Source organism: Patella vulgata, chromosome 7 (genome assembly GCF_932274485.2).
Source record: "Patella vulgata chromosome 7, xgPatVulg1.2, whole genome shotgun sequence".
NCBI classification, from domain to species: domain Eukaryota; kingdom Metazoa; phylum Mollusca; class Gastropoda; family Patellidae; genus Patella; species Patella vulgata.
The window spans coordinates 48016611-48075970 of record NC_065885.2 but is presented as its reverse complement, the minus strand read 5'-3'; the positions used below and the strand labels follow the sequence as shown (position 1 = coordinate 48075970).

The window sequence follows — 59360 nt, the reverse complement described above, 5'->3', positions numbered from 1 at the left end:
CTACCAGGTGCAATTGTGGATGGGGAGCGGTGATGAATTAAGCCCAAAATTGAATTTGACAAGGTAACAGATAACTACTATTTGGGACATGTGATAGACTACCAAGACTTTAGAAGAAATGGAACAATTCAGGACTGCACAGTAATTTAATGCGCATGTGATTATTTACATTTAATCCGTTAAAAACGCTCATAGGGTTTTTAGGCAAAGGGGGTATAACTCTGATACGGCAGGTCGTGGGACGCTGAATATCGATAGGGTTCGTGCTCTCATGACGAGATGATTAACACCAAATCAGAAAAAGATCCGTCAAAATCTGAAGCTTCTATCGCGTTAACGAGCCAAATGTTGACGGACGGACGGACCGACCGACCGACGTACAGGGTGATGCCTATATATATATACGCCCAAACTATATGGCACACGAAAACAACATAAACGAAAACAAATTGTTTAAAAATCCAGTTCAGTACTAATAAGGGGGGTCACGTGGCTAAGTGGGCAAGACGCTAGCTCGCTAGCCTGGAGGTCGGGTGTTCGATCCCTGCATTGGCCGAGAAAGTTCATCCAGATTTTCCGGCGTGGTTCTCCCTTGTCAGTGATGCAGGACGGAGGGGCTGACAAGGAAAGCTGTCTAGTCGTTCGGATTGGACGAAAAACCGAGGTCCCGTGTACACATTGGCGTGCACGTAAAAGATCCCTTGGCAGTTGGAATTCGATATAAGAGTAGGCCGTAGTGCCGCTGTCCGGGCAAAATTTCCCTCATAGCACACTGTATGGCGTATGCCCGTCTTCATTAGCCCAGGTTAGGAGCAGAACAGTAGGACGTTAAACTCCATTTCATTCATTCATTCAGTACTAATAAAACAAGACTTAGACTATGTAGATGTTAGATTTATGTAACGATAGGTGTCGCGTGCTACCACAAGGTATAAAACATGGAAAGGGGGAAACGAAAAAAGCCTTCCAAGTGGTTAACATACATCCTTATACAATCGCTAAAAGCATATCTCCGTTTTAATGAAGTTGGACAGGCGACCCTACTCCTTGTCACGTACAACCGGGGATTCGAATATATCATTGGACGTGTAGCATTATACATCATTAGATGTACAGCATTATATATCATTAGACCTGTAGCATTATATATCATTAAAAATGTAGCATTATGTATCATTAGATATACAGTATTATACATCATTAGACGTGTAGCATTATATATCATAAGATGTACAGCATTATATTTCATTAGATGTGTAGCATTATATATCCTTACAAATTATATTATACATTCTGGTGATTCCTTGTATCTTCTTCCGCCCATTTATGATCTGTCTTTTCTTTAATATAATTTGTATTACCTATCTCTTATATTATACATTCTGGTGATTCCTTGTATCTTCCTCCGCCAATTTATGATCTGTCATTTCTTTAAAGGGACAATAACACTCTTGCAGGCTTGAAAGCTCCAGAAAATAAATAATATCTCTATCTAAGTACTAGATGTTTAAGTGTCCTACCTGTTGTGTAAATTATCCATTACATCCTATTTTACTTGTCCAGAGGGTTCGAAAATATTTTTAAATCGAAGTTTCATTTGAAAAGGTTTACGTTAGACGTTTCAAACCATTATGTTGAATTTTTCAAAATTTTTAAATAAGGTGTGTTAAGATGAAATTTGTATCTTCAATTAATTGAAATATTGTAAAATAGTACAATTTGTTGACCAGAATAAAGATTGGGACATATTATTCAGTTACAACAAGAGTGGTACTGAGCCTTTAATATAAGGATTCATGAATCACCAGAATGTATAAGAGGGCGGAGGGAGATATAAATCATCAGGGTCAAAAACATAAACTGCCTTTTTAGACAGATGTAAGGGTTCTCTGATGCTTCTTGTACGTTTATTCATGTTTTCTGTCACTGATGACACCTTTCGACCTAATAACCAATATGTATCCATCTTAGTTGCTGACTGAAATTAAGAACAACCACGATAGAGTGCATTAATAAATCAATGTAAAATTTAAAATTTCACTACCATCATGAAACACCTAGAACCTGCTAGTCTTAAACGTACGGAGCCATTGACGTTATACGGAGGATCTGGACATAGACAAACTAATAATATTATTTGTATGTCTATGGGGTGAGTTGTCAACATTAGCTTAAAAGTTACATTAACATGCGTAACCGGGAGTTTGTTTTTTAATGTGGTTGATTATCCAGTAAATTTCGCCAAGTCAAGTAAAAGTTGCGCCCCTTCCCGAAATAAATTCCATCATTCATGCATTAAAATAAACAAATATGAATCGTGACGACGAATTGGGATTAATAAAGAAAACCAATAGATATCGTCCATGAAGAGAGAAATTTTACAATATTGAACTGACAATGCGAATGGATTTTCTGAAATGGCAATTCTTAAATTTATTTCATGGGCGTCGGGCTAGATCTATTTACTTAGGCCAGCTCAATTTTCGTCAAGCTCGCTGAGGTGTAGATAAGGTTAGGGCGCGTGATTGTTGGCGAGATTGGAGGTTAGGGTTAGCGTTAGGGCTAGGTCCAGGGTTAGGGTTGGGATGAGCACTAGCCCTGTTTACATCTTGTGACCTTTGACCAAACTTGAAGTTGTCCTTATCAAATACTTATTATGGGCGTCGACATCTTGTTTTAAGGCTAGTTACTTCCCTTAGATTTCGTTCATGATAATGTAAAATCGAAAATATTCGATATAGTAATACAGGTCACTATTGCATGGAATACAAGTACTGCTTATTACTGAGCGACGTTTCGACTAGTCATTATCAAGCAATGATAAAATATGAAAATATAACAAGGCAATATATATACATGTGTATATGTATATTCCAGTTTATATAGTTCCCGGTGGGGGTCACGGTGGCTAAGTGGGTTAGAAGCTGGCTCGCTAGCCTGGAGGTCGGGTGTTCGGTCCCTGCATCGGCAGAGAAAATTCATCCAGCTTTTCCGGCGTGGTTGAGATGCAGGACGGAGGGCCTGAGAAGGACAGCTGTCTAGTCGTTCGGATGGTCTGAAAAACCGAGGTCCCCTGTACACATTGGCGTGCACGTAAAAGATCCCTTGACAATTGGAATTCGATGTAAGATTAGGTCATAGTGCCGCTGTCCGGGCAAAAATTCCTTCATAGCACAATGTATGGCGTATGCCCATCTTCATTAGATATTAAACTAACAATTTTTACCAGTTGGACTTAAGTACAAAGAATAAGTAAGATTATCATATAAAAATACGTACAGTTGTGGAAAGACGGCAACGTTTCTTTAAATCATAAAAGCCAACTTCTCGTAAAGCTCGTTCAGCAGTATTGCTGATATGAATGCTATTGGCTGAAACAGGAAACAACACAGATGGAAACAGTAATACTTCTTTATGATAAACAAATATCATATTTAATTTGAATAATTATGGCATGTGTAATACTTTTAGTAGAATTTTTGCTCGAGAAATAACATATTCGCATAATATGTGATATGTACTTAAAATACTTAAATCAACTTAGGGTTTGAATGACATATTGTGATATAAAAACACTTGTAGAGCCATAACATAACTGGTTCTATGTCAGCAACATGTTAACAGATATCTCATGAGAATATTCTTCAGTAAAATTCCATTCCACCATATAAGGGTGGGTTGTCGGCGTCATTGGGCTCAATTAACCAATCTCTATAATTATTTACATCATATTTGACCAATTGGATAATTGAATGTCCAAAACCAGTAGATACAAAATTAGGATACTGGTGAGAATTCGCCAGACTTCTATTAGGTTCCAGAGGGCTTACATCTGAGATCCTAGACAGCCGCGAGGCTGGCTAGGGTAGAGAAATGGTTTTAGCTAGTATTGTTATCGATTATGCTTGTATACCTGTATTCAGCTATATATATATATATATAAAATATGTAGAAGCAAACTGTCGCATTGTTATTCCTGGTAAGACAGACGTCTTAAGAAACTGTAAGAAGTAAATACACAACGTGAAGCAGAAGTAAAGACAGCTAGAGACAAATTCTAGACGATCACAAGGCTACAGAAATATGTAATAAGAAAAGATGCATGGGTCGTACGTAAGATGTGGCGACCGGTTTTAGTACTGTGTCCGCTCTCCACGTCAGACAAAGGACCTATGGTGCTACAAATGTTCATGAATTGACAAGAATTATGTTTTCTTTTGTTTGCGAGGTTCATTGATAACCAAAGACAGCTTCTCTTCAGGAACTATTCTTTCAATGTGTACAGTTTGTAATGTATCGTTGTTGTTGTTTGTTCAGAGGTGATGATAGATTCCCGTTGTCGGCTTGTCGCCATCGGACCAGCATTCAGCTCCTGATAAACTGATACATCCAACATACATATCCGGGAAAGCGGAAATAAAATTTGACTGAGTAACACTAACAGGACTATTCATGGGCCAATTCAGGTAGTTTTTAGCCATAAAAGAACAATACTTATAATAAGATGATACCCCAGAATAATATTATCGGTTTTATATTAGTGCAGCAGATAGCTGCATAAATACTAGTGTTAGGTATTGCCACTGCAGTCACGATACGATACTTATTGCGATTCAGGTGCTAGATACGATTCGTATCAAGATTCATAATCAGGTCAATATCTACCAAGAAAACAACAGGATAAATACGCGTTTCATGAGAAAGTGAATTGCGATACATCGATTCAACGATATATCGTCCCAGCACTAATAACAAGCGGTTGCCTTGCAAGATACGCCCACATTTGGCAAGGGATGGACAGAGAACGTCATAAAAAAAATAATGTGATTTTTTGTACAATCAGGGGCCATAATCCAGGAAGATATGGTCCGATATGCGCGATCTTTGGGTTATGAACATACATTTCAAGTTTCATCAAAATCGGATAAAAATTGTGACCTCTAGAGGGTCCACAACCTTCATATTACATACTTTTACACAATTTGCGTACAAAGAGCGACAGTTTCATTTCAATTTTTCCCGAAAAACGAGTTCAACCTTCATAATGGTGGAATGGTGATATTAAACAGTTTTTAAAATCGGAAAAAAATTGTGACCTCTAACCAGCGACTGCCAGGCAGGATACACCCACATTTTGCAAGAGATGGATAGAGAAAAAGCTAAACAAAAAGCGATTTTTCGTAAAATCAAGTGTCATAATTCAGGAAGCTACGATCCGATAGGCACGAACACAGGAACCAAGATCTTTGGGTTATAAAGATATATTTCAAGTTTCATCAAAATTGGATCAACATTGTGACATACGAGGGGGGGGGGCATTTTGTCCGGTAGTTTTGGTCCGATTTTCACGAAATTCTAACTCAGCCGTGTAACGGTGAAATATTCAAATGTTGTTTTTTTTTCAATCGGATACAAATTGTGACCTCTAGAGATACCACAAGCTAAAAACGCCATTTTTCGTACAATCAAGGGCCATAATTCAGGAAGTTACGATCTGATATGCGCGAATATCCACAGGAACCAAGATCTGTGGGTTATAAACATATATTTCAAGTTTCCTCAAAATCGGATAAGAACCTTGATATGCCATCACTATACGCGTACGAGGGGTGACCATTTTGTCCGGCTTTTTTGGCCCTGTAGAGTCTCCACAAACGATTGTGGATGGACGGACGGACAGGGGCGACGACAATATACATGTACGTCCACATGAAAATGTGGACGTATAAAAACGGGGAAATCGTTTAAATGTGGATACAGGTAAAAAAATTCGCACATATACTCTTAGTAGAAATGGTCGAATTTCGGGTAACAAAATATCATTTTTTAGCAATAAAATCACACCACATTGTCATATTGCATTGATCCTTAAGATATATTTTAAGTTTTGTTGAAATCGGACAAAAGTTGAGGGCTTTAGAGGAATCACACTTCACATTTTGGGTTTAAGACAAGGGCCACTATAACAAAATCTAACTCCTTCCAGATCTATTGACCCGTAACACATACAAGAATTCAACTGAATCGTACCAACAATTGTGGCCTCTGAAGGGTCCACAATCATCGTACACATATTTCACAATAAAGCGTAAGAGACGTCGGAAATATTCCACAATCTTATGACATATATTTCGCAATAAAGCGCAAGTGGTGTGGGCAATAACTCAGGACGTTGCGCGCCAAATTAGAACCCATCCGAGATCTGTTGGAAATAAACATACATTATGAATTTCGTCAAAAATTGGGACCTTCAGACTGTCCAGAAACAAACCAAACGGACGTCTGGACGACATAATAAGTCCAAATGAGAATGTGAGCGCATAAAAATCCTATCATCCGGTAAAGTGAGTAAAAACCCGTGAAAGAAAAGCCGAAAATTTCAATCGTCTTGAAAAATTTTGAAAATTAAATTGGCTAATGGGGTTTTCTTAATAAATGACCCTAATCGAACACCTGTACAAGGTTTAATGATTGTTTCCTGATTTGAACGATTTTTACAGTTATCTGCCTCACTATATGTGTTCAATCGTGTAAAACGAACACGACTGAAGGTTACTTACGTTGACATGTTTTGGCTAAACTGGATGTTATCTGAAGCGTTTCTCCAAGAATACAAAAACGACCAAACTGTTTATCCTTTATATATGCCCCAATAATTGGCCCTTAAAATACAAAAATACAAAATAAATCGTTTTTAATTAGCCGCGTGGACTTCATATTACGAGAGGACCATGCAGAAATTGAAAAAAAAAAACGACAGGCGACAGAAGTCACACGATGTAATGATTTTTTTAAATGACAACTTCCGGTATAACAGAAAATTGTTGTTTTATTTGTCATCTTCGACCAATTTTTTACCCTATTTTCAAAACGCTACTACTCGAAATGTTGTGGCCCTAAATTTGTTATATTGCTCAGGTATGACAGGCCTAGTGGTCGACTTAAAATCCTGCATTCGTTTGGGAATGAATGAATCGTGTGGAATTTTCTGTGAGTTTTCTTAAAGTGGTCATTTTACATGATTATGTTTAAGACTATGCCATCCTAAAGCATTTGTAGCAACTTTTTGCAGGTCTGACATAGCATTGCTTAGTGTGGTTGTGGAGGGCATTACTCGAAGTAAATGGCAGAAGAAAAACTGACAAGAAACTACGCACTAGAGTTCAGAAGTACTATGAAAAAGTGTAAAAAACAGTATTTTCCACGCGATTCGCCTATTCACTGATGACCGACGATTATTTTTAATAGTTCAAATGACCGTTTATTATCAACATTAGTACTGTATTTTGTTATTTTGGTTAAAAAGTGTTTGTGACAAAATAGGACGTCCACGGTCATTGTAGCATCATGCCATGATTATTCTCATCTGTATTCAGTAGTTAGTAGCAGGTAAATGTATAATAAATGTATGGGCAAAATTTAACCAATGCAGCGCCTTTTCACCAATGACCAACGATCATCTTCAAATAACCACTGATCATCACCATTACGACTATGTTTCATGCCATCAAATCATTCGGTGAACCGTTCATATTTCAGGAAATGTATTTCCGTTTTTCGGGCACAAACATAAGAGAATGAGACCATATATCGTTTAAGTTAATGACTGGTCCCTTCTGAAAATTCGGGTGACAAAGAACATTTTCGGGCAAATAGCCTTAGCCCCCTCAACTGAGATTGGCCCCTTTCGCCTATAGGCGGTGTCCATGTTCAGACCACAACCATGCTTTCCTTATTGAAATAGCTGCAGGGTAAGATGGCATAGATCACAACAGGGTGTATGGTACCTACGTTCGAGTAGAAGTGTTCACTAAGTTAGATTTCTATGTTCAAGTGTAAATTCTCTCTGACCTGCCTTCCTATGCTCTCGGTTTTGGGGCCACCGGGAAAGGTCATTTATGTAGTGCTGTTTTGGCCTATGTCATCTTCTCATTCGTGGATTTCAATATGGAATGTATGGTAGTCTCTTGATTTTCAATGCCTCTGCATGAAAACGTCTAGATGTTTCTGTACAATGATCAGCTCCTAAATACAGCTGGGAATACGCGCGGTCTGATTCCTAAAATATTTTTGACCAAAATAACCTATTTGATTGGCACGAGGAACGGTCAAATCACCGACCATGGTAGAAAAGGTGATAATCAGCGAGTTTAAAAGTTTCTAAATTCAACTCTCAGGATTATATTATACTAAACATGGACAAATCTATATCTTAATTACATTTACATATTTGCCAAGATTTTTCGGCCTTGCGGCGTCGCCGGGGCTTACAAAAGAAATAACGTCGCTTAGTTACATAATAGCGCAACGACAAAAATGTCGTTTAGGAGGAAATAACTCTATAAGCCTGTTCTCTTTGGCTTCCGATATTTGTTCATTGGTGAAATTCAACTTATATATTGGAGCGACTTCAGTTAACATCTATCTATATGTACAAGTCACCCGTGGTCAGTGATCATAAATATCGGTTACACTTTTGTTTTTTTGTGAATAGCTATTAATCTTAAATATTTCGCATAAAATGGGAGAGAGAGAGAGAGAGAGAGAGAGAGAGAGAGAGAGAGAGAGTAATATATGGTTCAATTTTAAGACTAATATATGGTTCAATTTTAAGACTATATGGTTCAATTTTAAGACTAATATATGGTTCAATTTTATTTCAATAATTCGCTTGCGTGTAGCGGTCTTTAGCAGTGGCGAGAAACCGGAGAGCCTGGAGAAAATTCAAACGGTCGGACAGGCAACCCTACTCCTTGTCACGTACAACCGGGGAATCGAAACCACACCAGTCGACTCAATGACAGACCTTATGATACAACGGGCACACAAAATGGGTGCCTGTCATTCTCTGTCACGGTCAGTTGGTTCAATGTATATTTGAATGTACCAATCTGGTGGTCGTTATTGTTAACGTGCGTTTTGATTTTATAAATTAACAGAAGTTGTAACCTGCAAATGAGATGATGATCAATATAATCATGATCAAAATATTGTTTGTGATACTCACCAGAATGTAATCCAATTTTCAGCTCAACTTTAGAATTTCCTTGGCCACCCATCTCCAGATCACTGCACGATATAAGCAAATCTAATGCTAAGTTCGCCATCTCCGTTACTTGATTTGTTCCAGCTAAATTATCTAGTCCTAAGCGAAACAAGTATTTGAATAGGACATTTTATTTGGAGTAAGAGCATTACAATTCCTAAGTTAGAAGTATTTGTTTTCATTAAGTTCATCTTGGTGACAGTTCATTCAATAGGTTTCCTCATTGGGCCGGATGGAGCAGAAGGGTAGTAAATAAGAAAAAAGAAATGAAATTATTAGGAATTATTAGTGAGTAGAAATTCGGCCGTGTATATGTTATCACTCGTCGCTTCAGTCAGTTATATAGAGCAGCGACTCGTGTTTTCCTTTGGCGTTCGTCACTTCCGATACGGGAAACCTGTATTACTCGGCTATCGTAGCAATGATCTCTGTGTTAAAAATATATTTGGAATGTGTTTAACCAGCTCTAACACATATGTGATAATGACTGGCACCAATATTGTCCTTTAAGACATTAAACAACTTAAAATATTGACACTATCCAACACGTGCATTTCAATGAACTACGTCACGTGAGTCCAATATTATATCTAGTATGAATAATGCATGATTAGCAAGTTCCCCGTCCATTATTGGAAATAATGGTAGGCCTTACGCCGACATCAAAGGATGGCGTCACATCTGTATTTTAAATGTAATTAAAATACAGATGTTACCTAATTCAAATAATGGTACGGGCAATGTGCCAAGCGTTCATTATTTATACTACTTAAAATTTTGGATCCGTGTGACGTATTTCATTGCAAAGCACGTGCGAGTGTCTGTATTTTAAGTTGTTTAATGGTCTCGAGCTTAAGACATTGCTTAATATATTGAAACAGCAATTCGTGACTAACGTCACTCGTGTTGTTTCAATATATACTCTTCAAAAAAAAAGTACGGGATATTGAAATGCCAATACCTGTGCAGGTTGTGATATGATAAATAGTCATGGAGACTTGACATTCTTTGAAAGTATGTTCACAGATGAAGAACTTATCACCCCAACAGAACCACTGACCTGCATGTGCGACATGCAATAGCGCCATACACGCGAGAGGGGTTCATTGTCAAATTTGACACATCAAGGAAGGGTTGATGAAAACTGCCGCTTGCTGGTTTATCCTATTCATGTTTGCTTTCCTATCGGTTCTTGCATAAGATTTACTGTTTAGCGTATCTTTGCTTTAGTGTGTTATGTTTAATTTGATCGGGAGACGTGTTCGTCGACGTCAACGTCAACCGACAACACTGCAAGAATTGGCCGTGTTACTGCAAGAGGAGTGGTCAGATTGCCCCAAATCCTGATTGGACGGGTTGATTAGGAGCATGCCACGACGAATTGCTGAATGTCTGAAGATTGGTGGAGCAATTACTCATTATTAAGACAAAAATCAAAAACGTCCATTTTCACTTTTGACAGTATATCTCTTTGCGGGTGAAATGGGGCCGTCAGATAAGCCGCCCATATGAAATGTTTATGTTCATGTGTAGGCAATTGGCCTGTTATTAACATACACTAGTTACCTCTAATAAAAACAGCAGTGCAATTCCGCAGTTTTGTATTGTTTCAGAATATCCCCTACTTTTCTGAAGAGTATATTACTTATCTTAATGTCTCTCTCTCGACCATTAAACCACGCATAATAGACAGTAAGCATTTACCTGTAACTAGAGAGTAGAAGAACCCAGTTCTCTGAACAAAGTGAATCCGATAGAGTGATATTCTTTCATCCAGAAGATTTAAAATTCCATTGATCACAATTAACATCCGGTTAGGGTCACTTCCGGGAACATAATATTTCCATATATCATACACATGTAGCACAAGCATGGTCACACATTTATAATAATAAGGCGTGTTTGATATACCAGCGTCTATCAAGGAATTAGCAAATGGCCGCGGTACGATCTCTTCAAGAGCAGACGATATCGTTTTACTCTGATCTTTAAGTTGCTCACCAACACTGCGCACGCTGGATACAATTTTTCTTTTAATAATCATTGATGCTTTAATCATCACATATAGTTTGGGTAAACACAAAAATAAAGAGCTTATGATGCATATTGTATACATTGCAATCCACACGTTTATGTTTGTTGATAGTTGTGAAAGTGAGGCCAACATGTCCGATTTAAGGTGAAGGAAACAAGTAGTTGTCAGTTTAAGTCTTTCTTGTTCGTGTTCCAAATATTCATAATTACAGAACGATGCATTATCATCTTTCAAACTATCATTATTGTATAAAGCATGACATTCTTTACTCTTTATATTAAACTCGGTTTCATTTCTGTTAAAAAAGAATCCTGCCAATTTTAGATGCGATGTTAAACTGATTTCAGAAAAGTGAAATCGTTTCTGAGGCATCTTGTTACATAAAGTCAGTCTTTTTACAATAAATTGTAGTCTTATGCTAGCAGCTAATGTATGAGCAATAACCGTCATGCGAGACCATTTTGAATTGAACATTTCTTCATTAACATCTCCTTGCAGTAGAACCATTGAACACGCTGCAAACTCGTCTTCCAGTAATTGAAATGTTTCAATTTCTGAAAAGGCGTTTCCTTCCCGTCGGCAATGCTCTAAATAATCCACGAATGTGTCCTTGGATTCGAGGGCCTTCCACTTACTGCAGACATGAAAAGGCCATGTTTCCATGGCTAGCAAAAATTGGTTTGTCCGTGATCGAGTGATTGAAATATTCTGTCTATTGTCATTAGCGTCATCGTTCATATTATCAACAGTTGCCTTCATTTCTTCTGCGAGTATCGCTGATAAAGCACTGGAGTAGTTTAAATTATCTATAGACTGTTTAATCTGCAGAACAGAGAAAAGGTTACGTTAACATCAAATGGAAGATAATGGTTTTAGACCAACCAACACAGCATAAAAAGCTACCCGGCCACTTAAAATATGTTCGGGAAATCATAATTTACTGCCTTAACAATCATATAAGGGCCCGTAACGTCTATGGTGAAATCATCACTATATTTAACCTTCCCTTGCATTTGTTTTGCTGTTGATTGTGCATATTAGGGATTATATTTTTAAAATATGTAGTGCATATGAAAAATGTTATATTGTTGTTCAAGATTTTAACAAATTACTTCTTATAATACTTACATTATTGAGTTGGTATTTATAATTAATATCTTCAGATAAAATATAAAGAGTTATACATGTAAGTAATATCACGGGTAAACTCATTAATACAAAATATCTACAACATAAACATCTCTTCTTTGATTCTGATATGACTTCATTTTCTGAAAACAAGATAAGATATTGCAAGAGTAATCCTCGAAACATCGATCTGAATAGCAGAAATTGACAGAAAGTCGTGTCAACGTGCCATAAACAGTAAAATTATAAATCTTAATTCGTAGCCAATTGAATGTGAGGGGGTACCACATAAATAGTATCACAAAAGTAAACGTGAATAAATGTGACGCACTATTGTTAAGGGAATTTAGGAATCCTTTACATCGCATTTGGTGAATTCTTACTCATGTACAATTTTACGAAATGAAAAATGTATGTAAAAGAATGGGTTTTCGTTTACAACACATTTGGTGACTTCTAACTCATAAAAAAATATTGGGGTTTTTTTTGAAAAATTTAAAATCACATTTAAACCCTCTGACTGCAGATTGGACACCAACCCACCGATGCGCGTGTTCCAACATGAGTTGGCTTATAAGCAGGTGGTGTCATCCACAGGTGGAGTGGGTGATTTTTGTTTTCACATCCAAATTCGTGGTTTCTATCGCTTTTTACAATCCATATGACAGACTGCAATATGTCAATGATACAATTATGAGCTCTAATTTCTGAAGTCCGGTAAATTTTGAGCATATGGTTTCTGCTTGCGTTAACGTTTAGTTTTCACACGTTACAGGTGAGATAATACCGGTTTAGCAAGTGTCGAGCGAAAAGGAAAAGAACTAAACGGTATAACGATGATACTATTGTTGATGGATTCTAATATTTACCTGTGCTTGATGAGTTACAACTTGAAAGTTTCCTCAGCATATCTTTGAAATCGTGACGTATTTCGCTCGTTCTCATAGTAACCATACTCTGCATAGAAAATCTGCTTATACTGGTATCCATGCCCACATTCTGATACAAGTAAAATAACCACAAAGACAAATAAACAAACAAAACAGTGTGATTTCATTTTAATTTTCAATTCTGATTTTCTTTTACTTTGAATTGAAAGAAAATGACATTGAAAGAATCGGACTTTCCATGATAAAAGCCGCCACCTTTTTACGTAACATTAATGAATAGATTTACCATTTATTGTTATTGACATTGTTTACAGATATAAGTAAATACTTATGCGGGTTGTTAAATTATAAATGGTATCTATGATTATGATATCTCGATTATTTAAATGTTTACTTACATTAAGTTGATTAGGATATTTCTGAAGACGGCCATAAAGACAACTGATAAACCTATACAAATACGACATGACAAACAAATAGTATGTGGAAATACCATATGGCAGTGTCATTCAGTAAAGTTTCCTACAATGTAATCTTGTCAACACATAATATGACAATATTATCCTGAAAATTATAGAAAGCAAACGTTAAGATCTCAATTCAATCTTCCTTTCCGGGCAGTTAATGACTTATAGACTTATGTTGCCTTTTCAATGCACTGCGCCGTGGTTTTTGTTTTTAATTAGGGTAGTTTAACAGTTTGACAATTAACTGTAACGGTTGTTATGGAAACAGATTATTTATTACGCGTTATCAGTTTTCTTTAGAACCTAATTGCACTTGGTTATGACCTCCACTGCCACATAAGGCTTGTCACAAGATCCTGAAGTAGAGTTAAACATCGTGGACCGCGTAGCGGATTTTAAAGTGGCGGTACTGATGCCGACAGGCACAAGATAGTAGAGGTTGTGGGGCTTGCACGGAACTATACAATACAAAAGCATTCTCTAAAATATATCTGGAGTGGTGCTATTAACACAAAACCAATATTGATAATAGCGAAAATGTGAATTCAGATTGGAAATTGCAATGCAGTGTTGTAAGCAGTATTCGAAAAGGGTTGGCCTAAAAAAAATTAAATTATTTTAATTGATATAATAATATGGGGTGTGGGGCGCAGCACTCTACAATAGATTGTTTGCGGTAACAGTAAGGTCAGTAAGTAATGACACTGATCAGACTTACTTTATAATGAAATGCATCATGGTTGAATTTAAACCCAAAAAATTTAGTTTGTGTTTCGAAGTGAAAACTCAATTTTAGTATAAATTCATTAATTCAGTAGTTGTAAAAAATCGCTCGTTGTGTTCTCCAACAACCTATGGTAGCTCAATTTACTTAGGAACGCCAACTGCGAGGCGACCGGGGACGTTGTTATTTGTATTCCCGCTATAGGTCCGCATATACAGAAAGAAGAACATTTTAGAATAATATTACCCCCGTTTTAAAAACTTTGAATCTTCAAAATATCAAATTTGAAAACATAACACGATGAACCCATCCGGTTTTAGATAGGAAGTTTCAACAATTCGCCTACGCGTTAAAATTAAAATTGTAGCACCATAGGTCTTTTGTCTGACGCAGAGAGTAGGCGAGGAAACCAGTCGCCACATCCTACATACGACCCATGCATCTTTTCTTACTACATATTTCTGTAGCCTTGTGATCGTCTAGAATTTGTCTCTAGCTGTCTTTACTTCTACTTCACGTTGTGTATTTACTTCTTACAGTTTCTTAAGACGTTTGTCTTACCAAGAATAACAATGCAACAGTTCGCTTCTACATTTTATATAGCATAGCCGAATACATATGGATACAAGCATAATAGATAACAATACTAGCTAAAACCATTTTTCAACCCTATCCAGCATCGCGGCTGTCTAGGAACTCAGATGGAACCTCTCTGTAATCTAATTGGAAGTCTGTCTTACAGAGTTCCGCGGTTTCTTTTATAGCCATATGAATATCACGCACAATCAAGTGTGATCATGGCCCTGAACTTGTGTAATTAACGATATGATTGGTTACTTTATGCCAAATGATGCAATTAGAATAATTCCACTCACATGTAATCTGGTGGTAAATTATTGACACCTGTTTTGGCTAAATAGCTCTCTTTTATATAACAATATGTCATTTATACCATAAGTTGATTTAGTACACACTACATATGTGAATATGTTTGAAATTACTAACTTGCCAAAGATATTAATTAATGAAATATAAAGTCATCTTATTTCTCTATTCCTTGTTTATAAATTTAAAAACAATGTCGCAACGACGATAGTGCTACAAAGTTTGGGTGTTTTGGTGTACATTGACACACGTTAATTAATAATCCAAAAAATCATTGTAATAATAATAAATTTCCGTGGTATAACAGTGAAAGATGGACAAAGATGAACCCGCTAGTAGCAGGTACGTCGGAACACTCTATAATATATGCGCGGGGTCTTCTGTGTTTTTTTGTGTTTTTTTTTTATTGTAGGCCTGTTTATAGGTATTATTTTCAAACAAATCAAACCCAAAATGAAACACTCATAAAATTATGATGTTCTTAATTTACACAACGTCCTCTATCTACCTATTTGTTTAATAAACCCTCAAACATCTTGCTACACAATACTACGATAATTAATCCGACTCAATATACATTCGTGAACGGCTTGTGGGGCTAATAATATACTCTTCAAAAATGTAGGGGATATTGAAATGCAAATACCTATACAGGTTGCGATATGATAAATAGTCATGGACATTTGGCATGCTTTGAGAGTATATTCACAGATGAAGAACTTATCGCCCCAACAGAACCACTGACCTGCGCATGCAACACTTGACTCTTCAAGGAAGGGTTGATGAAAACTGCCGCGTGCTGGTTTTTCTATCCATGTTTTCTTTCCTATCGGTTCTCGCATAAGATTTACTGTTTAGCGTATCTTTGCTTTAGTGTGTTGCGTTTAATTTGATCGGGAGGGTTGATGAAAACTGCCGCGTGCTGGTTTTTCTATCCATGTTTTCTTTCCTATCGGTTCTTGCATAAGTTTTACTGTTTAGTGTATCTTTGCTTTAGTTTGTTACGTTTAATTTGATCGGGAGACGTGTTCGTCGACCTCAACGTCAACCGACAACACTGCAAGAATTGGCCGTGGCACTGCAAAAGGAGTGGGTCAGATTGCTCCAAATTGTGATTGGACGGTTGATTAGAAGCATGCCCCGACGAATTGCTGAATGTCCGAGAATTGGTAGAGCAATTGATCATTATTAAGATAAAAATCAAAAACGTCCATTTTCATTTTTGACGGTGTATCTCTTTGTGAGTGAAATGGGGCCGTCAGATAAGCCGCCCATATGAACTGTTTATGTTCATGTGTAGGCAATTGGCCTGTTATTAACATACACTGGTTACCTCTAATAAAACATCAGTGCATTTCCGCAGTTTTGTATTTGAAGAATATATATATATTTAAGACATCATTTGGGTGTATACCCGACAGAATGCAATCTTTTCTCAGAAAAGGATTGAGGAACAAGTTAGACCTACATATACCTCTCTCCTATATTACAGAAAATATATGCAACCATCTTATGATAAAATCAATATGAATAATATAACAATAAATAAACAAAAATAAAAAGGCTATGTACATACCCAAAGCCATTAAAAACGCAATGCCTTATTCGTGAAATATTTCTGGTAAACGTTTTCTTGGGATTTCCTATCTTATGGCACATAGGTGAAACTTGTGATGGGTCTCTTTTTGTGGAGTTCTGGGTTTGAACCCAATAGCAGGACCGAGGGCCTGCCAAGGACAGCTGTCTAGTCGTTCGGATGGGACCAAAAACCGAGGGCCTGTGTACCCATTGGCGTGCACGTAAAAGATCCCTTGACAGTTGAAATTCGATATAAGAGTAGGCCGTTGAGCCGCTGTCCGGGCAAAATTTCCTTCATAGCACACTGTATGGTGTATGCCAGTCTTTATTAGCCAGTCGGAGCCGAACAGTAGGACGTTAAACCCCATTTCATTCCATTCATTGAACCCAATATCAGTTCTCGGTAGTCGGTAATGAACTTTGTTCGTGCAAACGCAACACTTTCCTTTTTTCACGATTTTAAGCAGTCCCATGTCACACGTTTTGCACGTGCATTCCCTGCACTCTGGCCCTTAAATTTTAACAGTCATCACTTCGGAAAAATGCCACGCCTTACACAAGAAAACAGGAACAGAGGTATTGGCTTGCTAGGTCAGGGGGCTTCGCCGCTTCATAGGTAGCCGTCACCAGACACTTTAATGTCCACCCATCGACCATTGTTCGCCTCAAACATTAAAACAACGCTTCCACGCTTCTGGAAGAGGTGCCGATCGATCCAGTCCTGGAGCGCCACCTGTAACAACCATTGCTCAAGATCGCCACATTCGATTACAGCATCTGCGCAACAGGTTCCAGTCAGCTACTGCTACTGCCAGTGGAACTGTTGGAACATGGCAACGTTAGATCATCCCTCAAAAGGTCCCAGTTGGTGGTGGTAAAAGGCATTCTCAACGCTCAACATTATGTTGACCCCATCCTTCGTCCGGTGTTGCTTTCATTGCTGGCTCAAAATGGCGTCCGTCAACAGATGGTTTTCCAGCATCACAATGCCCGACCCCACACTGCCAGGTTGAGAAGAGACTTTCTGAACAATCATCATGGCCGTGTTATGGATTGGCCCGCTATGTCTCTCGACGTGAACCCGATCGAACACCTTTTGGGATGAACTTGGACGACGGGTTCGAACTCAAGCCGTGCCACCACAAAGTGTTGCAGAGTTGGCACAGGCACTCCAAAATCATTGGCAAACAATCCCACAGCGTGTAGTGAGACATCTGTACCAGTCCATGCCAAGGCGACTTCAGGCATGACCCCTGCTTTGTTTCATATATGGTTCTCTGACGTTTCGGTTTTGTGCATATGTAGTGAATTCTTTCATGGAATGATCCACAGATGCTTGTTATCTCGATTTTGTCAATTGTAATGTACATGTGTTAAAAGTTGTTTCAGTAAATAAACTTTGAATTTGGCATTGCGTTTTTAATGGCTTTGAGTACAATTTCGGTTTTGCCATTTTCATATTTTTAACTACTGAATCTTAGTTTTAATTGAGCCTTCTGGAGATGTCTAGAAACCGAAGGACTTGTTGAAATATCATACTTGAAAAGAGAGAGAGAGAGAGAGAGAGAGAGAGAGAGAGAGAGAGTTTAACGGCCACTCGACACAAACTAGATCATTTCGTTTCGGGACTTATAACACATGGTTCAATTTTTATTTCAATAATTCGCATGCGCGTAGGGGTCTTTAGCAGTGGGGGGGGGGGGGGGGCTGTAGGACCCGGAGAAAGCCCACAAGGTTGGACAGGCGGCCCTACTCCTTGTCACGTACAACCGGGGAATCGAAACCCCACCAGTTGACTCAATTTTAATGACAGACCGTATGATACAGCGCGCGCGTGCTAAACATTCGGCCATCCCTCCCCCCCTCCCCCATCATACTTGAAATAATAAATGTCTGTATTGAAATTAGGTTTTGGGGTAAGATAAAAAAAAAAAGAATGTTTACGTGCATCTGAATGTAGAGCACAGGTTAAAGGGTAATGACTGACATCTTCAAAATCATGACTAGCGCATACAGGGCTGTCTGAGATGTGCCTTATGACCATTTAAGTCACTACGGGAAAGGCGAAGTCGACAATGTAAAGTTTGTTTTTTCTTTTTCCGGAACTTAAAGTATGGTGGCGCTTCTTTGTTAACTTGTTTCAATTTACTTTTAAAGAGACTATATTATAGAGGGAGATGATTTTATAAAGCCAAAAAGTCGGTTCCATTCCTTAATCGTGGATGGTAGATATGATTTCGAAAATAGAGATGTCCTGCAGAAGTACTCTGATAAATTAGATTTGTTTCGAAGGTTATATTAGGATTTTCGGGGAATATATAGAATAGCAATTCATGAAGGTATAGCGGTGTGAGATGATTCATAATTTTCTAAAAAAAAAAGTATAAGTTTATGTCGCCTTCGCCTCTCCTGTGTGTTAAACACGTTTATGGCTGGTTCCCTAACATCACTACATCATAGTCCTGAGTGCAATAATGATACGCACGTCATTATTGAAGAAAGCTGATTGTGTATGGAGAAAATCGAGTGGTCCTGCATGCCTGTGAGATTTGTTCGTAGTTCGTCCAAATCAAAATTTACAGCCAACCAACCGGAAGCGACGCAGAAAATTTGTCAACATTTCATTTGGGTATTTGCAAACCGGCTAAAATGAGGGTTTATTGGGTCTGTACTCTCATTTTTACATCTATTGTTGATTGTAAAGATTTATATGATGTTCTCGGCGTTCATAAAAGTGCAAGTACCCAGGAAATCAAAACAGCTTATAAAAAATTAGCTCGTGAATGGTGAGTAGAGTGCAGCAGTCAGGGGAAACCTCCATTCACATTATATTACTATTACTATTAGGCAGTAGAGTAGGCTACTGTCTGAACCATGATAAATTATAAACGGATTTCTTCGATTGTGAACAAACTACTGTATAATTGTTATTAAAAACTTGCCTATGTGTTTGAAATCACCTCCGGTTGAATAAAATCCACTGCACAATTAAATATCCCAACCAAAACAAAAGTTCTCTCTTGAAAAGTCAATGTTTTTGCTTGTTTGTATTTTCTACTGTGTCCATCACAACATTACACATGTTACGTGATGAGCTAAACCATCTTAATATATTGAAGTGGGCACAGGTTGACAAATTTTGACAATCACGTGTGTTGTAATCAAAACAGCGCACACATTTTCGACCGTTTGAGTTTGGGCAACAAAATAGCAACTGAAGACAAAGACATTGATTTGGAAACAATTGACTGTTAGTCTACTAAATTTTTATATCACCTATTATGCAAATACTCGTAAATATAATATTGTTTATCACCCCATAATTTCACCCCTGTATATATTCGTATGGATACATTGTCTTGTGAATTTCAAAACGAAGCTGGGAATTTACAAAATAATTGTGTAAACGATGACGCACGATTATAAAATTCTGAACAGTTTGTGCACACCGGAAATAATATTCAGAGAGAAATAGAAAGACATGGAACTATCTGCCGATAATTAAACCGATGTGCGGTATGATTAATTGTTGATAATAGTTTTTGGTATTTATATAATAAAAAAACCTATTCAATGATTCACTGGCCTTGGCTATTAATTTTGCCGTGGCAAATGTAATATACATCGGCATTTACCTCAGCTACAGCAGATTGCTGAGGTTAATTGACAGGACTGCTTAAGTTCATCAGGAAATAATAAAAATATTTAAGGGTGAGATTCAAGGTCAGTAAAACAAATGCAGTTCAAAAGAAATAATCCCACCAAACTCTCTAACCAAATAATTAATACAAGCCGGAAACAAAATGGGCGTATTTATGTTTGTAAACCGCCCAAACTCATTACTGGGTCTGAGAGCAATAGCTTATTCATACACAAAATTTGAATTGCCGTAAAAGAGCCAAACACCATTACGATAGACATGCCTTGCTTTTGACCCCCTCATACGAAATGATCTATCCCGATAAGTGACTTAATTAGCTTCCATTTTGGTATTTCTCGGTGTCAAAGTTTGTGATGAGTTCAATTTTACAAGAGAGAACTTTTTTATTCGCTTGGACATATAGTTGTACAATGGATTTTATATAACGGGAGGTAATTTCAATAACACAGGTAAGTTTATAATTAACAAAGTAGAGTAGTTTGTTCATAATTGAAGAAATCCGTTTATAATTTAACACTGTTCAGATAGTAGCATGTCTACCAACCAAATTTTATTTTTTGAGCAATTGCTTTGAAACCTGGCAGAAATAATTGCCCAAATATTAGAATTTCAAAACCGTTTAAATTATTTGAATCGGACTTACTCTTTTTTTAATATTCAGTTTTTAATAATTTTGTTTTTTCGGTCTGAAATCGAAATCTGGTCCAAAAAGTGGCAATTTGACTTCATTCTATAACAGTTTGGTTACTCCTTATTAAATTCACAATTATTCAGATAACAAATTAAACCCCTTCGTCCTTCTCTGTACACAAACTCGGCGCTCGAAATTTACCACGGCAAAGCCATGGTAAAAGCCGACGTACGCAAACCATGTCTGTCACGGCATAATTTATTTTTGTGTTCCGTAGTAGACCCTATCATCCCAAATTAGTTTAAAGAAAGATGTATTGGTATTTTGTTTATTTATACTTAGAAGATGTGTAGGCCTAGGTCTATTCATTTTACAATTATTCTACGGTCTTTATATTTGTTTATTTTCCGTAAATAGGTCACCCAGACCAATTTACGGCACTCCAATGTTAAAGGTTTGAATGTCGTAATTGTCCAACACGTGCCTGCAAATTTTCACGATGTTTTTTATTTTATTTCTTACCTGTGTTGACCGTGGATTTGCTACTGCCCGAGAGTAGGACTAGGAGGACGATGAGAGCTTTCTCAGTTTCTGCCTGACCTGATTCTCATTCCACCGTAATAATAATAATATTCGTGAGACACGTACAACAACTTTACAAACATTGAAACAAGTCAAATAATACAACGTGTTTTAATTATCAATATCTACCAGTTGTCATAATTCGTTGTACTCAAATAAAACACCGTTTTAAGAATCGTTTTAATTTTTAATTTTAAATTAATAAAGTAATATTTGAAAAAAAACCCAACAAAACAACAAATACCGAAAGGTCCTCAACTTATCTATCCAGAGAAACAGAGTGGGGCGGGACAATTTTATGCTCAGTCGGGTGGTGTCAAAAAGTTTTTAGATCCCTGTTTCATTGATGAAAATTAAGTGAATTTGGTAAAATTTGAATATATCAATGGAAATTTGATTTGCACTGAACCAAATACAAAAGGCCGCAGATGCTCTCAAAATACACCAAGAAGGGTTTAATTTTCATAAAAGCCACGCCCCCCCCCTCCCAAATTTTTTTTGCCTTGCTCCGCTCGCCAAATATATTTTTACACCACTCACCAAATCCTGGCTACATCCCTGTGTTTCACTATGACCCTGCAGGCACATTTTCAAGTGTGTGCGCAGGCACACTCAACTTTTATAGAGCCCTGATGTAGAGTCCCTGATGCCTTTTGGCAAGTGATTTTAAAAGCTGTCAATGTAATTCTAAAATACCTTTTTATAACCTAATCTTATCATAAACATTTATTCATCGAATAATTTGTATTCAGATTTTATATCAAGTAATATCAAAATAATAATGCCAGTTGACAAATAATACGAGTATACTTTATTACAAAAAACATCGGTGAACTAATCTAAAATAGTCAACAAACAAAATGAGTAGGCCTACACTTTTTTACAAAAACATCAGTGAGCTAATCTCGGCCGCGACTAGTCAACCATGCTAGTTAATTATTGGGTAAATAAAAGATTTATAAACAATCACCAAGTAAAACTTATTTATTCCATACAGTTAAAGTGTGTATGAGTCAAGAATAACCATTAATTGTGCTGTGGACGACTTAACCAGTGGTTGTGGATGACTTACGTGTAACTGTGGATGAGTTTGCTTGTGGACAACTTAACTGGCTCCCCTATTATCATGCAATATTGTAGGCTACCATTAAATTTTGCTTTTGATTTACTTTAGGCATCCAGATAAAAATGATGATCCTTCTGCAGCAGATAAGTTTACAAAAATAAATGAAGCCTATGAGGTAAATATTACTTAATTGGTTAAGGTACATAAGAGAAATGGGGTTTAACCTCCACTTGACACAAACTAGGTCATTTCGGGACTAACATATGAGTTCAATTTTATTTCAATAATTTGCTTGCGTGTAGGGGTCTTCAGCAGTGGGATGAAACCGGAGGACCCAGAGAAAACCCACGAGGTTGGACAGACGACCCTACTCCTTGTCACGTACAACCAGGGAATTGAAACCCCGCCAGTTGACTCAATGACAGACCGTATGATACAACGCGCGCGTGCTAACCATTCGGCCATCCAACCCCCCTGTTAAGGTACATGTACATGGGTCTACTTATTGTGTGAATGAAGGGATAAGGGAGACAATGGTGTCTTTCTTTCCAGAAAGTATTTACTGCTATCTGAACTAGAGAAATCCTTTTTTATACGCCCACGTTGAAATGTGGTTGTATATTGTAGTCGCCTCCGTTCGTCGGTCGGTCCGGCATCCACAATTGCTTGTGGACGCTCTAGAGCCAAAGTTAATAATATCAGATTGACTTTAAATTTATACACAGTGTTTAAGGTCATGAGATGAAGAAGCCTATTGATGTTCAGCGATTTCTGATAATTACTGCCAGAGTTATGGCCCTCGATCACTTCAAAATATCTTGTGGACGCTCTAGAGGCCAAAGTTAATATTCGATTGACTTTAAATTTATACACAGTGTTTAAGGTCATGAGACGAAGAAGCCTATTGATTTTCAGCAATTTCCGATAATTACTGCAATAATTACTGTATGGCCCTTGATCACTTCAAAATATCTTGTGGATGCTCTAGAGGCTAAAGATAATATCCGATTCACTTTAAATTTATACACAGTGTTTAAGGTCATGAGACGAAAAATCCTATTGATTTTCAACGATTTCCGATAATTACTCCCATAGTTATGCCCTTGATCTTTTGAAAAATCTTGTGACGCTCTAGAGGATAAAGTTATCATCCGATTGACTCAGTTCAGATTGATACACAGAGTTTAAGGTCTTGATACAAACAAGTATATTGATTTTCAATGAATTTTGATAACTTGGAACAGCTAAATCCATGATTTAAATGTTTTGTATACTAAATGTTAGCATGGGGCAGAACTTTATAAAAACCAAACAAATTCTAATGATTTTCTGATAATTACTTAATGAGTTGTTACTCTTCTTAATCAGATTTTAGTATATTACCGAAAAAAGTAAAAATATGCGACAACTCTTGTTGACTGCTCTGACGATTTAGCTGCTGTGGGCATATGTTTCGTTGCCGGGCAACCTATCATTTACTTACATGTATGTATGTAGTTAGTAATTTATCCATGAAATTTATTAAAGAGCACATCAATTGACCTGGCAAAGTTTGCTATACTTGTAGCCAATGGTTACTATATGCACTTTACGACAAGTTCACACCAATCTGATTAAATTTATTCAACATTACCGTTTAAGTATCAGACACCTGCAAACACTTTTCAATTTTTATACGTCAACATTTTCATGTGGACATACATTGTCCGTCCACGATTTGTTTGTGGACATTCTACAGGTCACAATTTTTATCCGATTTTGACAAAACTTGAAATATAGGTTTATATCCCAATGGTCTTTATTGCTTTCATATTGGCATGTATAGGATCTTTGCTTCATGGATTATGGCCCCTGATTGTTCGAAAAAATCAAGAGGTCAGAATTTTGATCCGATTTTAAAGAACGTTAAAATGTGTCATTGTTACACCTTAATGATGGTTGAATTCGAATTTCGTGAAAATCCGACCAAAACTGCCTGACAAAATGGCTGCTCCTTGTACGCAAATAGTATGTAATAACAAGGTTATGGTCTCTCTAGAAGTCACAATTTTTATCCGATTTTGATGAAACTTAAAATGTATGAATATAATCCAAAGATCTTGTTTTTTTGATATTTTCTGCATTAAAAATCTGCATATCAGACTTTAACTTCCTGGATTATGTCCCCAGATTGTCAAAAAATCGCTTTTTTTTTTAAAACTTGTTCTCCATCCATCTATTGCAAAATGTGGGTGTATCTTGCCAGGCAACCGCTGGTTATCAGATTTTGATGAAACTTAGAATGTATATTTATTACCTAAAGATCTTGGTTCCTTTCGATAGTAAGAGTGTAAGTTCCTGGATTATGGCCCCTGATTGTACGAAAACTCATGTTTTTAGTTTTTGGACCCTTTAGAGGCCACAATTTTTATCCGATTTTAAAACCATTCTATTATATCACTGTACACCATAATGATGTTTGAGTAAGAATTTCGTGAAAATCGGACCAAAACTGCATGACAAAATGGCCAATCCCGATAGTGTAAAAGTGTGTAATACATGGATTCCATGTCGGCCATATATGCCGGTCAGGACTGAGGGCTTTTGAAAATCACCGAAACTTGATCATACCCGTAGGTCATTTTGCAAGCCGGAAAAGTAACATATTTTGTGCTAAATCATAAAATCCTCAGACACGACAGAACTCTGTGCTTGTCGTGATGTAAACTGTTGTGTATAATAAAATTCACAGTGTTCAGTAGTCCATAAATGGAAACCACTGCCAAATAATTATCCTTGTGTATATTGCTCTAATCACAATCAATGGAGGATCAACATCAAACAGATTAAAAGCTTAACATTTAATCAGTTTAATTATCCGTGTTTTGTTTTATAATTAGACCTAGTACTGTGTGATCATTCTTAAAACCGAGTTGTTGTCAATTGGATTAAAACACAGATCCTATTTCGTTTCATTTTTTATATACTATTCAAAAAAAGTAGGGGATATTTGATTTTTAAGTGTTATTAAAGTCACCTAATGAAACTGACGAAGAAACAAATGACAAAATGAAATGAAGTTCACATTCATCGATTTATTCCAAATGATCGTTAGACTAAGTAAGGCACAGACTGACCATTATAAGGATAAAATGATACCCGGGGTCAAACAGCAAAGTTACCACAGCATCACAACCAAGTCAGTAACGGGTAAATCCTCCTCTGTTTGCCAAACAAGCATTGATCCGACGTGGCATACTCCTAATGAGACGTCTAAGGTCATTTTGGTCCAGATTGTCCCATTCCTGTTGCAACGCAGCAGTAAGTTCTTGGACATTGGCAGGACGTTGTTGACGTTGACGTAACCTCTGTCCAAGCATGTCCCAGACATGCTCGATGGGGGAGAGGTCGGGACTCAGTGCTGGCCAAGGTAATGTGGTGATGTTCTGTTGTTGGAGGTAACCTGTAACGATCCTGGCCCTGTGACATCTTGCGTTGTCATCCTGGAAGATGAAACGACGGCCATGACGTCGTGCGAACGGCACAACATGGGCTGCCAAGATGTTGTCCCGGTAGTACTGGCCTGTAACACGCCCTGCAACAACATGTAAAGCCGTTCTTCCAGCAACAGTGATGCCTCCCCACACCATAACAGAACCACCCCCAAATCGATCATGTCTGATGACGTTAACGTCTTGGAAGCGCTCGTTTCGACGACGCCACACCCTCCTACATCTGTCCAAAAAATCAACAGTGAACCTTGACTCATCTGAAAACATCACATTGCTCCAGGGTCGATTATCCCAGTGTTGACGATCCCTACACCAACGACGTCTTGCCTGAATGTGATGATCTCTCAAACAAGGGATCACGCGAGGACGTCGGGCCCGAAGTTGACCCCTATGCAGTCGATTCCGAATCGTCTGGCCACTCACTCTCACACCAGTGTCTGTTTGAAGACGAGCACTGATCTGATTTGCTGTGATGACACGATTTCTCAAGGCCAAGGTACGGATAAATCGATCCTGGGCTTGAGTTGTCGCCCTTGGTCGACCTGAGCGTGGTCTGTCCTGTACAGATTGTGTATCACGGTATCTGGACCATAGCCTGCTTATGACAGACTGAGAAACATTCATCGTCCGCGCCACAACCGCCTGTGTTGTGCCGATCTGTAGCATGCCAAGGGCACGTAACCTTTCATTTTGGGTAAGCCGACGCATATCAAAATTTGTTTTCTGGTCACTAAAACAATTAAACTGATGTTTCCACCCTGGAATTCAATGCCACAATGACTGTAACATTCAAAGTCAGAGTCGTGCAAATCTTGGGTTGGACCCCCATGATGATCTCAAGCATCACCTGCATTCCATGCGGTAGCTATTGGTGCGTTTGGGCGTCACATGTAACTGGAAATGTTTCTTCTGTTAGGTTCTATAGTGACTTTTTTCGTAGTCATTTGCATATTTTAGTATTATGCCCCCAAAATCAAATATCCCCTACTTTTTTTGAATAGTATAGTTAAGAATTTCTTTTTACCTGTCTTTACTACACAGGATCTGGAAGTGTTGTTATATAACCCGTAGTAGGACGTTAAACCCCATTTCATTTCATTTCATTTATATAACCCGCGTTGTGGATTATGTGAGGGATTAGCCAATGAAACGGTCTGTTACAGCGAGTTTTTGGCGTGAGGTGCACGGAACTGTGGATAACCCACTGGAAACATCAACGCTGATTTATAATCAAAAGTCTTGACGTCATAGCCTGAATAGGATCTAAAGCCGCTTGTATGACCTCTGACGCGACCTTCCACTACAACCAGTCAAATCTTCAAGTAGTACTAGTAGAGGCCATCAAAAGTATAAAAACGAAACAAATATAGATCTGTGTTTTGATCAGATTGCAAAGTTGTGGACCCTCTATGGGTCACAATTTTAAGATATATGTATATACTATATACCCTAAAGATCTTGGTTCCTTTCGATATTCGCGCATATTTGACTGTAAATTTTCGGATTATGGCCCCTGATTGTACAAAAAATCGTGTTTTAGTTTGTGGACCCTCTACAGGTCACAATTTTTATCTGATTTTAAAAAACTTTTAATGATATCACCATTATACCATAAGGAAGGATGAATACCAATTTCATGAAAATCGAACCGAAACTGCCTGACAAAATGGGCACTCCCGATATTCAAACACTGTAAAAGTGTGTAATACCAAAGTTGTGGACCCTCTATAGGTCACAAATTTTATCCGATTTTGATGAAACTTAAAATCTATGTTTATATCACAAAGATCTTGGTTCCTTTCGATATTCACACATATGAAACTTTAACTTCCTGGATTATGACCCCTGATCACTTGCAAAGTGTGGACATATCTTGCCTGACAACTGCTGGTTTTTCATCCTGTGAAATTTTGATACCAAATAATAGTTTTGTAACCTTCAAATAATTATATTAGTGAGATTCTTTAGAATGATTTTAGGTTTTGATTGGTCATTTTATCTTAAAAGGTTTATGAAATATTTTGGAATGTTAATGTTTTTAGACTTTAGGAAGTAAAGACAAAAGAGCTGCCTATGATAATTTTGGGCATACAGCTGGATATCAAGAACCTCGAGGACGACCTTTTCATCATCCTGGATTCTCACCTTTTGATGATTTCTTTGCTGGTGGAGGAGGATTTAAGTTTAATTTTGGAGGGGGTGGGGAATCTACCCTTGGAAAATACAAAATAACACTGAGGTTTGTGTGACAACTAAGATTCATCAAATATCATTATTTGACTTTGATTATTTTGAAACCATGTAAATCTCGAATCTGTTGTAAAATGTCCATCTTTATCAAACCATTTATATTTTGTCATTTTATTGTCCCCCGCCTTTCAAAGAGATGAGGTAGAATGTTCAAAATTGGTGTAGGTGTCTTATTACATGAATGCCTTGACATAGTTCATTCATGCGCATTTTCCACTAAGATTAAGCAGAGATGAGCAATTTGATTGGTCGAGACTTTGGAATACGATAACTTTGGTTCTAATTGGTTGAGCGCGATGAAACTATGAGTATAGATTCATTATATCAATACATTGACTAAGTTCGATGATGAGAATTTTCTGCTTAGGCTAAGTAGCGATATGTAATTTGATTGGTCAAGACTTTGGAACATAAAAATTCTGCTTTTATTTGAGGTGTAGATGTTCTTGACTGAGTTCAATGATTAATATTTCACATTAAAGCTAAGAAGAGCTAAGCAATTTCTTTCGTCGATGCTTTGAGACAAAATAACTTTGATTCTAACTGATGGAGAGAGATGAAACTTAGTGTATAGTTTCACTCACTACCAGGTACATGTACCTCAAAACCTGATACTCGATACTTTTGAAAAAGATCAATGTGCAATTAATTAATAAGTATCATCAGTCACTCATCGTTTTTTTTTTTATTTTGCTGGGGGACATCAGCCTCACTGTTGACCTGTTTACCATTAAGATAGATGTACTATACTAATGAATACTTATGATGTCCTTTAAAATTTAGAAATTTGTCTTTTATAAATATATTATAATACCTCTGATTTATTTTATTTTTTTCAAGAAAATATGAAAGCATTATTGTACCAGAAAGTCATCAAAAGCCATGTTTTATATATGTGTACAGTGATTTCTGTTTTAACTGCATGAGAGTAGAACCATTGATAGAAAAAATAATTGTAGAGTTAGAAAACATAGGTATGTATGACTAGTCTGGTATTTTGCTAGAATTTAGTTTAAAGACACATCTCTCTAATCAATATATCAATCTTACTCAGTCTTATTCTGTCAAATTATAACCACAAACAATAAGATAAACATTCTTGTGCTTTATTGAATTCATAATTACAATATATGAAGTACTTAAATCCACAAGAATGATGGTAAATTAGATTGAATAAATCTACACAACTATTTGCATCATTGCTTTGTAAAACAAGGTGTATTTTTTATCTCAGTCAGTCAGTGTCTATAAAAAGCATCTCAAAATATTTTCAACGTATGAATACAAAGGTCAATTTGATTCTTCCCTTTCAATGAAATGTTATATTTCAACAAATTTTTTAAAAGATAAGCTGAGTTTAGAGATATATGTGTGTTTTTCAATTTGTTCTTCATATTTTACTGAAATATTGCCACTAGCTCGTACTTAGTGCAATATGACAGAAGTTAAAGGGCCAATCCTGATTATATTTTGGGGAATAAAACTGCTTAATTTTGTGTTCAAATCCTCTACCTTAGGGCTGAGCAACGAACTTAATAGGTGACATGTTTTTAAACAACTTAAACCCGTCAGTCTTCATCTGGAAATGGAAACCAACGCCCCAAGCGGTATCTTGATAAAACCAGACTTCTGTTTTATAAAGATAACGTGTGGGTGAAATATAACGTTCGTTACCAAGTACAGCATGTGGGTCATGCACTGTATAGACCTATAAAGGAACAGCAATAGATTACCAGGTCACCCAACAAAAAAAATGACCCCAAATCTTAAAAGGGTTACGTGTCTGGATAAGCGGTTTTGACGTTCACGTCCAAATGACTCGATATTTTGAGCTGAAATTTTGAGGCAAGGTAAATACACCATTCCTCTATATTTTGGCACTTAAATTTCATACGTACACAGACTTTTATTTCTGAGACTATGTTAAAATCGTGATGGTCCCTTTAAAGTGACTTGACATAGCATGAAAATGGTGAGAACTATATTTTTATAGATATGTTGTTATCATCAATTTAAGCGTCTAATTGAAATAAAATTCTAGTAAAAGCCCCACCTAAAAATTAGGGAAGGGGAGGGGGGGCAAATTAAAGGTTCAAGAAAATTCACAGATTGTCAGATATACGATTGTTTTCATGTTTTATAGGTATGTGTGTTGGAACATTCCATGCTAGAGATAGTGCTAGTTTAACATCTCATCTTAGGATACATCAAGTACCTACTATATTAGCTGTCGTGAATGGTAGACCTACCTATTATAATGATCATGTCAGTATGCAGATATTAAGAAACTTTGTGAGAAAACTGTTCCCTAGAAGTACCTTGACTGAGGTATGTATATTATGATAGTTTTGTGTGATGCAATGATTGAAAATATAACATTGATAACAATATTAGATATACATGTACATTCAAAATGCTAAAGAAATATTACACAAGCAGTGTGTAATTAGAAAAGATTGACATTTGTAATTGAAAGTACCATTGATAGAACAGTCGTAAATTTCAGCTGAATTAAGTATGCAAATTTGACATGTATTACAAAGATAGGACCTATGAATCTTGTCTGGAAATCTCTATTCAGAATATTGAACCTTTTGGAAATAAACGTAAATATTTTTTAACATGGTTATACATTACCTCTACTATTGTTTATGATTAGAAATATGAATGTTAGACTATAGTAAGCTTATTGAACAGATTTTCTGGACATTAGAGCTGTGATACAAAAAAAACCTTGTAAAAATCACATGTGTTAAATATTACAGATCTTCGAATAGTTAAATAGGAGTATGACATTAGTTTATTTAATCTTCCTTAACATTACAACATGTTATTCAAAAAATGACTTGGTAAAGTGTGAACAGATATTTTACCCTTTGTTATTCCTTATAGATATTACTGAACTGTTCTAGCCCCAGTAATACCATGTGATGAAGTAATTTAATATATGCCATTTCTTAAAGTGTTGTTATATACATTACAGGTAACAGATTCAAATTATGAGAAGTTTTTAATGGGTTGGACAGATAACAGAGTACGTGGAATATTCTTCAGTCAAAAAGAGGAACCATCAGCAAGATTTTTAGCCCCAGCTTATCAGTACAGAGAACGTGTAGCATTTGGTTATATTGCAACTCACAGTAATAAAGCCATCATATTGATGAATAAGTTTAATATAAATAGAAACAGGGATACATTGTTACTGTTTAATGAAGATATATCTAGTCCTGTTGCAACAGCTTCTGTAAGTTGAAATACTGTATATATAATATTTATTATTACTCATCTACGATGTCCAGTAAAAACATAAACATCACAATGCAAGTAACGGTTCAATTATTAATAATAATTAGTTAATATAATTTGTAGTTTTGGGTAATATCAATAATTTAAGTAATGGGATATAAACAAGATTTGTCAGACAATAAAGGGATCAACTAAAAAAACTAAAGAGATATTGTGTGAGGAAATAGAGAGAGAGAGAAATGGGGTTTAACGTCCACTCGACACAAACTAGGTTATTTTGGGACTATCATATGGTTTAATTTTATTTCAATAATTTGCTTGAGCATAGAGGTCTTTAGCAGTGGGAGGAAAGCGGAGGACCCGGAGAAAACCCATGAGGTTGGACAGGCGACCCTACTCATTTTCACGTACAACCGGGGATTCGAAACCATGCCAGTTGACTCAAGGATGGGCTTTTCGATACAGCGCGGATGCGCTAACCATTCGGCCATCCACACCCCCGTGTGAGGAAATATTGTTGACTGAAATGGTTATGTGGTGTCTTAAGTGTGTGTGTAAAATAGCTTTATTTAACGTCCCTTCCACCGAAGTGATATTACCTACAAGATGTTTTAAGAAATGCCTTTCAACTATATATTGTAGATGCAACAGATGTCAAGAAAGACTATAGATGAATTAATAGATAGAAATCTTTATTTACAACTTCCTCGTCTGTCATCACAACCTATCTTTGAAAAACTTTGCCCAGAAGAACCGAGAAGAAAGAATCGACAGTAAGTATCGAGTACAATGTGAGTCAGTGAAGGTGTTTCAGATAGCGTTTTATTCTTAAAAATGGTGAACTGAAAAATCTTCATTAGAATTAAGTAATGTGTAGTGTATTTCAATTTCAGGTTTTGTGTGGTGTTGATAACTGAGAAGAAAGCAGAATATGATAATCATAGAACATTATTTAGAAACTTTGCTACCTCATCCAAGTTTCCACCACAACGTGTCAAGTTTACTTACATGTATAAAGACACACAAGATAGATTTATATCAGCATTGACTAGAGGAAATAAAACACGGTCAAATAATATTTTAGAGGTGAATAAAACATGATCTAGATGTAAATAAAACACAATCTAAAGGTAGAGAAAGTACAATTTAATGATATACTAGAGGTAAATAAAACATGATCTAGAGGTAAATAAAACACAATTTAATGATCTAGAGGTGAATAAGTAAAACACGATCTAGTGATAAACTAAACATAAATAAAACACAAACTTGTGGTAGATAAAACACAATCTAATAATACACTAAACATAATAAAACCCAAACTTGTGGTAAAACACAATCTAATAAAACACTAAATGTAAATAAAACACGAACTTGTGGTAGAAAAAAATACAGTCTAATGATACACTAAATGTTTAACAACACACGATCTTGTGGTAGATAAAAAATGGTCTCATGATACACTAGACGTAAAACAGGACCTAGTGATATACTGAACGTAAAAAAAACATGATCTAATGATAAACTAGAGGTAGATAAACATGATCTAATGGTATACTACTAGAGGTAGGTAAGCATGATCTAATGGTATACTACTAGAGGTAGGTAATCATGATCTAATGATATACTAGAGGTAGGTAAGCATGATCTAATGGTATACTACTAGAGGTAGGTAAACATGATCTAATGGTATACTACTAGAGGTAGGTAAGCATGATCTGATGATAAATGGTACTCAATACCTGATCTAAATGATATACTAGAGCTAGGGAGAAGGTGATCTTAAATGATATACAGAAATGAAATGGGGTTTAATATCCTACTGTTCTGCTGTGAATTGGGCTAATGAAGATGAGCATACGCCTTACAGTGTGATATGAGGGAAATTTTGACCAGACAGCGGCACTACGACCTACTCTTATATCAAATTCCAACTGTCAAGGGATCTTTTACGTGCATGCCAACGTGTACATGGGACCTCAGTTTTTTATCCCATCCGAACGACTAGACAGCTGTCCATGTCAGGTCCTTCGTCCTGCATCACTGACAAGGGGGAACCACGCCGTAAAATCTGGATGAACTTTCTCGTCCAATGCAGGGATCGAACACCCGACCTCCAGGCTAGTGAGCCAGCGTCTTACCCACTTAGCCACCGTGGCTCCCTAAATGATATACTAAAGGTAGGTATATGAATATGATATAATATTACAATACTGTGAATAAAGAACAATCTTAATTCTATTTGCTTTACCAGCAATATTAACAAGGTGAATGCTATATTTGATGTGTTTTTATCTTGTAACAGGTGGCTATTATTTGGAGAATGGATACAAGGAAACTAAATTATGAGTTTCTGGAGGCTGGTTGGAATATAGATGAAAATTCTATAGGATTAAGTCGTAAAAGTTTAGAGAATCGACTACATGAGCTATTAAGTAATGAACATTTCTTACCATATAAAGCTGTAATACCAGAGGTTTACAATGAACATACTTTGGTAAGGTTTTAACATTATTTTATGTAATTTGTCCAAGGACAGTAATATATAAAAACACAATGCTCAGAGATGTCAAAATTTGATATATTATAAAGCTACACAATCTGAAATGGACACCAAATTTAGACAGCCACACCCATATACTGTACCTCCCAAAAGAAAATATCAACCTCAATTTCTAAAAAAACTTTTGCCAACCAGAATAGACCTACTTCAATTTACCAAATTAACCCCTGGTTCCCCTATTAGTGATACTTATATTTAAAAACCCTAGCAATATGATTTTTTTTCGAAAGTAAAAAGTCAGTTCAGTTGAAAGTTTTAATGTGAATTATATTTAATTGTAGGATTTATTAACAAGAATTGTGTATAAGATTATAGATTGGTCAGAAAGGATTTATTGGTTTTTATGTGGGTAAGTTGTAAAAAAATTACCCCTCCATTGAAAATAGGAAGAAAATTGCAGATGACCAGAAGTCCTCTCGGTATTATTTATAATGCCTTTGAAAATGTTTTGTAGAAATTTGACCTTTTCTTGCATTTAAGAAATATTTACTATTTTTTGACATATAAATTACATGTACATGTATGTTCAAATTCAGATATGCAAATTGTCAAAAGCCAAGGGTATATTTTCCACCAATTATTTTCTCCATTTTGTTTTTACAGATATGATACAATGACATGGACCAGTGTTTTACTTACTCTGGTTTTTATTGCTCTTATGGGATTTTTTATGCATAAATTAACAAGTATTGAGGCTGAACAGGTCAAGAAGAAAATGGCAGACAGCAAAAGAAATGTACAAAAACGACCTCCTTCAAGGTTAGTATCCTGTTAATATTAGATTCATTGTCACATTTTGAAGCACTGATTTAAGTATACAGTTGCATTGACTATGTTCAAATAAGATTATATATAAAATCAAACTGAAATATATATATAGATTGTTTAAGATTTATTACTAATCATACACATTGCAGCCTGTATTAGTTTTCAAAAAGTTCTCTGAATGTTCATGTGAAATGTTTGTCTTTAAACTGGCCAGTGCTCACATTTTTATTAATCAGAGTGTCCTTAGGTTTTTTTTTGGTTTTTTTTTCAATATGATAATCCTATGAAATTGGAGTCAACTCACTATTTTCAGTTATGAAAGTTTGTGAACACGATAAGACAAAAGCTAGTTAATGGAACGTTTTAAAACTGTATGGGATTGTTTATTTGACCCTGAATATAAATAAGGAAGAACTTTTGATTTTCAGAATTTTCATATCTTAAAGTTCACATTTATGAAGTTAATGTTTTGAAGTTAATCAGTTTTTCATTGGTTGTTTAGCATAGTTGTTACGAACATACATATGTAAGCAGTGTGAATATCCTAATTGTAAGACTAGTTAATAAACGTATATTAAGGAGACTTTTGAACTTGGTCAATATTTCATCTGTTAAGTTGTTATGTGTTGTTTTGAAACTTATTCTTGTCACCTACATATTGGAGCCATGGTGGCTCAGTAAGACGTTGGCTCGCTAAATTGGAGGTTCAGTGTTCGATCCCTGCTTTTGCCACGAAAGTTCTTCATGATTTTCCGGTGTGGTTCCCCCCCGTCCGTGGTGCAGGACGGAGGGCCTGGCAAGGGACAATGCATAGTGTTTCGGATGTGATGAAAACCTGAGGTCTTATGTGTTATAATGAAGACTATGAATACAGTAGTTGATGAGATCAGGTGTTTATTGCTGGGCTTCATACAGGAGAATATTATTATAATTATACTATTATTAAGGTTATCACATGCATATTGTATAATACGTAACATCCTTCTTCTTTTTTTAGAAAACTATTAGTTACTGTAATTTATAATTAGTGGTTTATGAACAAATCACCTAAAATGGACCAGTTATGTCATTGTGATTTGATAGTTATCTTGTTGGCTTGTCTTTGAGATTTGTTATGTGGTCGGGCGTTGAAATTAGTAGATCAGATTATTCTAAAGGATTTTTGAAGCACTGTAATAAAAATCATTATATCTTGAATATATTTTAAAGTTAAGCTATCTAGAAATATTTTATTTCATTTTATTGTCATTTTCGTAATTGTCAAGCGAACAAAATATGAGACAATTATCTGTGGTTCAAACTGACAATTTTAGACAAACAGCTGTTTTATAGTTTTTTAACTTTAAATACACATACTTACGACTTTTACCTTAATAAACACATATAACTCCTTTTATTTAATGTTTCAGTTCAGCAGATAATCAAACAATACACATATATGAATTGAGATATGATACATATTCAAACCTTGTCAAAGAAGCGGACACTGGTCTCACATTTATTATTTGTGCAAATGAAGAATTCAAAAAAACTCTTCTTTGGAAATTTGCAGAAATAATGCAACCATATTCAAGGTAATATTATTAATTGTTAGTCAGTAATAATAATTTGTTTAAAGGTTATATTATATGTAATGCAGAATAGAATCATTTTCTTTTGTTGGTCTGTGATTCAAATGAAATTCATTCTAAATACAATATGATAAAATGTACATAACAAATTTCACATTCAGATACCCTTATCTACTAAACATGTAATACTCAGTCAAAGGTCTAGAATATAATTAAAATACAATTTTTACCATCCGCCTTTCGAAGAAAGCAGGAAGCTTAGCTATTAAAATGGGTCTGTCTGTACCTCTGTCCGACACACTTTTTGGGACACAATAACTCTCCTTCTAATTGAGTTAGAATGTTCAAACTTGGTGTAGGTGTTTATTAGGGGCATGCCTTGATGGAGTTTGAAGCAGAGATAAGCAATTTGATTGGTTGAGACCATGGAACATGATAATTCTGGTTCTAATTGGGTGAGAGCGATGAAACTCGGAGTATAGATTCGTCAATACCTTGACGAAGTTTGATGTGAGAATTTTCTGCTTAAGCTAACTAGTGGTTATCAATTTGATTGGTCAAGACTTTGGAACATAACAACTCTGCTTTTAATTGCAGTAGAATGTTTAAACTTGATGTAGATGTTCATTAGTTGAATGTCTTGACTGAGTTCAATGATTAACATTTCCCGCTAAAGCTAAGCAATTTCATTGGTCGATGCTTTGGGGCAAGATGACATTGACTAAGTTTGACCTGAACATCTTATGTTTAGACTAAGCAATAATCAGTTTGAGTGCTCAATACTCTCACCTTAAAAGGACATAATTATTGGTAAAAAAAATTATTGAAAAGTAATTTTCCATTTTACTATACATGTACCCATGAAAATTTACCTGAGTTATATTTGTTTTTCTAGGTACAGTGCCTTGACCTTTGGTTTCTTACAACTAGAATATTATATAAGTTGGTATCAGTCTTTATTAGAAACAAGTATGGACAATAAAGTGAAACTAAACAAAATTAAAATTAATAACTGTGTTGGTACAGTGTTGGCTATTAATGGCTATAGAAAATATTATTATCTTTATCATCCAAAGAAAACACGAAAGTTTTTGAGAAAGAAGAATAATGTTGGTCAGGCAATGGGATTACTTGACTCTGATGATGAAAGTAGCGAGGATGAAAGACAAATAGATATTGAATCTCATGATCAGAAGGTTATGTGTGTACAAGAAATGTTAGATGGTTTAACTATATGGATGGATAGAGTTTTTGATGGGTCCATTCGTAAAGTTAGAATAAATGAATGGCCTGAAATGACATATTAATATTCAACATTTGTCTTTTATTAATGATTATTTTATGATTGTAGTTGTGATATGCATGCATTTATATTATTAGGGTTGCAGCCATACTCTATATCTGCATTCCCAGAATTCCTTTTTTTTTTCCAGCATTTTTAAATTTTTTCTGGGATGTCATGTAGGAGTAAAGATTAACCCAGAAAGTAGGAGAGATTATTTCCTGTCATGATTTAATAATAATGATAAAATTTATATTGTGCATCAATTCATCCCACTTGGGGATGGTCTAGGCGCATTAATTGTTCACATGGGTTAATTATAGTGACTAAACAGCCAGGTTTTCACACTTGATTTGAAGATAGACAAATGGCAGCAAATTCCATAGAATTGATGCATTGTACTGAAAAGTCCTTGAACCAAATTTCTTCATGTTATAAACTAGTACATCTAACAATAGTTTACTCTTGGATCTCTCTGACCTTTTTGGTTGGTAGTGATTCAAGAGATTCTCAAGATATCTTTGTGCTGTTTTATTTAATGTGTTAAAATTTTAAAGTTAATTCTCTCGCGCACTCGGAGACAGTGAAGATTATTTAAGATGGGAGTGATGTGTGATTTAGGACTGGATAATAATCGTGTGATGAGGGTCTCTGTGTGGTGCAGTCCCCCTGCACTTACTATTAGACAAATCACTACAAGGGTCAAATAGTTCGATGAAATGTCATTCTTTTTCTTTTACTGCTGTGGGATTTACTTAAAATAAAATAGGAAAACAAAATCTACATTAATTGTAAATAGAGGTATAAGTTTTATGGTTATTGGAATATTGTAAGAGTGCAGTACCCTGGGTGTTACAATTTCAACATTTTGTCAGTAATCCTTGGACACAGACATGCTCAGATAAACAGGCATTATGCAAGAGCTAAATCTGCCTATTGCAGGACTTTCTTTAGGCCTTAAATGTGTAAATTATTAATTAGACATTAATTAACTTACCAAAACCATAGTCAACTCTTGATGCCATCGGATGCCAGAGATTTTCAACAGATTTAAATATGATTGACAGTTAATGATTTAATTTAAAAATGGATAATCGAGACATTGTTTATTATTTTAACAATGGTAGCAATGACAATCAATGATACACTTTTCTTCTAAGGGCGATAAGTGAAGTAATTTGACTGAAATTTTTTACATATTCTCTTTTCATTATCTATTTTTTTTAACTATTATAACAAGAACTGTCAGCTCTTTAATTAACTCATCTTACATAATGGCTCTTTAATTATGTTATTCTGTATAAATCTGATGAAGATTATCTATTTATATACCGGTAGCCTGATAACTTTTTGTCTCTTATCGTCATATGAGGGATTCTTCCAAACAACAAAATTGTGGAGGTTGAATCTCTAAAATGGATATCAGTCGTAAAGTTGTTCAGTTCTGTTGAGTACGGTATATAATGTATGCATTTAAATTGTCATTAAAAGTTTGTAATTTGTATTTGTTTTCTAACATTGTAACCCTAGCTTAATTTATGATATTTATGTCTGATATTAAATTAGTGTTATACTTTTCATTGTTTATGGTTTACAAAAAAATTCTACTGCCATAAGAACAAGTACCGGGTATTAAATACTTTTAAGGTGATAATGAATTCTAGAGTGGCTGAACTCAAACAAGCATAATATATTTTGTATATCAATAAGTAACATATATGCATGTATAATGAACAAACAGGTGTTCCATATGTACAGTTTCTGAACATAATATATGGGTGTAACCTACATTGGTGGAAAGGCAACTTTAAGAATACTTAAAAATCATCATTATTCTAAATTCTAAAAACATTTGATAGGGACATTATATTACACCTTTTGAATTGTCTGTCTGTTTATGTTTTCTTGAGTATGATGTCTTGTCCGTGTAAATTTTGTATGGTGCAGTCCTCCTGCACTTACTAATAGAATATATTAATAGATTGATAGTTATGAGGTACCACAGTTGAGTGAATAAATACTAGCAACTTGTATTTGCATATAAGGTTATAAAATATAATTTAAAATTTAGATATGTATTGTAACAATTTATTGATAATGAATGTATAATTAAACAGTTGGAGTGATATGTTATATTGATCTCGTTTTATTATATTATTTTAGTGAATACATGTGCAATATATAATAGAATTCATGTAAATCCATCAATGTAAATAATATATGTATTTATAACCTTCAATTACATAAAGCAGCATGTCTCAATTTCATATTTTATTCCATGTAATTGCTTTGAAAAAAGTTTGTTTTACTTGAAACCATAAGTTGGTTGAGATACTTCATGTGTAGTGATTTTTACCCATGTAGCTGTGAAGTAGTGATGATTCTTAACACAGGATAACACTTCTCACATATTTCTGGAGTCAAGTTTACAATATTCGGTGGAATTTGTCTTCTCGACATCAATTAATAGTTACCATTTCACATGTTGTCTTGTGGTAAGTCTACCATCTGATGAAACGTATTCATTTTGATATTGGGATTAAAAAAAAAAAATATTTGTGTTGCATTTTGTTTGTTCTCAGTGGATATTGGTGTGCAGTGTTCTTATATCAATGACTATTTGTCAGATTGGCACATGGATAGCTTAAAGAGTCCCACATTTCACTGTGATTCAAATACCAAAATTTAAGAAGTAGGCCTAGTCTGTTGATCATGTCTGAAACTTCCAGTGCAAAATATCAAAAATGATAACCAAGATTACATATGTATATATTATTATATGCAGCGACAACCACACTATGGCAAACTTACAGAGCTTCCTATAGTTGCACACCAATGGGATAAATATTTCATTGTACTGCACTCAGAATTAAATAGCATTTTTCAATCAAATATATCTAGAACTTTCTTTTTAAATATTATAAATGTGAGGAAGATTACCTGAAAATGTTAAGAAGGAATTTTCATATAATTTATGTAATACTTGATGTATTTGTTTTACTTGTAATGATTTGATAAATAAAAGTTTAAAAACAAATTGAAATATTTTGATATAACTATATAACATACAAATGGCCGTGTAGGTGGGGGGTTGGATGGCCGAATGGTTAGCACATGCACGCTGTATCATAAGGTCTGTCATTGAGTCAACTGGTGTGGTTTTGATTCTCCGGTTGTAAGTGACAAGGAGTAGAGTCGCCTGTCCAATCTTGTGGGTTTTCTCCAGCTAAAGACCCCTGTGCGCAAACGAATTATTGAAATAAAATTGAACCATATGTTATTCCCATATGACCTAGTTTGTGTCAAGTGGAGGTTAATCTCTCGACAAAGCAAAATCAAATACCATAAAATACGAAAATTTAGTTGAAATCTAACCAGTAGTGTTAGAAAATGCCATCTATACCTCATAAACAAATTTATATGTCACTCTTCAATCTCCACAGATCTAGAGCATTAACATTTTCTTAGCAAGGACATCTTGCTTGTGAACTTTGTACCATGGTAGTCAACTGAACTTATCTCAATGTAATTTTCAAGCGGGTTCCTATGTGTCTGGTAACTCTGGTTAGTACCTGCAGATTTCCGTTAATTACGCCGTTAGTTATGGCCCTTGTTTCACGTTGTTGTACCTTGTAAATGCTCTAACGACAAAAGTTATTATCTGATCTGTATGAAATTTATATGTATCATTTAAATTAGTAAAACAACAAGCCTATTGAGTTTCAGTTATCACCTAAATTAGTGAAATGAAGACGAACAAGCTTATTGGATGTCAGCAATTTCCGTCAATTACGTCTAGAGTTATGGCCCTTGATTTACTTTGTTGAACTTTGTGAACTTTCGAACAACAAAAGTTATCATCCGATCTGTATGAAATTTATATGCTTTATTTGAATTAGTAAAACGAAAAAGGCTGTCAAATTTGAACAATTTCTGTAGATTGCTTCCAGAGTTACGGCCCATGTTTTAGTTTTTAGAACCTTGTGAACTTTGAAACAACGAAAATTATAATGTCATCTGTATGAAATTGTCTATTAAATTCCAATAATTACCTACAAAAGAATAAATATGTGACAACCCTTGTCGACTGCTCAGACGATTTAGCTGCTGTGGGTGTATGTTTTGTTGCCTGGCAACCTACCTTAACTATTACAGTGATAACTGCCAGCTCTTTATCTAATCTCCCATAATGTATCTTTAAGCCCATTGGCCTGGAATTACATTAGGTTTTCATTTATTGTATTAAAATTTTGTCACATGTCATGGTGATGTTTATTAGGTCAATTGGTTTTTGATCAGTCACAAGACAGTGCAGACCTAAGAAATTGAACACAATTACATACCTAAAAGTAGTACATTAGTTCCATATAGTCAGTCATAAAAGCACACACACTGACTGGTTTCCAGTAACTACTATTTACCACCAGTCCCTCACAAATAACTTGCAACTTATTATACCAAACTGCCAGACTTAATAGTTTATAATGATTGTATAGATAAAACATATTGTATTATATAATTTATTAGCATTATATACAAGAGATACTACTAATAATAATCATGTTGATCCAATTGAGAATAAACTCTACGCAATTTTTCTTTCTTATTTTTATTGTGATGTCGTCGCCATGGTTTTTCTCCAACCAGATTTAATGACTGTTGACTGCCATGTGGAGTTGATAGATCTGGTCGTCCAGCAACACGAATACATTTCACACCCTTTAAATGAGAGACTGGATGCATCTGTGTATTAAAATTGAAATCAAGTACAAAATAACGAGTTAGCTCAATTATCATTGAAATGTTTTTTTAACAATATCAAAAATCCTTACCTTGATTAAACCTGTTTCATTTTCATTTTGAATACCGTCTTGTCAAGTTTCGGGCTTAGGGATTATTACATGTGGATTATTTTTGAAGAATTATTTCCTTTCATCCCCATTTGTATATCTGAGATTCAATCATGCCAGTATTATACCAGGGATTACTCTTGTATAAAACGGCTAATTTGTCGCAGAATTTATTATAATTACACAAGACATCTAGAATCGATCAATTATTGTACATTTCCCAAACCCATTCTTTATTTCCATATACAATTACAATAACTCTACATATGGATATCAGTGGCCTCAAACATAAAATAACTTTATGACACTCATTAATTATTTGCACATTTATCTTTTTATAAAGCATCATATTGTTTATCACTCTAATTAAACTAAGCAGAAAATGTTCATTATTGAGCTATTAGTCAACATATTGATGAAAAGAAACTATACAACAAGTTTCATCACATCCTCAATCTGAAGCCAAGTTATTGTGATCTAAAAATGCTCATCCTCAACCTCAGTCAAGACATTCACATAACACCAAGTTTGAACATTCTACCTCATTTTAAAGCAGAGTTATTGTGTTCCTAAAGGTTTGACAGATAGACATCAGCAGCTTAGTCTAAGCAGAAAAAAACTCACCATCAAACTCAGTCAAGGCATTTACCTAATGAATGACAACACCAAGTTTGAACATTCTACCTCAATTAGAAGCAGAGTTATTGTGCCCAATAAAGTCAGATGGAAGGACAGACTCATTTTCGAAAGGCAGGAGGACAATTACACATTATGACAGACTCACCTTGGCAAAGAATTCTTTATCAAGAGAACTGGTTTTCGGACCTGGTTTCTATATTAAATAATCATAATAATATAATAAAGATTATTACATAATATTACTAACAGAAGATTACTTGTTGAGGTATTCTACATCATAAGTTATAAAATAATTTTTAAGGTAGTTAAATTATATTCTAGACATATTTTTAGATGTCTGTACATAGCTTGTATAGTATAAAATAAACACTTTGTTGTCGTAAATGATATTTAAAAAAAACTGTACCTTGTTTTGTTTATCTGTTGAAGTAGAATCTGTAATAGGAAGAATAATCTGGGAAGATTTCTTTATTACTGGTGCTTCCTGGAACTCTTCTACTTTTATACCAGGTGGTGGATGACAAAACAATAATTTACCCTGAAATATTAATAAATTACTTATTTACACAGACTTCAACAAAACAACAATCAGTGAATATCAATTTCTTTATCAATAATCTTTATGATGCTGTACATGTTTGATTTAGGTCCCAGTTAGTTTTTTGACCAGTAATGGAAACTGGATCTCATTTGCAAATTTTGCAAGTGGGTGAGTTTTTCACTTACTGACCTTGACGTTTGTTGAGAGAGAGAGAGAGAGAGATGTGGTTTAATGTCTACTCAACACAAACTAGGTCATTTTGGGACTAACATAAGGTTCAATTTTATTTCAATAATTCACTGGAACATGGAGAACCCGGAGAAAACCTCTGAGGTTGGACAGGCAAACCTTTTCCTTGTCATGTACAAGAAGGGAATGGAAACCATGCAACCTGACTCAATGACAGACCTTATGATTCATAGTGTATGCGTTAAACCAATCGGCCACCCAACCTCTCGTTTATTAATAAAACGAGTCATCATGCAGACTGCAGATGTCAATAGACAGACAATTACAAGAAATTCAAGATGACGGTATGAAATCGATAGATAACAATGTAAACTTTCGATGACCATAATATATAAGGAGAGATTAATTTAATAATTATTGGACTAATACGCTTTGTGGTAAGACTACTTTTTATTGTGTATGGTCTGAAAGTCTGTATTTATTCTGGAATATTGGGTCTGTATTTAGTGTGTTGACACAATGCTTACATTTATATAATCTTTAATAATATATCGTGAAGATCTGGGTCCATCTGGTGCTCCTCTCGATGTCATATAACCTCTCATAGCTACAAATAAAATATAAAATCATAAAAGATTTTTTAGAAGTAATATTGAGATTTTGCAAGAGATGCACAGAGAACAAGCTAACAAAAAGTGATTTTTCATACAATCTGGGGCCGACATGCATTAATATCGACAGGAAACCGAGATATTTGGGATATTAACATACATTTTAAGTTTTATCAAAATCGGTTAAAAATTATGACCTCTAGAGGGTCCACAAGTGATAAACACTATTTTTCATATAATCAGGAGACAATAATCTACGAAGTTACTCTTCGATATCGAAAGGAACCAAGATCTTTGGGATATAAACCTATATTTCAAGTTTCGTCAATATTGGATAAAATTGTGAGCTGTATATGTAGATGGTCCACAAACAAATGTGAACACACAGATGGACAGGGAGTGATGACAATATACGTCCACATGAAAATGTTGGTGTATAAAAACAGATATGAAAGAAATCATGTACATGGTACTTTAATTAACTCCATCAGGAAATTTCTTGTACTTTATAAATATCCTACCTCCATAAGCATTTAAGACCTCGTAAGCATTAGGTCTTCTATCAGGATCTTCACCCTCAACTGGTTTCCGTATATTTATGCCATAGATAATCTCTAATACATTTCTATGTATTCTCTCACAGATGTAATTATTTACTAAGGTTTTTTAAAAGTGTTTTATTGACATTATGTGCCTGCACTGGAAATAATGATCATGTGCAAAAACTTAACTCTATGGAGCTGGCGGAAGGAAAATGTGGACAGACAGATTAATGGGCTTTGACTACAAGATTTTTTTTATTGATTATCAGATGAAATCCTTATACGGCATTTAGTAACTGAACATATGATATAAAACACAAATTTATATGGAAAACAATCACTGGGTTTATTTCACACTACGTTTCAACAAGTTCCTCTTGTCATTCTCAAGTAAGTAATGACAGTATAATAGCAAGAATCAAATTATATACAACAAGGTAACAAAACAATAACTAATATGAAACCATCGCATCAGAAAAGTCACGTTATTGCTGACTTGTAAGTATATATTCTCAATCTTACTGATTACACTGATACATTTAACTGCCTCGTCTCCATATTGACGTCTGATGAAATCATTATACATACTGTCATTACTTACTTGAGGACGACAAGAGGAACTTGTTGAAACGTAGTGTGAAATAAACCCAGTGATTGTTTTCCATATAAATTTGTGTTTTATATGATTATCAGATATGATAGAATGTCAAATTTTTTAAATAAAAGGATATTAGATTTACAGGTGGTAAATGATCTCTCATCTGATCAACAGGTAAAATACCATTAACCACTAATTCAGCTTTAGTTGATACAAATGATGGATAAACTAATCCTGGACAATCACATAACATTAAGCTAGGTTCAACAAATAATGTCTGTAAATATAATCACATAATCTTTATACAATCATCAAAGCAGCCACTTTCATTATAAGAATTTAATCTGGAGTTTACCTGCATGTAATATTAATAATGCCAGTTATATCTTACGCTATGATATGATCAGTACTAGTAGTTCTATAGTGGCAGCAAGTAGGGGGAAAAATAAATAATAATAATAAATATGAATGTTATTATATTACATTGTATTCTCACTGATATTATAAGTAGCAACAATCTTTCATCTCATTTTACTAAACAACCATTCTATACAAATATATTCACCTGAAAATGTTTGGTCCTTCCTGGAGTTGCAGACACTGGCACTTTCTTAGTTCTTAAAATAGCATTGATAGTGGAACTTTTACCTACATTTGGATAACCAACCTATAACAATCAAATATATATACAATTGATTTACATATCTCTAGAATTTACCAGTTGAAAATTTAAAATATCTGTGCATTATTCAGAAAATATCAATTTTTCCACTGCTTAATTCACCTAAAATATTTCAGATTGATTATTCAATATGTAATTTTAAAAAATATGAATTTCAACGGTTATATAGTTACCCCCAAGCATGAATTCAATTGGATTTTAAACCAGCAGTTGCTAGGCAAGATACGTCCACATTTTGCAAGAGATGGATAGAGTACTAGCTAAAAAAAAACCAATTTTTTACAATCAAGGGCCATAATCCAGGAAGTTTTGTCTGAAATGTACGAATATCGAAATGGACTGAGAAATTTGGGATATAAAGATATATTTTAAGTTTCATTAAAATCGGATAAAAGTTGTGGCTTCTAGAGAGTCCACAACCTTGGTATTACATACATTTACACTATTTGCGTACAAGGAGCGGCCATTTTGTCAGGCACAGAATTTGAACCCAACCGTCATCAGGGTGTAACGATGATACATTTAAACGCTTTTTAAAATCGGATAAAAATTGTGACCTCTAGAGGGTCCACAAGCTAAAAACGTGATTTTTCGTACAATCAGGGGCCATAATCCAGAAAGTTACAGTCCAATATGTGCAATTATCAAAAGGAACCAAGATCTTTGGATTATGATCTTACATTTCAAGTTTCATCAAATCGGATAAAAATTGTGACCTGTAGAGTGTCCACAAACAAATTGTGGACGGACAGACCGACGGATGTCTGGACAGACAGGGGCGACGACAATATACATGAAAATGTGGGTGTATAAAAAGGCCCAATCAATAGATTTTAGAGAAGTTTACAGCTGGATTTTGACCATATTGTCATGGATATTCAATTTTTTTCAATTCATCACATCTTTGTAAATATTGAATAGAATTGAACCAGTTTTGGATTGATAATCATTTTAGAGATTAAATTTCAACACGTTGTAGTTTGTAAGGCCTACAATACAAATATGAATATTAATGATTTCAATAGTTAAAAGACCAGAATTAGGCCGATATAGGACAGACATATACACAAGAACTCTTAGATCCACAAACTTACAACTTCTGCATCAACAATCAGGGCCCTGGGCCCTTATTCACGAAAACTTAAACTAAGATACAATCGAAATTTTAAGAAATACTGCAATTCGATTGGCTGACCAGTAAAATCAATTTGCATATATCTAATGAAGTTGCAGTATTTCTTAAAATTTCGGTTGTAACTTTTAGTTTAAGTTTTCGTGAATCAGGGCCCGGTTTCTCCAAATCTTAACTAAAGATAAAATCCAAATTTTAGTAGATACTTCAGTTTTGATTGGCTAAGCACTAAAATCAATCTAATATTATCCAATCAAATTACTAAAATTTGGACTTTATCTTAGTTAAAATTTCGTGAAACAGGCCCTAGTACATCTTGAAATCTTGAAATCACAAAAAATAATCTCTTATTCTCTGCTGTAATATGTACTGGTATTAGAAGATTAATAAAAGATTAGCTGTTTATAAAGGCATCTCCATACTTTATAGAAAAACATGAAAGTGAAATATGAACTTCTGTTTTAGTATTATTGTGCTATACTATAAATAGGGGATAATTATGTTTATTATATACTAGAATGTCACTAGGGTCATTCCATGTCAAGTAGGTCAATTTTCAGAAAAAATCTGGAACAAATATATGTTATTGTACATGTTAAAAACTGTACAAAATTTGTGGTCTGTAGCATGAAAATTGACTGAGATACGGGCATTTGAGTTTTACGAGTTATGTATAAGTTTTTGAAACAAAATATTATTGTATCAATAATTTACTTGAGTTTCAGATATCTAGTTTTTACCTTTCTAGTGACGATATACACGTAGGACTAAAATTTAATTGGTAGTCTTAAAGAACTTTTTGTGTAGATTACAAATCTGCAATCAGATCACAGGTGAGTAGTACTTGGCCATGAAAACAGAAAAAATTTGGTGTAATTGTATAATTTTTGGATTTTGTAGTGCTCCAGAATTTACAAAGTAATAGACATAGACCCAAATTTTGACCTATCTAGAGAATGCCTGTAGTACTACATAAGAAACATATGAATACGCATCAGTCTTCACCAGATTCCCAGAAAATTGGCCTTAAATATGGTTTCAGACACAAATTTTTTAAAATTGCCTCTTATTTTCAAGCCGATTGAACCCGGTAGATGGGCACCTAAAAATCTGAAAATTGGTGTAATTATAATTTGTACTAACATCTCAGAAACCGTTAGTATGATCAAGCTAAAATTTGGAATATCAGCCTTTTCATCCCTAATAAACATATAAACCGAACTTCAGCAAAATGGAAGGGGGTTCGATTTAGCTCATTGGGTGATAATTGACATGGAATAGCCCAAAACACACATTTTGAAAAAATCGAAAAAATATTGAGATGGCATGGGACAAGCATGGCTTTAACATATGTTGGAGACATTAGTACAAATTAGTAGGCCTACACATTCATAATCTTTACTAAAAGTTCTTTAAGACTACCAAATTTGAGTCCTACGCATATATCATCACTAGAAAGGTAAAAGAAGACATCTGAAAATCGAAAAAAATTATTGATATATATTTTTTTTCAAAAACTAATCGGTAACCCATAAAACTCAAATGCCCATATCTCAGTCAAATTTCAAGCTACAGATCACAAATTTTGCACAGTTTCTAGTTTTTACATGTGCAATAACATATATATTTTTTCCATATTTTTTCGGTCGATTACCCACCCCCTTGACCACTTGACATAGAATGAGCCAATAGTATAAATGATGATCCGCCCCTTATTGAAGGAGAAAAAAGATGAGAAAGAACTGATGCTTTAGTTGTACTGTAGATATCATACTGTTTATTACAAATATTTACGTTTAGTCCCTACATACCATGCCAACAGTTAGTACTCCATCTGTATGATATGGACCACTATGTAAAGAACGAAACAAATCTAATAATTCTTCTCCAGTTAAAATTGTTGATGAATTGACACAAGTTTTATCACAGCTAAGTGTGTTTATATCATCACTAGCTTCTTCATTATCTATTGAATTTTCAGACATATTATTTGAGTTCTGTTCTGTAATATTTTTTTCCTGTTCATCTGTAATTTGTAAAGATTCAACATGTGTAATATTATTTTCATCCTCAGAATCAGTTTCTCCAGAACTATTCTCATTATTTGCTTCTTCTTTCTGTAATTTCTCAGCCTGTAAATGGACATCAAGTTTGTATATTAAGTAGATTCTATATTCTTTTTTAAAACACACATATATTAGAGGATAAGCCCATGTATAGAAATTACATTTTAGGAGATAGTTGCATGAATTGCATATTTTCTAAGACCATTAAAAAATAATTATTTCTACATCTATTGCTCAATAGGTTGTCAAATCACTATTATACAATGAACTGAATCATTCTAGCACTTAAAATAACAACAAAATGACCTCGCTTGTTTTCTATACGCTCCATGAAATTGGCAAAGCTGAACTTGATGTTTCAACTTGATAATGCAATACTGTATTTGTCAATTTCTCAAACGACAATTGTGAATTATAGGATTAATAGGGTTATTTTTTAACAAGATAGGACTGTGTATAGATTCCATGTGTTTAAGGCTTTATTTTACAATATTCGAAACATATGATTTAACCAGTGGTTGCCAGGCAAGATAAGCCCACATTTTACAAGAGATGGATAGAGAACAAGCAAAAAACAAAAGTGATATTTCATACAATCAGGGGCCATAATCCAGAAAGTTATGGTCTGAAATGAACAAATATTGAAAGGGACTGAGATTGTTGGGATATAAAGATATATTTTAAATTTCATCAAAATCGGCTGAAAAAATTCTGACCTCTATTACATACTTTTACACACTTTGCATACAAAAAGCATCCATTTTGTTGGGCAGTTTGTTTCGATTTTCAAATTCATTATGGTGGAATAGTGATATATTTAAACATTTTTTAAAATTGGATAAAAAATTGTGACCTCTAGAGAATCCACAAACTAAAAAGCATGATTTTTCTTACAATCTGGGGCCGTAATGCAGGAAGTTACAATCTGATATGCGCAAATAGCGAAAGGAACCAAGGTCTTTGGTATATAAACATATATTGTAAGTTTCATCAAAATCGGATAACTTCTAGAGGGTCCACAACCTTGGTATGACATACTTTTACACTATTTGCGTACAAGGAGCTGCCATTTTGTCAGGCAGTTTCGGTCATATTTATATGATATTCGAACCGGTGATATATTTAAACGGTGTGACTTCTAGCAGGTCCAAAAGATAAAAATGTGATTTTTTGTACAATCAGGGGCCATAATCCAGGAAGTTATCGAATCGGAATCAAGATCTTTGTGATATAAACATAAATTTAAAGTTTCATCAAAATTGGATAAAAATTGTGGCCTCTAGAGGGTCCACAACCTTGATATACCACATTTTGACACTATTTGCGTATGAGGGGCGGCCACTTTGTCCGGTAGTTTTGGTCCGATTTTCACGAAATTCAAACTCAACCATCACCAGGGTGTAATGGTGATATATTCACATATTTTTATAAATCGGATAAAAACTGTGACCTCTAGAGGGACCACAAGTTACAAACGCAATTTTATGTCCAATTAAGGGCCATAATTCAGGAAGTTACAATCCGATATCATTGGGTTATAAACCATTAATTCAAGTTTCATCAAAATCCGATCAAAAATTGTGGCCTCTTGATATACAATATGTTTACACTATTTGTGTATGAGGGACAGCCATTTTGTCCAGCAAATTTGTTCCGAATTTCACGACATTCAAACTCAACCAACATTATGGTGTATATTCAAATGTTTTTTTAAACCGGATACTAACTGTGACCTCTAGAGGGACAACAAGCTACAAACGCGATTTTACGTACAATCAAGGGCCATAATTTAGGAAGTTACAATCCGATATGTGCAAATATCGAAAGGAACCAGGATCTTTGGGTTATAAACAAGTATTTCAAGTTTCATCAAAATCCGATCAAAAATTGTGGCCTCTAGAGTATCCACAAGCTAAAAACGTGATTTGTCATACAATCAGGTTATGGTCCGATACATGCGTGATCTGTAGAGTGTCCGCAAACAAATTGTGGACGGACAGGGGCGACAACAATATATGTCCACATGAAAATGTAGGTGAAAAAAAAAATGAAACTAACGCTTTAAAAGCAGTCAAAATGAAAGGATAAATGGATTTTTTAATATCAATACTACTGGTAATCAATATTATCAAATTGTGCCCATACTTGTCCCATTTTACAAATTTCAGTTGTTTTTAAACTATAATAATCGTATATAAACTTTTAAGCAGCCCAAATCATAGTTCTATAATTATTTATGTATATACCTCATTTTGACGAGCTGTTTCTTCTAAAGCTGACCAAAAGGCAACTCGTACACCAAGCTGTGCAAAATAATCAGCCCACGCTTTCCTTTGGGAGAAAAACAGGTATTATATTACACAGAAAAAATGGTCCTAAAAACACATATAATCATAGTATTGAGACTAAATTAGATAGTATTACTTTTTTCTCACCTTTGTTTAGTAGACAAGTAATCAGCTTTATTTACTAAGAGAAGATTGACCTTTGACTTATCAACCTCTGATACATAGTCTTCTAGATCTCCGCATCGAAACAGCAATGGATTTCTACCATCAACAATCTGTACAATAATATCACTGAAAATAAAAACATAATAAATCTAATATTAGTAAACTACATTCCCAATAACATACCGGTACTTGAGCAATGTAACATGGGTGAGAAATTATTTTCAAATGACCGTTGTTTGCACCAATGACAAGCTTAAGGGGAACCACACCTTAGTGAGCTAGCACCTTACTCATTGAGTCACAGTGGGTCCCATTATGGATAACAGTGTCTGACATCCTTTCCCATAGTTGAACAAAAAAAGGAAAGTTCTCCCAACCTTGACTGGCAGTCCTTGAAATTGGGATTTTTCTATTATGGCACCAAATATCAGAAAATGTATCTAAAATGAACAATTACGGTACCACAACTTACCTTCTTTGACTAGTAATATAATACAACATTCGTTGTTGTTTTTTCTTTCATTCATTGATATGATAGACGAACGATCCTTACAATTGTTGCCGAATTTGGATGAATAGAGGCCATAGGCTATGATATAGCCATTTCTTAATTGCAATTAAACCCCTCATCCTGTCTATCAAATCTTATTTCTTTCCTGTTTATTTTACATTGTGACATATTCAAACCATTGTTTTAATTTACTCTTAAACTGTATATACATTCTGCTGGTCATTTTAAACCCAAGCTCAAGGAACATCTTATCTTCTATATCTTCTTTATCTCATATCTTCGGAATAAACAATATATGAAAATTTACGATGACCCATTTATCATTGAAAGTATGAATAAATTAACTCCATACATGTTTGTCCATCTTAAATCCCATCAGGCATAGCATAGAAATATGTGACATCATGCTTAAAAAGTGCTATTTAAATTAGAATATGAACAAACCTCCTCTCAATTACTCTCCATAACTGTCTCCAAAAATCCAGATTTTTTTCAAACGGAGTCATAACAATATGTTCTTTCTCTTGTAATCTGTAATAAACACAAGTTACAAAAGTGCTAGTTACTTTCTAAATTTAAAAGTCATTTGAAGGAATAGTTAAAGAGACATTAGAAACTTTGAAAACCAAAAAAATAAATACACAGGTCACAATTCTGTGGAATCTAATTACACTTCAACTAGTTGTTGTTGTTCCAAGTGTTGAATGTCTGTTTGCACCGAGGGTCATATGGCAGGTAAGTTGTCTTATTTTTATTTTGTTTTATTATCTTAGCGCACAGGTCTTTTCTGTGAGAAGAAACCATTGGACCTAGAGTATATCCATGTGCCAAAATGCGGTTGAGAAGGCATTCCTATCTCCATGCCACAGCCCTGACCAGCGTGCATCACTCTAGACCACTAGGCTATCCCCTGGTCTTTGTTTGAAAAGCTGATATTGTATTTTTAACGGTAGTCTAAAATTAATTATCAAAGGCAATTATTTCATTGGGAGCTTCATACAATTTTACCAATTACTACAATAAATGTACATACTGAGCTAACTGTTTTCTCCATTGTAAGAAAGCTTCTTTCTCCAACGTGTCTAATTCTTCTGGTGTTGTCCTGTCTGTCCATCTTGGTCTAGTAAATAAATCAATTAAAAATACAGGTATTAATATACTATATACTATACTAGAAGCGGTTAATCAATAATGGTATTTAAAGGAACATTCAATACTTACTGTAACTGCTGGCTTTTAAATCATAACTGCTTCTCAGCCTCCTAGAAGTGATGACTTTTTGAGTAACGGTAACTATTACTACATACATGTATATGTATAAATGTACTTCTTGTTTATCTTAATTGGTTTGGTCCCTTAACTTTGTACATCTAATATATATGAAACAGGTAGGAGGAAATCGTATTTCGTTATCTTTCCATTCCTTTTTCAGATTTGATTTAAACTGGTTAATAGTTTCCGAGCTGATTACATTTTGGGGTAGCAAATTCCAATCATTAATAACTCTTACTGAGAACTGTTCTTTCTGATTTCTAGTCTTGAATAATCTTTATCCAGTTTACATGAATGACCTTTCAGACGATACAAAATAAAATGAAGTTAAAGGAACTGTCTATGTATTTACCTGCGAGGAATTTGTAATAGGCTACTATGTTTTTTCTGAGCTTCATCAACCTTTTGTTTTTCTTCTGATGATAAGAGACCAATATGACTAGATGGATCAACAAATTTGATATTAAGCTTTTCTGCTGTAAATTCTGTACCAGCTAATTCAGCTGTTGTTAAAAAATCTTCTAGATTACTCTGTTCTGTTACTGACTGGAGATTTAATCTACCCCAATCATAACCATCATTTAATTCTGTTGTATGTAACTAGAAATATACAAGGCATTGTATGTATAGCATTGAAACATCCTTTTTCTATAGTAACCTATTTCACAATCACATTATACACGGGTGACAAGCAAATTCGTCCACAACCACTGGTTAAGTTGTCCACACGGTATTGTAATACTATGGTCCTTGCGATTGATGTTATGATTTTAGATTAGTTCACCAATGTTTTTGTAATAAGATATACTCATATTGTTTGTTACTTGGCGTTATAATTTTAATGTTTAGACAACATTTAATTGATTTGATATGAAATCTGAATATAAATTATATGCTGGATAAACGTTTGTGATAAGATTAGCTTATGATGTCCAACATGGAGTTGTTTTTTTATGCATAGAAATGGTGATTATTATTATTAATATATAGCTAATAATGAATGTATCGACAAGTGAATGGTACTATTCGTATTTTTATGCTATAGAGAATAGGTTGGGATATCAGTATGTTAAGTAAATTAAAGTGATTTGTTTTGTTGTTTGTTATTCATGAACACAACTGCTCTAGCTTGGCGATAATCTGCCAAATGACGTAAAGAAAATTATACTCATATCAAACACTATGAAAACCATGTGGGTATGATTATATAGGAAACCAAGCTGATTCGGACCATTTGGAGGATGTTTTCCATGGTTTAGCTCATAGCTACTGAAGTAATCAATCACTAATTAAGTAATTACACTATTTATTGACATTTTTGTCATTATTAAATTTATGCAAACATATTTTAAATACTCACGGTCATGGTCCGAATCAGCAAAGCATATGCCTTTTCTGTGATATAGCTCATTGTTATTGAAGTAATCAATCACTAATTACACTACATGTATTTATTGTCATTTTGTGTCATATTATTAATTATATTTTATATAAACGTATTTTAAATACTCACGTCATTCAAATAATGGTCCGAATGAGCCTTGCCATGGTCCGAATCAGCCAAGAATCTGATCCGAATCAGCCATAAATCTGGTCCGAATCAGCCATAAATCTGGTCCGAATCAGCCAGGTCCAAATCAGCAGATTGCCATTATAAAGCACCAATCAGTACACTAAATTGTACGGACTATGAAAACTTTCCCTAACATTAAACAATGTCGTGTCGACGACTCAACCAACGTATTTCTATAACCCGAAATTAATCAATGTCGTGTGAGCAAGTCAACCAATGCCTTGTGGACGACTCAACCAATGAGTTTTGATATTTGGGGACGACTTTAACTAGACTTTTTGTGTGGACAATTTTGCATGTGGACGACTTAACTGGCATTCCTATCCACAATGTGATGTCTGACTCTAAAATCAACAATTTCAGCTACTGTCTGAATCCCTTTATTTTGTTACATTTTTTTTACATTCTAGTAAAATCCCTAATTATAGATTTTCTTTTGAATTATTTGTTTGTTTTAATTATTTGACTGGTCGGATGGAAGAATTTTCTTTTGAACACAAATGCGGCACAAATATAATGACATTCGTTTAATGGGCTTTAAAATTGTACCCATGTTGTTTGTTAAATTATTTATAATATAAAGAAGACAGGAAAATTTTAGTTTATATTTGACTTTATCTTTACAAGTAGGCCTATCCATACAATCATTGATATTTTCATTGTGAATAAAATTTGGTAGACTGGCCATCAATGGTTTCAATATAAATCTTCTATGTAATTGCCTTTAGTTGATATTTTTCGTCGCCCAAACTCAAACGATCGAAACGATCGCTGTTTGTTTTCATTGCAACACACGGTTGTCAAACTCTCTGTCAAAGTTAAACCGCCCCGTCAGGACAAACTCATTGGTTTCGCCCAACACGTGACAAAAGCAGTGTTGTCTTGTACTCAGTCGAAAACATAAGTAAACATATCAAATTTTTCAAGAGAGAACTTTTTGATTCGTCTGGATATTTAATTATGAAATGGATTTTATTTAACCCGAGTTGACTTCAAACACACAGGTAAGTTTATAATATCCAAAGTTACACAGTTTGTTCATAATCGAAGAAATCGGTTTAAAAAATAGGAAAGTTCACACAGTAGCTACAGACACGGTGGTCTCGCTTTCCAGATACAAAATGTTTTTATGAGTATATTAAATATATTATTTTTTTTCAAAAACTTACATAATTTTGTTGACTACTTCCATCTTTTCTTTTCCCACGAAATCTGTCTTTAATAATGGTCCTTCCTAACATCGGTTGAGTTTTTTTCTTGTTGTTCTTACCCATATTTATTTGTAAACGTTTTAAAATTGAAATCCCGATATTATATTATAAAAGAATCAATGTTTACATGCAATGTCGAAATCAATGGGCGCAGCCATATTGCAATAACGCACCGAATATAAAGTCAGCATTCTATTGGTTGAATTTGTAAGCCCTGTTTATATCTCGTGACCTTCGACCAAACTTGGAAGTTGGCCTTATGGAATAGATCTAAAAATGTACAAAAATATAACTTAAAAATATGAAATTGCAACAACGATATCACCCCAGGTGGAAGCACAGCCTTAAATTTATATTTAAAATACAGATGTGACGTCACCCTTTGATGTTGGCCTACCATTATTTCAATCAAATAATCGTTAGGGCAACTTGCCAATCCGGTGGTACTTTTTACCGCCGACCACCGCCGACTTAATGCTTTTTACCGCCGACCGTCGTGTAATTACCGCCGACCAAATAGGCCTACTTTTTACCGCCGACCGTAATATAATTACCGCCGACCAAATACTTGTTACCCCCGACCAAATGCTTAATGATTCCTTGTTACCGCCGACTATTTTACGGTTGTTTTTTTTTTTATAAAAAAGAATACAACAAGAAAGTTATTTTTTATTTGAGGTGTAATCACGTACAACTGTCGAAAAACATTCATATATATTTTAAAGAATATGGAAGGACAAAACTACAATTTAGATATTGAAGGGCAAATATATCAAGATTGTTTCAGCTACTGGTTATAAAAAAATAACATTTTAGGCCTATCTTCTATTAGTGCGAGGGTTAGGGTTAGGGTTGTCGACCATATTTATATATAATAAAATCAATATTTTTTATCAAACTCTGTGTATTTAACCAAATCTATTTTTTTGTCGTGTAATTACCGCCGACCAAATACTTTTTACCGCCGACCGCACTGTAATGACTTTCGACCGTAATATAATTACCGTTGACCAAATACTTGTTACCCCCGACCAAATGCTTAATGATTCCTTGTTACCGCCGACTATTTTACGGTTGTTTTTTTTTTATAAAAAAGAATACAACGAGAATGTTATTTTTTATTTGAGGTGTAATCACGTAGGCCTACAACTGTCGAAAAACATTCATATATATTTTAAAGAATATGGAAGGACAAAACTACAATTTAGATATTGAAGGGCAAATATATCAAGATTGTTTCAGCTACTGGTTATAAAAAAATAACATTTTAGGCCTATCTTCTATTAGTGCGAGGGTTAGGGTTAGGGTTGTCGACCATATTTATATATAATAAAATCTATATTTTTATCACACTCTGTGTATTTAACCAAATCTATTTTTTTGTCACTAATAATTTAATTAATTTTATATAGTCGGCGGTAACAAGGAATCATTAAGCATTTAGTCGGCGGTACAAGTATTTGGTCGGCGGTAATTATATTACGATCGAAAGTCATTACAGTGATCAGTGATACCAAAGGGTAAATAATGAGGGGTCATTAAAGATGATGCCAGTTTGGGCGGGAAAATTCGAATTTTACCTAATGTTAAAATTTGGTATCAAAATATACGTTTTCGAGGTAGCTGAATCCATTTTCGTACATATATTATTATTTTGGTGATTGGATGGCGCCCTGTATCAATATAGAAGGCACTCCAGTTAGGCATGTAGTTTTCCAATTAGGCACTGGGGATTAATGATACTCCTATTTTAGACATAATGCGATGATATTCATCAAGTATCAACTAAATTTCATTTGGACTCTCTACCGTACAACTGGGGCCACTCCCAGCTCACTGCGGTAGCAGCGTAGCTGGCATGACATAAGGGGCCAATCTCAGAACGCAGCGTTTGGACTCTCTACTACCACTGGCCTCACTCAAGCTGGTGCCACTCTCAGCTCACTGCGGAAACTGGTCATGCATATTGAAGCACACGGTGAATTTATTTCAATAATGATTCAAATGATGAGACACATGGATATTGAAGTATTGCCTGTTTGTCAAATATGCACAGAACCGCTAAATAATGAACTGCCTGCAGTAATAACGAAAATAACGGGTATAAGAGATTCCTATAAGGCTGCTAAGCTGAGAACTTACGGTCGTGATTTCGAGCTCAACTGATATTGCAAAATGTTGTAAAGCTATTAAGAGGGGGAACCTGTACCGAGGTCTAAACTCTAGACGGTCCATGGTGCCAACGTTCATTTTTGCGGACCGTTGTCCTTTACATGGTCTGAAACCAGATAAAATGGGTGGCCGCTGTTACACCAGTAAACAGTAGAACCCACAACAACTAGCTGTATTTAACAAATCAAGTGTCGAGGCTGGTGTCTCTAAATAGATGACACTCATCACTTACTTGCACATCTAACATTTTTATAAAGCATCTAGCATTGAAATTGGTCATCAATCTGTGTAACTTAAGCAAACAATGCTCATTGTCGAACTTAGTCAAGATATTGTTGTAATGAAACTATACACCAAGTGGGGCACAAAAAAAAATTACAAAGGCGCACAAAGGTCTGAAAGAAAGATTAGTAGACGGTCCATTACAGCAGATAAAATGGGTGGCCGCTGTTAC

The 59360-nt window shown here is 34.9% G+C and overlaps 2 protein-coding genes across 3 annotated transcripts; one reads left to right on the top strand and one right to left on the bottom strand.

Annotated features, from left to right (window-relative positions):
- Nucleotides 1-19349: 19349 nt before the first annotated feature.
- Nucleotides 19350-40421, top strand: LOC126826944 (dnaJ homolog subfamily C member 16). Of its 2 annotated transcripts, XM_050556098.1 has the most exons (13): nucleotides 19350-19539; nucleotides 22802-22868; nucleotides 28227-28423; nucleotides 29275-29408; nucleotides 30578-30762; nucleotides 31418-31678; nucleotides 32323-32453; nucleotides 32574-32766; nucleotides 33986-34177; nucleotides 34525-34592; nucleotides 34847-35002; nucleotides 36421-36585; nucleotides 37478-40421. In XM_050556098.1, exons 1-13 carry the CDS (start codon nucleotides 19403-19405, stop codon nucleotides 37887-37889), a joined length of 2298 nt encoding a protein of 765 aa, XP_050412055.1. In that variant the 5' UTR covers nucleotides 19350-19402; the 3' UTR covers nucleotides 37890-40421. The 2 variants fall into 2 exon arrangements, with proteins under 2 accessions (XP_050412055.1, XP_050412056.1); XM_050556099.2 differs by lacking the exons at nucleotides 19350-19539; nucleotides 22802-22868; nucleotides 28227-28423; ... (3 more) ...; nucleotides 32323-32453; nucleotides 32574-32766 and having other exon boundaries at nucleotides 32810-34177.
- A 1949-nt stretch (nucleotides 40422-42370) lies between these two features.
- Nucleotides 42371-56917, bottom strand: LOC126826945 (large subunit GTPase 1 homolog). Its single transcript, XM_056102173.1, has 14 exons — nucleotides 56693-56917; nucleotides 54303-54550; nucleotides 53712-53798; nucleotides 53123-53209; nucleotides 52150-52293; nucleotides 51961-52045; nucleotides 49460-49780; nucleotides 46400-46501; nucleotides 45968-46111; nucleotides 45216-45339; nucleotides 44611-44690; nucleotides 43760-43891; nucleotides 43499-43546; nucleotides 42371-42607 (listed from the first exon to the last, which is right to left on the bottom strand). Exons 1-14 carry the CDS (start codon nucleotides 56795-56797, stop codon nucleotides 42413-42415), a joined length of 1902 nt encoding a protein of 633 aa, XP_055958148.1. The 5' UTR covers nucleotides 56798-56917; the 3' UTR covers nucleotides 42371-42412.
- Nucleotides 56918-59360: the final 2443 nt, after the last annotated feature.

Coding starts and splice junctions, on each gene's coding strand:
- LOC126826944 (XM_050556098.1), top strand. CDS start 19,403: ATGAGGGTTTATTGGGTCTGTACTCTCATTTTTACATCTATTGTTGAT. Junction 19,540..22,801: donor AAAAAATTAGCTCGTGAATG/GTGAGTAGAGTG, acceptor GATTTACTTTAG/GCATCCAGATAAAAATGATG. Junction 34,178..34,524: donor TTTACAATGAACATACTTTG/GTAAGGTTTTAA, acceptor ATTTAATTGTAG/GATTTATTAACAAGAATTGT.
- LOC126826945 (XM_056102173.1), bottom strand. CDS start 56,797: ATGGGTAAGAACAACAAGAAAAAAACTCAACCGATGTTAGGAAGGACC. Junction 53,210..53,711: donor TGGAGAAAACAGTTAGCTCA/GTATGTACATTT, acceptor TGTTTATTACAG/ATTACAAGAGAAAGAACATA. Junction 46,112..46,399: donor GAAGGACCAAACATTTTCAG/GTGAATATATTT, acceptor TTATATTTACAG/ACATTATTTGTTGAACCTAG.